Source organism: Microcaecilia unicolor, chromosome 4 (assembly GCF_901765095.1).
Source record: "Microcaecilia unicolor chromosome 4, aMicUni1.1, whole genome shotgun sequence".
Classification (NCBI taxonomy): domain Eukaryota; kingdom Metazoa; phylum Chordata; class Amphibia; order Gymnophiona; family Siphonopidae; genus Microcaecilia; species Microcaecilia unicolor.
The window spans coordinates 44,150,040-44,203,172 of NC_044034.1; the positions used below are offsets into that span (position 1 = coordinate 44,150,040).

At 43.9% G+C, this 53,133-nt stretch overlaps 1 pseudogene; it reads right to left on the reverse strand.

Moving 5' to 3' along the window:
• Positions 1 to 1,037: 1,037 nt before the first annotated feature.
• Positions 1,038 to 34,197, reverse strand: LOC115467856 (annotated as a pseudogene).
• Between the last annotated feature and the right edge of the window lie 18,936 nt (positions 34,198 to 53,133).

Consider the following 53,133-nt stretch of genomic DNA (forward strand, 5'->3'; position numbering starts at 1 on the left):
ATGCGGTCTTTGAGGAATTCAATTCGCGCATTAAATGAGTAAGTTGAGTAGAAATTGTAGTTAATTCTGACTGATTTCAGGGGTAGTAGTGAGATTTTGTTGCATAAGAATGTGTAGTGCCTTAATATCATCAGCGAGAGACTCCGCTTTATCATGTGGTAATGGCGCCTGAAGGGCCTTCTCAGGAGTAGAGAGATCAGACTTATTTCTTTGGAAGTTGAATGGAGAGAGTACGAACCGTCGTTCCTGTTAGTTTTTGATGCCATCGTACTAAGGCGTAAAAAGCACGAGGTTATATTGAAAAAAAAAAAGGAGACACAGGCTGCTACATGCCGTTTTATAGTAAAGGCTGGCGAGAGAGAAAGCCTACGCATCCATGCTAGATAAGGTCACATGACGCCCCCACGATGGACAAGGAATGTAACCTTTTTGGAGTTATTTCCTATTTGGGTGGCATTGATATTTTGGGGCAACTGCTTACGGAATAAAAGAATAATTATTAGATCTGACAATATGACAGTAGTTTTTGCTAATAATCATCAATATGTATTGTCAGTTGGTTATTTGAGATATTTACATCTAAATGATTTTATTAACCGCTTGTCAGATTCCTGGATCTATTAATGATTTGGCTGACGCATTTATCTTGTTTTCAGTTGTCCCATTTTTGGTCGCTGCTCCGGATGCAGACAAACATCCTATACAAATGCCAGAAGAATTTTGGACAGCTTTCCTGCATTAGTTTTTGAAGTTAATGTCCTATTCTGTAACATCTAATACGTTAACTAAGCTATCATATACCACCATACACAGGTGTATTCATTTTAAGCTTTTGCCCTGTAAATAGAGAATAGGGGAAAACATATTAATTAAGGCCTTCATTAAGGTTCCCCCCCCCCCCCCTATTCTCTGTGTATGATATCAGGCCCTAAGTGATCACTTAAAACTGCAAGCAGCACTCTCTCCTCCTCAGAAACTGTGCATCTTACCTGAAAATCATTTTATAAATTCTAGTTTTTATTGATTGACCGAACCATAGTTTCATTTTTGAAAAGCAAGTAACAACACAACAAATCTAGGCCTGCAAAAACAGATATTGAATGCAATACATAACTTCAATCTTCAGATTCATTACTATTCATAGGCAAGGCATTTAGTTGTAAACCCATCAGGTTCTGCTTCAGGCAGTGATGTGCTAGAACTTTGTCCTTCATGACATTGCAAATGTCCCAGTGTATAGGGATAATATTATTCTTAAAGAAAAATGTGAACAAGTATGAAACAATGACTTGAGTAGCCAAAGTCACTAGCATTGTGAATGCTTTAAAATGGAAAGAGCTGCACATAGACCCCATCTACAAGACGGCATCCCGGGTAACGTATCACAGGAGGGATTTTTCAGAGCGTTCATTCCTCCTAGTAGTCGGAGGATAAGTCCACAGAGGAAACCGGCAAGCGGAGCCATATGTATTGGTGTTGGGAATGAAGAGGACACAGCACAGCTGGGGAAAGAGCAGGGCATACACCAGCTCCCCACTCAGAAACCACAAATCATAAATGGATGTGAGAGAGGAAAGCCAAGCCTGCAGCTACTGAACCAAACACCAGCATGGAGAATCTCATCATCAGCAAAATTTCCTTGTCAGAGGCCTATAAATAAACAGGTAAAAGAAGAATTTATTATTGGCTTGATTAAAATCTGAAGTATCAGAGGGTTCAAATGGGGAATTGTCATAGATCTTGAATGGGACAAGAGTAGGTCTGAGAAAATCTCATTGCATTGTTTCTGTAGGCTTTCATTGCAACTGAAAAACAAAATAAGATATTTGTGCATAATTTTGTGAGACTTATAACAACATTTACACATAACCTCATGGCTTTTATCTGCCTGTCTGCCGGCAGTAACCTTCATGCCCATGGAGTCTCTTAGTTTAAGCACTCCAAGTTCTGGGACTTGAGCCAGATGGAACTGGGAGACTCTTTGACAAGAACATTGCATAGTTCTAGTGCCCCTCCAGTAAATAATTTTTCTCTTCCAGTACACCTGGACCCTGGGGAGTTTAAAAAAAACCCACGAGGAACCTGAACTAAAGCTACATAATGCAAGGTTCCACATTAGAAGTCACCGCCCAGGAAAGGGATCTAAGTGGTATTGTTGATGATGCGTTGGAAACCCTCTGCTCAATGTGCAGCAGTGGCTAAGAAAGCAAATAGCATGTTAGGTATTATAGGAATTTGTTGCCAGAGAATGTAGTAAAAGCAGTTAGCTTAGTGGGGTTTAAAAAAGGTTTGGATAGCTTCCTAAAAGAAAACCCATAGACCATTATTAAAATGGACTTGGGAAAAATCCACTGCTTATTTCTGGGATAAACAGTATAAAAAAATATTGTACTGTTTGGGCAGTGGCGTATCTACGTGTGGGCCGGGGGTGGGCACAGGCCCACCCACACCCATTCTTGACTCAGGCCCACCCAGCTGCAGCGCCACACTGCTAACTTCCTCCCTCTTCCTCTGCAGCGTCCTGGCATCTAGTCTCCGGTCTCTGAACTCCATCCTCCCCAGTGTTGGTACAGGCGTCCTTGGCCCTGAAGTGATTCATTCTCGCTGCTTGCACCAGCCCCGCAGGCTTCCATCGTGCCGTGTTCCGCCAGATAGGAAACAGGATATGATGCAGCAAGGGCAGGATATAGCAGATGGAAGCCTGCAGGGCCGGTGCAAGAAGCAAGAATAAATCACTGCACGCACCAAGGACGCCTGTACTGACACCAGGGAGGGACAGAGTTCAGAGAGATAGGAGCGCAGATGCTGGGATGCCACAGAGAACGAGGGAGAAGATGTGGGGTAGGTGAAAAAAGCTTCAAGTTCTTAAAAATATCTCCTGGAAGATATTTGTGGTGTGGTGTGGTATAGTTGGGGGGGAGGGGGGGGAGGAGGGAGGGGGCATGTGCAATGTGGAAGGGCCCATCCAAAATACTAAGTCGGCTATGCCTCTGGTTTTGGGATCTTGCCAGTTACTTGTAACCTGGATTGACCACTACTGGAAACAGGATGCTGGGCTTGATGGACCTTTGGTCTGTCCCAGTATGGCAACGCTTATGTTCTTACATTTAGACTTTTGTGCTAAGTATGATTCTATAAAGGACGCATATCCATGAAACAATCACGCTATGTACATTTTTGCGCAGTTTTTGTAGGCGTCATAAATAGAAATTTGGCCCTAAACCCATAGCCCAAGGAGTTAATAAGAGTACTCAGAGGAAACAAAGGAGAAAAGGGGGCCACTCCTTCCATAAAAACGCAAGCAAAACAGGACACAGGGGTGGAAGAAAACCAAGACCAAGTGACCAGCCCAAACACAGCTGCCGAAACACGGACGTGTAGGGTCCCAATAAACTTTGTTTTGAGCTCTACTGCTGTGTTTGGGCTGATCACTTGGACTTGGTTTTCTTCCACCCCTGCGTCTGTTTGCTTAAGTACCAAACAAAACAGAAATATGCCTCGCTGAATCCTTTAATTTATGCGTGTTGTTATAGAATAAGGGATCCACACCTAATTTTGTTGTGGAGATGTATACCAAGGTTTCACTGGTGAAAATGGTCGCGTCCAGTGGTAGGCTGGTAAAATGTTTAACAACAGGCTCTCTCCCCGGTCCACCTCTGCGCCCCCCCCCCCCCCCCCGAAATTGCAGAGCTGGCTATAAGCCGTGGAGTGAGCCTGGTGGGGGGGGGGGGGGGCAATGCATTACTCCAGGAAAAAAAATTAAAATGATCCCAGGTTCCAATCTAATTCATGTTTAAAGTGGGATAAAATGTCATAAATAAGTAAATAAATATAAACTTTTAATGTTGAGCACCTGATTCTCAAAGTGGACATATTCCAAAAACTATAATGAAAATAAAATGATTTTTTCTACCTTTGTTGACTGGTGACTTTGTTTTTCTGATCATGCTGGCCCAGTATCTGATTCTGCTGCTATCTGTCCTCTTAACTCCATTTCTCGGGCTTCTTTCCATTTATTTCTTTTACTTTCCGCCTTTCTTCTTCATTCTTGTCCTTCATCCGTAAGTAAAAGCTGGGTCCTCCGCAGACTTGACTGTCCAGTGGATCCAGCTTCTGCCTATTTTCTTCATCCATGTGCAGTTTTTCTCCTCTCTTCCTTTTCCCTCATCTCATCTCCTTCCTCACTCTTCCCTCCCCTCCATCCATGTCCAGCATTTCTTCTCTCTCCCTTCCTCTCCTCCATCCATGTCCAGCAACCCTCCTCTCCCCTGCCCTCCCCTCCATCCACCCATGTCCAGCAACCCTCCTCTTCCCATGCCCTCCCCTCCATCCACCATGTCCAGGCAACCCTCATCTCCCCTCCATCCACCCATGTCCAGCAACCCTCCTCTCCCCTGCCCTCCCCTCCATTCACCCATGTCCAGCAACTCTCCTCTCTCCTCTCCCCTGCCCTCCCCTCCATCCACCCATGTCCAGCAACCCTCCTCTCCCCTCCCCTTGCCCCTCCCCTCCATCCACCCATGTCCAGCAACCCTCCTCTCCCCCCTGCCCTCCCCTCCATCCACCCATGTTAACCATTTCCTTCCAGCCTACCCCCAAGCAGCCCAAGTCAACCATCTCCCTTCTAGCCCCTCCCCTACTCAACGCCAGACATTTCCTGCCTTCTTCCAGCCCTCCCCCCCGATTCCCGCTCCCCAGGTCAGCCATCATCTCCTGTCTGCCCTCAGCTCCCCGATAGCCCTCGTTTTCTTCCTGCCGCCGCCCTTTAAATATTAAATATGGACAACCTGCGGAGCAGGGGAGCCTGCAGCTCGCAGGGTGGGGGGAGGAGAGGCAAGCCGGCTCGCAACAACCAGCTCGCAAGATGCCAATAAATTTATCAACCGGCTCGGCTCCAGCACACCACTGGTCACGCCTAAATGTAGTTGCGGTTCCTGGTCCTAAACGCTATGCTATAAACAGCACCTAACTTTAAGTGCTTTTTTATAGAATAGCGCTAAGCGCATTTTTTTTGGTGTCATTTATAGAATTTAGTCCTCTAGGTATATTCACTGTTACTAGATATTTTCCTAATAGGTGGTATAGCAAATAAATCTGGAACTTGAACTTGACCTTTTTCATATCATTCACTTGTCCTATATCTCTGCCACTTGTTTTCAAAAACATTTTGAGCAAAGAACACTTTTACGGATTTAAGCACTTCAGAAGATTAAAAAAATAAAACATCAAAAAGGAAGAGAAACAGTCAAAGGATAGGCATATACAACAGCCCACTCTCCTTGTCTCTCTTCCATACCACTTTCCACTCCTGTACACCTGTCTGGGATCAGTAGCTCTCGCTTTTCCTCAGCACAGACAGAGGATTACTCTGCAAGTTAGCTTTTTATACTTTTCAGCATGACAAGGTCAGATTACTGCTTGGTAGTGATTTTTATCAGTAGCGTAGCTACGGGTGGGCTCTTGGCTGAGGCCCACCCAGCTGCAGGCCACTTCCCCCTTTCCTCCATGGGATCCCAGCGGTCTCTGAACCCCTTTCCTTCCCCAGTGTTGGTACAGGTGTCCTCGGCACCTGCAGCGGTTAATTCTCGCTGCTTGTGCCGGCCCCACAGGCTTCTATCTGCCGCGTTCCGCCAGACAGGAAACAGGCAATGATATCAGTGAGGGCGGGACAGAAAACAGGCAATGATGTCAGTGAGGGCGGGACATGGCAGATGGAAGCCGGCGGGGTTGGCACAAACAGCGAGAATGAATTGCTGCAGGGGCGAGGATGCCTGTACCCACATCGGGAAGGGACAGAGTTCAGAGATAGGAGCGCAGATGCTGGAATGCCACAGAGGAGAGGGAGAAGATGTGGGATAAGTGGAAAAAAACCCCCTCATGTTCTTAAAAAATATTTCTGGTTGGGGGAGGGGGCACGTGCGTGTGGAAGGGTCCATCCAATTTACCTCTGGGCCCATCCAAAATACCGAGTCTGGCAACGCCTCTGGATTTTATCCTGCAGTCATGAACTACCAAGCAGTAACTATGCTAAAACATGGTAAAATTTATTTATTGGAATTTATTAATCACCTTTATAAAAAGATTCATCCAAAGCGGTGTACAGCAGGTACAGTTTTACATAAATGAGCAAAGGTCAGCTGTAATATAATATACATCTCTTTGTATATGATTGATAGTATAATGAGAAATCTTTATTTATGTATTATACTTGTTTTAGAACTTATTTTGAAATGCTAATTTTCAAAGCACATAGACTTGCAAAGTCACATAAATTACTATGATGCTCATTTTTGACAGAAAAAACATACAAAAAGTGTCAAAAAGTACCATTTGGACACATTTCTTCTCAAAACATTCAAATCGGTATTTTCAAAACCTGTTTTGCAGATGTTTAGCTATGCATTTTTGCCTCTGTTTACAAAGGCACGCTATAAGCGCATTAGCATTTTTAACGCACGTTAAACGCCAATGTACCTATAGAAATGTATTGGCGTATTAACATTTAACGTGCCTTAACTTTAAAGGCGTGTTTAAAATGCTAACGTGCCTTAGTAAACATACCCCTTTGTTTGCAATACATCCCAACCACAAGGGGGCATGTCAGGGTAATTGCGGAGGTGGGAATAGGGCGGGCTTAGGGCATGCCTAACACTTGGACGTTTATTTATAGCTATAATGGAACAAAACAAAAACGACCCGTGTGAAAATCTAAACGCTTGGGGCTAGACCTATTTTAAAAATGTATAAGGAACAAAAAGGTGCCCTAAATGACCAAATGCCACTGGAGGGAATCAAAGATGACCTCCCTTACTCCCAGAGGCGTAGCCAGGTTTGAATCTCCAGGGGAGCAGACTTTTATAAAATAGCCGCCAGTTGGTGTCAGATAGACAGCAGTGTCTGTGTTGTTGCTCAGGGGCTGTGGTGGGCAATGATTAATTCAGGCTGTCTCTGTTACGTCCTGCCTACAAGGAAACAGTAAGTTACATCAGGAGGCAGGACACAGACGAGGTCCCTGGACTGGCCAGAGCAGGAAACCTGTCTTCTTAACTTCAAATAAAAATATTCAAATCGTGACCATCACCTCAGGAATAGCACACCCAGTCCCTCCACTGGTAGACACCTTGTTTAAATCAAGATGGGCTTTTGTTTGTGTGGTGACTCTAAATGATGTGAAGAACACTAGTCTTGAGCATTTTTATTTTATTTTGCCCCAGAGCCTAGTTTCAAATAGGGCTAGATACTGTGAAATAACACAAACCCCTGCAAAAAGGCACCCAAAACCTATACTGAAAACTTACCACACCATAACAGCCCTAACCCATCTATGAAAAGACAGTGCTAGAAATATTACAGTGGGACCCAGAGAAGTGTTTCCCTAGGTGGTCCTGGAGTACCCCCTTGCCATTCAGGTTTTCAGGCTATCCACAATGAATCTACATGAAAAAGGTTTGCATGTAATGGAGGCAGTATATGCAAATCAATGTCATGCATATTTATTGTGGATATTCTGAAAACCTGACTGGCAAGGGGGTACTCCAGAACTGCCCTAGAACACAAAACTTACCACACCATAACAGCCCTAACCCACCTATCAGAAGACAGTGCTACATATATATATTATACTGGGCTCTGGAGCACCAATATACCTACTATTGGGAAACTGGAACAAGCTGCACTGTTACACATTCCTACACAGATACTATATGCTAGCAGAATCCTTCACCTCAGTCACACATGCAGAACATGGACAGACCCTCATCTATATAACATAAGAGTAGCCATACTGGGTCAGACCAATGGTCCACCTAGCCCAGTATCCTATTTCCAATGTGGCCAACCTAGGTCACAAGCACCTGGCAGAAACCCAATTGCGACAACATTCCATGCTACCAATCTAATACAGAATAGGGAGCCACAAAAAACCCCCCAACAACTACAAAAATTGAAATAGAGACCCCCCTGCCCAAGGAAGTCAGACTCTAAACAGTGCAATACGGGAAAAAGAAGAGACAAAAATGCATTTTCTTCTGTACTTTGCAAAATAAAAATAGAAAAAATGTACATTTTACAAAGCAGGTACATCTCAGTCCTTACAAAGTATTAAAGAAAAATAAATTTTTCTACCTTTGTTGTCTGGAATTTGGCTGGTCCCAGTCTTTTTTTCCATGTTCCATGAGTCAGCCTTACAAATTATTTTCCAGGTTGGCCTTTCCATTTCTTCTCTCGCCTCTTGTCATCTTCCTTTCCTTCTCTACATCTGTCTCCAAGTGCACCATCCTTTTTTCCTCTGCACCACTATTTGTCCTGTCCAGCATCTCCCTTCTGTGTCCCTTGTCCCTATCCTGCCCCCAAGTTCAGCATCTGCCCTTTCTGTGTCCCCATCTCCCCCCTTTTCAGCACAAGCCTACCTGGTCTCCTCATCTCCCCCTTTCTAGCATCTGCTATCCTGGTGTCCTCACCTCTCCCTTTTTCTAACATTGTCCTGTGTCCCCATCTTCCCAGCATTACCCCTGTTACCATCTTCCCCCTTTTCCAGCATTATCTCCTTGTCCCCATCACACCCCTTTTTCACCATTGTCCCCATATCCTCCTTCCAGTGGTGCCCCTCTGTGTCCCTATCTCCTCCTCCCCTTTTCAGTAGTGTCCCTATCTCCTCCCCTTTCCAGTAGTGCCTTCTCTGTGTTCCTATCTCCTCCTCCCTTTTCCAGTAGTGCCCCTCTGTGTCCCTTTCTCCTCCCACTTTCCAGTAGTGCCTTCTCTGTGTCCCTATCTACTCCCCCCTTTCCAGTAGTGACCTCTTTGTGTCCCTATCTCCTTCCCCCCCTTTCCAGTAGTGCCCCTCTGTGTCCCTATTCCCCTCCATTTCAGTAGAGCCCCTATCTCTCCCCCTTTTCCATAGTGCCATGTGTCCCCATTTCTTCTTTTTCTAGCATTGCCTCTTTGCGTTCCAGTGTCCCTACCCTCTCCCTGTCCAGTATTGACTCTGTGTCCTTCTCCCTCCTTGTCCAGCATTTACTATATCCTTCTCTCTCCCCATGTTAACCTTCTTCCCCGTCTCTTTCAGCACTCCCCATCCTCCTTAGGGCCACATATCTCCCGGGCCTGCTCCCACGGCCCATCCTCTGGCAGCTCCAAGTAGGTTTTAATAGACAGGAGACCAAGTAACGTCAAAATGTTAAAACCAATTAGGCCAGTCTCAGTTTCCCCTTCCCCACGCAGTTGTCATTGCCGTACTCTCAAAAGAAAGAAAGCAAACTTATGAGTTGCTTCATCCACGTTGTCACTCTTTATTATGGTAGCATTTGTATTTAATCTCACTTATATTTTCAAACATGTCGATTTGTGCAGTATACGGATGTACACAGAAGAAGTATAATAACAGAATATCTTTTCATAGGAAGAGTAGTAATTTGTTATAAATCGTAATCAGTGTGTCATTTGGAGGGGCTGGTTATAGGGACACTCTAGCATGTGTTATATGTAAGCCACACTGAATGCGACTTTGCTTGGGATAATGTGTGATATAAATGTTAAAAAAAAAAATCCTTTATCTTCCACGTTTCAAGACACTGCCTATCCTTCTGGATAGTGATGGCACAAGGAAAGCAAGTTTGGTCCAGTGAAGACTAACTCAAAACAACTTGTTCCTTAGCTGGGCCCTAGTATTACCATATTAGAAATGCAACCATACCATGCCTCTGTGGCTATGTTCCACTAATGTTAAACAATTATCTGGATTTCTTAAAAGGATTATATAAACGTAGGATGCAGTGGTGTTCCTAGGGGGGGGCGGTGGGGGCAGTCCGCCCCGGGTGCACGCCGCCGGGTGGGTGCCGCGCGCGCCTGCCCTCCGTTGTTCGATGCTTCTTCTCTGCCCCGGAACAGGTTACTTCCTGTTCCAGGGCAGAGAAGAAGCATCAAACAACAGAGGAAAGGCGCGCGCGGCACACCCCCCCCCCCGGCGGCGTGCACCCGGCGGGGGGGAGGGGGTTCCTTTATGGGGGTGTCCTTTCGCCGGGGGGGGGGTCCGCGTGGCATCGGGGGGGCGGGGCGCATCAGCGATCCGCCCCGGGTGCCAGTCCCCCTAGGAACGCCACTGGTAGGATGCATGACTAGGGACACAAAAATACACTTATTTATTCAATATCACAATTTCTCATATACAGCCACAAAACAACTTTTTTAGGGTGGATAGTGTTCCTTTTATTATCGACCAGATAGAGATAAGAGTTTTCAGTTTTGGCACAGTAAAAGTCATCATAAGAACAAAATATGAGAAAACAAATGGACTGCATTAGGGGCTTATAGCCCGTTTATGTTTAAACAAAAGAGATCTGCATGAAACAAAATATTTAATTTTATTTTGACTTATAAAACCGCTTGCCCCTGAAACATGTTCAAAACAGAATAATCCATTTGTGAATCTAAAAGGTAAACTTATACAACACAGATGAAGATGTGATTCCATGTGGCCCAATGAAAGGAGAGTTTAATTCTACCTCCATTTAATTTCAGTATATTCTATCATCTTTATAACTAACATCAAGCTTCCCAAGAATGACAACGTGTATGCAGCAGATCATGTTTGCTTCTTTTGAACTGAACGGCAACAACGGCTGCATGGGGGGGGGGGGGGGGGATAGATTACCCAAATTGGCTTCACCCTCTCTTCTGCCCGTCTCTCCCATCTGCATGGTCACTTTTTACTTCCCTGAAGCCTTCTTCCTCCTGCACCGGCGAATCGATTCATAGTCAGCCTTCTGCCAGCATCGGGGCCTCTCCTCAGGCGCGACCCGCCTACTCTAAGCAACTTCCTGTTTTCCGCAGAGGTGGGATGCGCCTGAGAAGAGGCCCCGATGCTGGCAGAAGGCTGACTGTGAATCGCCAGTGCCGGAGGGAGAACACTTCGGGAAGTAAAAGTGGCCTCGCGGATGGGAGAGCACGGGCAGAAGAGATAGGAAAAGATTAAAGGGAGGGAGCAGAAAAAAATTATTTATTGGGTTGAGGCACATAGGCGCCATTTTTTCTAAACATCTGTTTAGGGGAGCGACTGCTCCCCCTGCGCCCCACCTAGCTATGCCACTGCTTACTCCCCCAATGGTCCTTGACCACCTCCTACCCCCCCCCCCCCCAAAACCGTGGATAGAAAAATTACTCACCATCCTCTATGACAGCCTCAGATGTTATAGCCAGGTCTATCAGAGCAGCATGCTGGTTCCTGGAGTAATAGAGTGGTCAGTGCAGTGCACTGTAGACAGGTGGACCCAGGCCCATACCTCCTCCTACCTGTTACACTTGTGGTAAAAAGTGTCACTCCCCCAAAACTCACTCAAACACTCCTGTACCCACATAAAGGTGCCCCCTTCACCCATAAGGACTATTGTAGTGGTGTAGAGTTGGGGGTAGTGGGTTTTGGGTGAGTTTAGGAGGGCTCAGAAGACAAGATAAGGGGTTGATGGTGAGATGTGTACCTGGGAACATGTATATGAAGTTCACAGCAGTGGTTCCCTAGGATGCCCCAATTCTCTCCTGGGATGTCTGGGGACCAGTCTACTAAAAATGCTGGGCACGCCTACATCCCAATGGCTTGATTTCATGCATTTTTTTTAAATAGCTTAAAAAGATTAACACACAAACCACAAAACCTTGTTTGAAACAGTATTTAAAAAAAAAAAAGAAGATAGATGTTTTTCTTTTTTCAAAAATGGGTAAATTTCCTAATCAGATTTGATACATTTAGCGCAAAACGTCCAAAGTCTGACTTAGACGCACTATTGACGGATGTCTATTTAGTTTATCACTATGTCTTTTTATATGAAGAATTCTTTTCTTGCTTATGTTTAAATTATAATGTTTTAATATCTATTTTTATATTTTAAATGTATGAAGCTCTTTGCAATAATTTATTTATAAAATGTTATTTTAATGCTATGACCCCTGACGTTGGCACTTGCTGAAAGATGGCTATGTGGAGTCAACAATGCAATTTATAACCAGAGTGTGGCTCCAGTGACATCATTGAACCCCTGGTCGTCTCCGCTTTTCTGCTGTTTCTGTTTTTCTGTGGAATTTTTTTGTTCTTCTGTTTCTCTTCTGGTTGCTAACTTTGATGCACATTTCTTAGTGAAACTTCTTCAGGCTGTCTCGTTAAAAGAGCATTGGCTAAGGGATGAAGCAGGAATGAAAACAGGAGGGGCAAATTCAATCAAGAATACATTTTGTTTTATACTTAAAAAAAAAAAAAAGAATTCCTCACTTTTTTCCTTAAAATCCTTTTGTAGATGTTGTAAGCAAACATGGAACTGGCTGACAGCAGTGATGAATCTGCAGAAGACATGACAGCTGCGACAATGGCCCCTAAGCCTGCAACAGACACATATGTAGGACAGAGATACTGCAGAACAATGGGCAAGATCATGCCGGCCTCTCCTCTTTCAAATGGTGTTGGCAAACCATAGCTTGTCTGATTCCAATCTGAAATAAAAAAGAATGAAAAAGACTCTTTAGAAAAAATATACTGAACCTTTTCTTACTTCAACACTATACCATTTACCGTTCATCCAAGTTTTTTTTCCTGTTGATCGATGCACACCATCGTTGGAAAAAAACAGTTAAGGCACATCCAAATAATTAAAAAGATTTTTATTTCTCTGCCGATATTCAGCCTCGGCTGTGAAGATAGAGTGATGCAAATGCATAATTGGTGGACACTTCCTCCAGGGAGGAAGGCACTCTACAACCAAACTTGTTAAAATGAGTGCAAAACATAATCAACAATAACCAAGCTGATTTACTTTCACATTGCAGTGAGAGATGGGACACAACCCTTACCTCCAAAGCTTTCCCACTTTTTTCAAGTGAATAAAAATTAAGATGCCATATATTTATTTGAAAATTAGAAATTAGCCTTGAATTGGCGCCAGGAGAAAGACAGTCTGCAGATGTGCCAGGCAAATCGATGGCCGGCCATCTTCGGGGCCAGCTCCGCGAGGGGGCGGAGACAAGCGTATTTTCAAAATATGCTTGGCACCGGCCAAATCGCTCGCCAGTTTAGAGCAGGATCACCTGGTTTACATGAGATGGCCAGCTTCATTTTCCAGCCATAATGGAAGCTGGGCCCGGCCATCTCAAACCCGGCAAAATGCAAGGCATTTGGTCATGGGAGGAGCCAGCATTTCTAGTGCACTGGTCCCCCTGACATGCCAGGACACCAACCGGGCACCCTAGGGGGCACTTCTAAATATTAAAAAAAAAAAAAAAATAGGTGCCATGAGTATAGCTCCTTTACCTTGTGTGCTGAGCCCCCCAAATCCCCCCAAAACCCACTCCCCACAACTCTACATCACTACCATAGCCCTAAGGGGTGAAGGGGGGCACCTACATGTGGGTACAGTGGGTTTGTTTTTTTTTGGAGGGCTCAATATTTATCACCACAAGTGTAACAGGTGGGGGGGATGGGCCTGGGTCCACCTTCCTGAAGTGCACTGCACCCACTAAATACTGCTCCAGGGACGGGGGTTGGTGACCACTGGGGGAGTAAGGGGAGGTGATCCCCGCTTCCCTCCAGTGGTCATCTGGTTAATTGGGGCACTTTTTTGAGACTTGGTCCTAAAAATAAATGGACCAAGTCCAACCGGCGAAATGCTCGTTCGAGCCGGCCATTTTATTTCCATTATAAGGCGAAGCCAGCCATCTTGTAACCACGCCCCCACCCCACCCCCACCCCGCCTTTGCTACCCTACCAACACACCCCCTTGAAGGTTGGCCGGCACCGCGACGAAAAAGCAGTTGGGGCCAGCCAAAATCGGCTTTCGATAATACCAATTTGGCCGGGATCAGCAGATCGCCGGCGATCTCCCGATTTGTGTCGGAAGATCACCGGCAATCTCTTTCGAAAATGAGCTGGCAGGGCACCAAGGAGGGGAGGGGAGGATAGGATGCCTGCCTGCCCGTCTACCCGCTAGCCTGCCTGTTCATCCACAAATCCGGACAAACGGGCAGGCTGGCAAAAAAGCCCGGTTGCCCAGTTGTGTCCTCAAAAAGAGGATGTATGGTAACCCTATACACATTCCTTATAAAAATCACCACATTAGTGTTTCCCTTCAATGTAACATGTATTTAAAAGGAATGGTTTTAGCACACCTGTGGATGCTGCTACTGCTCCAAGCAGGACAGATGGGACAGCCATAAAGATACACCCAAGTGCACTAACCGAGGATGCAATTTTTGCTTGGGTAGTTGTCGAAGCTGAGAGAATTCTTTGGAAATAAATTTGCCACGGGATACTCCCAAGACTCTGAAATAATGAACATAAGCTGTTTAAAAAACCTAGGCAAAGAGAAAGTAAGCTGCAGGTAATGTTTTGCAAGACTCAAATGTTAGCGGAGCCTTTAGTATGACGCAATCCATTCTTCAACCAGAGATTAAGTGATCTGTTCCCAAATGCACATCACATCAAGGAGCTCTCATGACAGGAAACCATGAAACAAAGGTAAAATGGTTTGTTAATGCCAATACAATGCCAAGATTCTTATGAAGGGCTCCTTTTACTAAGCTGCAGTAAATGCTAACACGCGCTTGTTATACTTTAAAAGGGCTTACTGCAGGATGCACTGAGGCATCCTGCGATAAAATCCCAATGTATACATGAAAACCACATGCTAAATATTTTCCTTTCTTTTTTTTTTGAAGGCAAGTGACTGGATGGAGGGGGCAGAGAGTGGGTATGACTGCACAAATCAGTCTACAGTCAGTCACATTACCACATGCTGACTTAGGGGCCCTTTTACTAAGCCACATGGAGGGGCATAATCGAACTGGGTGCCCATCTTTAAGGGCGCCCCGGTGAAGGGGCGGGGCATCCCGTATTATTGAAACAAGATGGGTGTCCATCTTCCGTTTCGATAATACGGTCGGGGATGGCCAAATCTCGACATTTAGGTCGACCTTAGAGATGGCCAACCTCGGTTTTCGCCGATAATGGAAACCGAGGGCGGCCATCTCAAAAACTAACAAATGCAAGCCATTTGGTCATGGGAGGAGCCAGCATTCATAGTGCACTGGTCCCCTCTCACATTCCAGGACACCAACCGGGCACCCTAGGGGGCACTGCAGTGGACTTCACAAATTGCTCCCAGGTGCATAGCTCCCACCTTGTGTGCTGATCCTCCCAAAACCCACTACCCACAACTGTACAACACTACCATAGCCCTTAAAGGATAATGGGGGGCACCTAGATGTGGGTACTGTGTGTTTTGGGTGGGTTTTGGAGGGGGTTTTGGAGGGGTTTTACCACCACAAGTGTAACAGGTAGGGGGGATGGGCCTGGGTCCACCTGCCTGAAGTGCACTGCAGTACCCACTAAAAACTGCTCCAGAGACCTGCATACTGCTGTGATAGAGCTGGGTATGACATTTGAGGCTGGCATAGAGGCTGGAAAAAAATGTTTTTTAATTTGTTTTTTTGGGTGGGAGGGGGTTGGTGACCACTGGGGAAGTAAGGGGAGGTGATCCACGATTCCCTCCGGTGGTCATCTGGTCAGTTTGGGCACCTTTTCGAGGCTTGGTTGTGAACAAAAAGGGACCAAGTAATGTCGGCCAATTCTCATCAGGGAGGCCCTTCTTTTTTCCATTATCGGCCGAGGACGCCCATCTCTTAACTACGCCCCCGTCCCGCCTTCAGTACACTGCCGGCATGCCCCCTTGAACTTTGGTCATCCCCGCAATGGAAAGCAGTTGAGGGCGCCTAAAATCGGCTTACGATTATGCCGATTTGGGCGACCCTGAGAGAAGGAACTCCTGATTTGTGTCGGAAGATGGGCGCTCTTCTCTTTCGAAAATGAACTGGATAAGCATCTAAGTGCGCCCAATGCGCTCCATCTTTAAATCCAGAGAACAGGGAAAGATGAGTTCCAGAAGCACTTAGTCCCCTGAAGAAGCTTTACAAAGAGTGAAACAGAGAGCCCTGTCGGTCAAAGTGAAAGCTAAGAGACTTCATATGTCCTTGTTGCAATGAGATAATCATGAGGCAGTTTTTGAAAATTTAGAAAACAGAAGAAAAATTGAGGAAACTGATAAGTTATAGACATTGATTCAGTTAAAATATGTGGAAGTTTTTTGACCTATGATAATACTGGAGTCAGTGATGTGCCGGCACTAAGAAATTATACTTGCTTCTGTGCCGAGACTTTTGAGGTCTTTTTCCTCCACTAATTGGATTTAAGACTTTAAGTTTCACAGTGTGAATGAAGAGCTTTAAGTCTAGTTAAGCTTATTCTTCAGCTTCGAACATTAGTGCATGACCATTAATTCAGCAAATGGAAAATAGGCCATCTTTTGTCACCTAAAATTTTGTTATGTAAATACTTGAAGGATATATTGCTTGATAAAATATTGAAAAAAATAGTTATTTCTAATTGTTATTATCTTTTAAATCAACAAACTGGGACAATAGTTGGTTTTAAACGGGACCCAGTTGGCTTTGATTTTTTTTTTAATTTCACTAACTTTTCAGAGACATCTCAAGATATAATCAAGACTATGGCAATCTCCTTCTAACTACTTTTTCCATCAAACAGAAACAAATTGTATTTTCACAAGAAGGATGTTCAGTTTTGTGGTAAACACATTCAGGTTTCCTCTGGATGTGGCTTGGACCACACAGCTTTGTCGTATGAAATTAAGTTTAAAAAACAGTGTTAAAGATTGGTGCTTTCTTCTTTGTCCAGTTTCTTTGTAAATGTGTGGTTAAACTTAATAAGGTTGAATATGTTTATAAGTACATAAGTATTGCCATACTTATGTACACACCGAAGGTCCATCAAGCCCAGCATCTTGTTTCCAACAGTGGCCAATCCAGGTCACAAGTACCTGGCAAGATCCCAAAACAGTACATAAATTTTATGCTGCTTATCCTAGAAATAAGCAGTGGATTTTCCCCACGTCCATTTTAATAATGGTCTATGGACGTTTCCTTTAGGAAGCCATCCAAACCTTTTTGTAAACCCTGCTAAGCTAACCGCTTTTACTACATTCTCTGGCAACAAATTTCAGAGTTTAATTACACATTGAATGAAGAAATATTTTCTCCGATTTGTATTAAATTAACTACTTTCTAGATTCATTGCGTGCCCCGTAGTCCTAATATTTTTGGAAAGAGTAAACAAGTGATTCACGTCTACCCATTCCACTCATTATTTTATAGACCTCTATCATATCTCCCCTCAGCTGTCTTTTCTCCAAGCTGAAGAACCCTAGCTGCTTTAGCCTTTCCTCATAGGGAAGTCGTCACATCCCCTTTATCATTTTCGTCACCCTTCTCTGTACCTTTTCTAATTCCACTGTTTATTTTGATCCTTACCAGCTTGATAGGGTTCTTATTGATACGGGAACTGGAAAAGTGAAGAGTATATAAGTAGCAACAAGAAAATGTCACTGCAATGTAATAATTTTTAAAGCTGGTAATCTAAAAATGTGATTTTCCTTTTTTTTCTTATTTCTTTAAATATTGTGACTGTTTTCGTTAATGTGGACTACTTTATTCTTGTATAACTGTTAAGGGAATGTAAATAAATTTAAAAAAAATACAAATCAGATAAGGCCCTATTTACTAAGCATTTTTCTCATAGATATATATATAGATATATATAGGAAAAAATGTTTAATAAACAGGCTCCATGTTTCTATTTGTGAACTGGGATTTTAAATTCACCAACGAATAGATGAGAAAAGAGAATCTTACCAGATATAAAATGTCATCCAGCCATTTTCCAAGATAGTCTGTCTCTATCTTCCCAATCCAAGGGGCCTGATAAAATTCTTTAATGGCTGTCTTAGTAATGCTTTCAGAAGCGGAATTTATCAGGGCAAATGGTACACACGTCCACTGTTTAAAAGGGGAAAAGAAAGATGTTAGCCTAAGAGCTAGGGTCAACCTACCTCTCCAAAATCCCTTGTTGAATCAGCAATCAATTGTCTGTCATAGAATAAATTAGGAGCAAGCCTTTACCATTCAATATTCATAAACACTCCCCCTCCCTGATGGAGAAACCGATCTTTAGTAAATATGCTTCTTTTTTTTTTTTTACGTTCTGTCCTCAAAAAAAGTCACTTGCAAAAACATCACATGGCAAATATCAGTCGGAGATTAATTTTAGGCAAGGTGTCCCCCCAGGACTGAGTTGAGATGAAACATGTGTTTTTGTTCATGATGAAGTCTGGGGTGGCTGGACAGAGCGGGACTTGCAACAATCAGCAGCTATATATATATTTTTTTATTTTGAGCTATTCTGTTTGGCATTGTATTTTTTTTATTTTCCATTAATATTTTATTTGTAAACTGTAATGATGGCAACCCAATAGCAGAATATCAAGTTTATGTTCCAAACTGTACACTAAAATGAGAGAGCTGAAAACTTTTGTATATTCTGGCCCTGAGGAAGATACAGTCTGAGGAAACAAGAAAGAGTGCTTTTTTCTATTGCAGGTCCATCAGGTCCATTGAGTGGAGGAGTGGCCTAGTGGTTAGGGAGGTGGACTTTGGTCCTGAGGAACTGAGTTCGATTTGGGCAAGTCACTTAACCCTCCATCGCCTGCCACATTGAGCCTGCCATGAGTGGGAAAGCGCTGGGTACAAATGTAACAAAACAAAAAAAATTGGACATGAGCAAATTTAAGAAACTTCTGAAGAGCTATTTATCTTGTAAGGCTTAAGGTACACTGGATTAGAAATTTATGACATCTTAGTATTCAGGCAAGATTTAATTTAGGTAAGGATTGTTATGTAAATTGCATTTTTATGTTTTATAAAAAGATTATGTTTATGCAAAGAAATGGGCAGAATATAAATGATTAAACTATAAACTGTACAAACTGTAGTAATGCTATTAAAATAAGTATTACCCCTAGTAACGCATAAATTTATACCTCCTTCAAAGAAGGTGTGTGTGTACATGTATATTATATTGACAAACACAGAAGAACAAGGAACCTCCGCAAAAGGTAAAACCAGGCAAGCAAGCACGCGAAGGAGACAAAGGAGATGATGACAAAACATCTAACGGACTCAAAGAGTTCACATCAGAAAGTTTATTTCACAAAAAAATACTGGTCTAGACATGAATCGTGTTTCGGCCGCAGCGGCCTGCTTCAGGAGTCCCTGTTTTTTTTTTTTACCTGTGCACATCAGTAGCGTAGCCAGAGTTTAATATTTAGATGGGCCTGGAGGTGGACTGGGCGGGCACAGGCCTCGCATTTCCTCTCCACCCGCTACCACCACACCCCCCCCACGACAGCCCCCTGCACATGGTCAGTTCTGGTCCTTTTTACTGCCCTGAAGCGCCGTTCTCCCTCCAGCACCGGCGATTCCTATAGCCAGCCTTCTGCCAGCGCGCGTCGTCGGGGTCTCCTCTCAGGCACGTCCCGCCTACTCTGCAACGTCCTGTTTTCCGCAAAGGTGGGACGCAGGAAGTTGCAGAGTAGGTGGGACGTGCCTGAGAAGAGGCCCCAACGACAAGAGCTGGAAGAAGGCTGACTATGGGAATCGCCGGTGCTGGAGGGAGAATGGCGCTTCAGGGCAGTAAAAGTGAGCAGACCACGCGGACAGGGAGAGTGGGCAAAAGAGGCTGGGCAGGCCTGGAGCAAAAGTGGCTGGGCCTGGGCCCGTCCAGGCCCACCCATAGCTAAGCCCCTGGTGCACATCAGTGTCCCGAATTTGTGCATTCCAGATGAGTTAAACTGTGTATATCTTCTTTCCTAGCGATACACTGCTCACAGATGCTCTAGCACTTTCAGAAATTACAATATTCACAAATTATAGGGGCTTCTGAAGCAGGCCTCTGTGGCCGAAACACGATTCGTGTCGAGTCCAGTATTTTTTGTGAGATAAACTTCTGAGGTGAGCTCTTTGAGTCCGTTAGACGTTTTGTCATCATCTCCTTTGTCTCCTTTGCTGTGCATGGATATTACATACAATACATATGTACATCACAAGTCCGCCCCAGCTCCACCTTAATTATAACACCAGAAATACCTACATGCAGATTGCATAAAGCAGGCGTTATCTTGTGGTGTGTGTTACGGCATTATGAATGGCTGTGGCGGAAGCACCAGACCACTATGTATTTAAACCGCTCTTAAGGCAGCATAAAAATATTATACTGTAGTAGTGAAACAGGTTAAATAGGAATATTGTTCTACTATTATAAAACAGGATCGATGTCCAATGCAAAAATGATCTTTGGTTGTTAATGAATTGTGTGAGGGTTCATCTAGCGAATATTTGCCACGGCCATCTGTGAAATCCTTGGTGACATACTTTGTAGAGAAAATTGAGATGCTGTGTCTGGCTATGGAACAATCTATTACAGCTATTAATGGGAGTTATGGTCTTAGAACCTCCGTTAGTTGTTTCAAATCACAGAAGGAATTTGGGGATTTGACAATGACTTTACTGGAGAAAGTAATACACCAAGTTAAGAAAACTGTAAAGATATTAGATCCTGTGCCCCTGAGATGGTTGTTGTTACCAGCGTCCAAACAAAAAAAAAAAAACAGCACCATGGGCCTTTAAAAATGGAACACAATTCTTTAATGAATGAGCCTTCACAATTTTTTCCACTCTGTGTGACGTGGTATTAAAAGCAGAGCCTTTTGAGAGCACAGCTTTTCATCCGTTTGGATGCAGAAAGTGAAAGTGCCTTGGTGCTTTGTAGCTTTTACTATATGAGACATGGGGTAAGGAATAATATATTGTAGAGGAATATATTCGAGTTATTCCCCAAGTTTTCCACGTCATCACTTTGACCCCTGACGCAGCTGCTAGTCACCGAAACACAGCCCGTGTCGGGTCTTTTTGTCAAGGCTCATTCATTAAAGAACTGTGTTCCATTTTTAAAGGCCCGTGGTGCTGTTTTTTTTTTGGTTTGGACTTTAGTTTGTACTTCGTTCCCTCTCTTTTGTTATATGCTGTTACCAGCGTGTCAGTCATCTCTATGCTTCTACTTGGCAGTGTGCAGTGCTTGTATGGACTCATTTGGTCAACCCCACTGCAGTCCCTATGTTTAATATGCTCTGAGTAGAGCTTTAATTTTTTTTCCTGTTTCCTGAAGTGAGGAAGATGATTCTGGCCTAGTCAAAAAAAAAAATGTAGCAAGTTAGTCCATTCTAATGCACATGAAAAGGTTGATTATACTCTTATAAAGAACTTACCAGACCAATTATAATAAATAACAGCTGTATCACATCTGTGTAGGCAACAGAGTATAGACCGCCCAGTAAAGTGTAAATTAAAACAGTGAATGCAGAAATGATAATGGCTAAATAGCTCTGGACATCCAAAATGACACTCACTGTTGCTCCTGAAAATAAAATAAAACAAAGATATTTAAAAAAAATGCAAATAATGTTACATAAGCATAATTACACAGTGGACTATATTCAATGTAATTTAACCAGGTAGGAGGGCTTCTACCTGGTTCACATCTCCCGGAATATAGACCCTTGTGCACTTAACCAGAGTGAAGGTCGAGCTGGGACTTTTCCGCTCACTGCTAATACTCAGTGCCACTAGCTGGGCCCATAGGACTTTATATATAGCAGTACTGGGTATAGTATTGCCTACAGCCATCAACATTATATTACTGCATAATAAAACTGAAGTAAATTTTGTGCATTAGATACAAAAAATAATGCATGGTATAGTATGTGCAAAGCAAAACACAAAGCAGAGGAAGTCAAACAAATGGAGACATGAAACGGATGCTGGTATGAAGTCTTTATTGTGCTGACCCGACACGGCTGAATTTCAGCACAATGCCTGTGTTAGGGGTCGTTATCTGTGTAAGAAAGCTGATATATGCAGTATTCACAGTGCCCAGAAGTCGTACATTACATCGCAAATATATCTGAACACAGGAGTGACACCAAGAAATCCCGCCAGTCCATATCTAACCAGGAAATAAACCAACCTGGCAACTCAGTTTCCAGGAAACAACTCAATCACGGGAACTGAGTCGCTGGTTGGTGTTACTCCTGTGTTCAGATATATTTGTGATGTAATGTGCAACTTCTGGGCACTGTGAATACTGCATTTATCAGCTTTCTTACACAGATAACGACCCCCTGGGCAGGATGCAGCAAAGGAAAGGCCCTGATGGGGCTAACTGGCGGCAGCCTGTTTTAATTGCTGTCTCTGCCAGCCACCCACTGCGTTTTGAGGACTGCCGGGGGGGGGGGGGTTCTAGAGAGTGATGCTGGACCTGTGGGGATGGGGGGAGAGGAAAAGAGACAGAGAGATGCCGGATAGTGTGCATTTTGGTTCCACAGCAGGCAGCCCTTACCATTGGGTAGCCCTAGGCTTTTTGCTGGGCTCGCTCAGTGATAGCTATGCCCCTGGCCGGTACCTTGATAAATTCCAGGAGCCACTGAGTGCCCAAATATTAAGTACTGATACCTGATAGGGGCTGGCACTGAATATCCAGGCACAATTCCACTGACCACCACTGGTTGGATATTGGCCCTATATTCTTAAACTAAGGCCTGCCATTCATCTGCCTGGATTTAGGCGGCTAATAAAGGTATCTAGTGCTGAAAATGAGTGAAACTAGGAGCTTAAATTTAGGCACTCAAAAATTTCAAAAAAGACAAATTTAAGAGACTGTCTTTCAAAATTCTATATTAAATCCTTTGAACATTGGCCTCAGTGCTGTTTGGCTTAATGGTTTCACTGTCATGCACATTCAGTATATACAAATACATTTCTCTATTTGTAATTTTGAGTTTTTAACGATTAGACAGTAATTTGCTAACAGTTATCATGTGGTAACACTTTTGACAAGTGTTATTTTATATGCAATGGGCCCTGCAGTAATGTTTCTAATTAATACTTGTATATTCCTTACCTAATGAAGCAAGAATAGCTGCAAACCAAAACACATCCCCTATCAGTGATGGCAGGAAGAGAAGACTGGCCATTGTGTTCCCGTATGCTTCCTGCAGAGGGTCCATCATTGTCATGTATTTTTTGGATCTCATTGGTTTTACGAAGAAGGCACTGCCTGGCAAAATCAAAAGGCCTTTTCAGCAAATTCTTTATTACCACATTTGTTTGAAGAGTGAATTATTTATTTATTTATTTATTTATTTATTTATTTATTTTATTGCATTTGCATCCCACATTTTCCCACCTATTTGCGGGCTCAGTGTGGCTTACAATACATTGTAAATGATGGGAGTACAATTTGTTACAATTCGGTTATGGATTACATTGTGATGAGTTATGCGAAGACAGAGTCAAAGTATCATTAAGGGAACAGAACAATGGAAAAGAGCAATGGAACATTGGAAAGAAACAACGGGAAACTGATAGAGCAACAAGACAATAACAAGAGAACATTCGGCATCTACCTGTGAGCAGCTTTACATAGATAAGTTTGCTGCAGCATAAGGAAGTTGCAAAGCTACTTCCCATCCAGGCATAGCCCTGTCCTAACCAGGACAACGAAGGTCAGATTGTAAGAACCAGGAGCGTAGCTACGTGGGGCCATGGGGGCATGGGTCTCTGTAGATTTGGCCTTGGCCCCCCCCCCGCCGCCAACCCCTTTGACCCCTCTCCCGCCGCCAACCCTCCCCCGCCGACGGCAATGGCGGCTGGAAAGGAAGGTCGAAAGGGTTGGCGCTGGGGGGGGGACAAAGGTGGTGGTGGCGGCGGCAGCGGGGAGGTCAAAAATGGTGGGCGGGGGGGTCAAATGTGCCCCCTTACCTCGGGCTCTGGACCCCCCTCCCAACGAAGTCTGGCTAACTGAAACCTCTCATCATGGAAAAGTCTCATTGTGTTGCTCCAAAGAAGTAGAGGATGACACACATCTTCAAATCATGTCATTTTGACTGGTAGCGGACATTCTTCATTTTGCAGAAGTGACACTGTTATTCTATACATCATAGTAGAGCCAATTTTCACTAGCACCACACATAGAGGAGCATGGGATAAACATAAAGGAATCCTGTTCCAAGGGAATGGATCCTCAGAAGCTTAGCCGAGATTGGGTGGCAGAGCCGGTGGTGGGAGGCGGGGCTGTTGGTTGGGACGCGGGGATAGTGCTGGGCAGATTTATACAGTCTGTGCCCTGAAAATGATAGATACAAATCAAGGTAAGGTATACACAAAAAGTAGCACATATGAGTTTATCTTGTTGGGCAGACTGGATGGACCGTGCAGGTCTTTTTCTGCCGTCATCTACTATGTATAGAGGATTATTCTTGTAGTGAGCAATTTTAATAGACTCCTGATGCAGGCGGTATCCCTGCCGAAACATGGACCCGTGTCGGGTCTTTATGTTGGTGCTTTGGAATAAAATCTATTTGTTTTCCTCACGAGTTGAAGCTGTGTGTTATCCTGTGCTTCTTTGGAGCATTGTCGTTTAAGTAGAGGAGTTTCCTGTTCTTGGTTTTGATATACTTGAAAGTCTCACCGTGTCACAGAATTAAAGTTGAAATTACTGAAATTCAGCTATTAACCACTCCAAGGAGGGAGTGCAGTGATGACTTTAAACCTTTAAATCTTCAGTCCTCACTGTAGGTGTGAACATTTTTATAATTTAATACGATGGTTTATATTTTGACTTACTGTTTGTCAAAGGTTTCTGCACTTTGGTGTTTGTTTTAAGTAGGCTGATAGATAATGCCACCCCTCCCCCCCAAAAACCCCAAAGATTTACCTGGATAAATCATCTCTACCCACATGAATAAGTACAGTAGATTTTCCAGGGTTAAGATATACATGTTGCTTTACTCACAATAAAATAAAGTCTACTTGCATAGATTTGCCCACACTATTGATATGGTGGTCTTTTCCTCCCCCCTCCCCCACTTTTTTTGTTGGTTATTTTTTGTCCATCTGTATATATTTGATATGTTGCAGTCAATGTGAAGGAGTATTTTCCACATGACGTCTAAATTCGATTTGGATGTTTTGCTGAAAATGTCCAAGAATCAAGTGGTGAATGTAGCCATTTTCAAACCTGAGAAAAATGTCTATCTTTTGGTTTCAAAAATGGCCATTTTTCTAGATGCTTTGTGCTCAGTGCATTTTTATTTTGTGATTATATTAAAAAAAAATCCAAAGTAAAAATGCACAAAAGAGCCATTGGGACGTATTGGGGCGGGGGGGGGGGGGGCATCATTCTTAATAGACTGGCCACACAGACATCCAAGCAGAGCAGTGGGGCACCCTAGGGAGTGCTGCAATGGACTTCACATAAAAGTTCCCAGGTTACCCCCTTATATTGTATAGTGAGCCCTCCAAAACCTTATTGTACCCAGCTGTTATTACTACTACTATAAATCACTTTTATAGCGCTACCAGTCGTACGCAGCGCTTTACAATTGAACATGAAGAAGAAAGGCAGTACCTGCTCAAAAGAGCTTACAGTCTAAATCAGGACAAACAGACAGGACCAAAAAGGATAAGGGAAGGACAGACAGAAGGACACATAAGGATAAGATAAAAGTTACAAGTCAGGAGTCAAAAGCAGCATCAAACAGGTAGGCCTTTAGCCCGGATTTGAAGGCTGCGAGGGATGGATCTAGACGTAATTGCTCAGGAAGCCTATTCCAGGCATAAGGTGCAGCGAGATAGAAGGAGCGGAGTCTGGAGTTAGCGATGGAGGAGAAGGGTGCAATTAGTACATAAGTACATAAGTAATGCCACACTGGGAAAAGACCAAGGGTCCATCGAGCCCAGCATCCTGTCCACGACAGCGGCCAATCCAGGCAAAGGGCACCTGGAAAGCTTCCCAAACGTACAAACATTCTATACATGTTATTCCTGGAATTGTGGATTTTTCCCAAGTCCATTTAGTAGCGGTTTATGGACTTGTCCTTTAGGAAACCGTCTAACCTCCTTTTAAACTCTGCCAAACTAACCGCCTTCACCACGTTGTCCGGCAACGAATTCCAGAGTTTAATTACGCTTTGGGTGTAGAAAAATTTTCTCCGATTTGTTTTAAATTTACTACACTGTAAGTTTCATTGCATGCCCCCTAGTCCTAGCATTTTTGGAAAGCGTGAACAGATGCTTCACATCCACCTGTTCCACTCCACTCGTTATTTTATATACCTCTATCATGTCTCCCCTCAGCCGTCTCTTCTCCAAGCTGAAAAGCCCTAGCCTCCTTAGTCTTTCTTCATATGGAAGTCGTCCCATCCCCGCTATCATTTTAGTCGCCCTTTGCTGCACCTTTTCCAATTCCACTATATTTTTCTTGAGATGCGGCGACTAGAATTGAACAAAATACTCAAGGTGCAGTCGCACCATGGAGCGATATAACGGCATTATAACATCCTCACACCTGTTTTCCATACCTTTCCTAATAATACCCAACATTCTATTCGCTTTCGTAGCCACAGCAGCACACTGAGTAGAAGGTTTCAGGGTATTATCGATGACGACAACCAGGTCCCTTTCTTGGTCCCTAACTCCTAATGTGGAACCTTGCATGACGTAGCTATAATTTGGGTTCTTTTTTCCCACATGCATCGGAGTTTTAGGGAAGGAGTGTAGGAAGAGATGAGGATGGAGAGGTAGTGAGGGGCTGCAGAGTGAATGCACTTATAGGTCAACAAGAGGAGCTTGAATTGTATATGGAAACGGATAGGGAGCCAGTGAAGTGACTTCAGGAGAGGGGTGATATGGGCATAACGACGTTGGCGAAATATTAGTCATGTGGCAGAGTTTTGAATAGACTGAAGAGGAGAGAGATGGCTGAGTGGAAGACCTGTGAGAAGCAAGCTGCAGTAGTCTAAGCGAGAGGTGACGAGAGTGTGGATGAGGGTTCTGATAGCGTGTTCAGAAAGGAAAGGGCGAATTCTGGCGATGTTATAAAGGAAGAAACGACAGGTTTTAGCAATCTGTTGAATATGGGCCGAGAAGGAGAGGGAGGAGTCGACATATGCCTGCAGATGTCACCTATATGTGGGTACAATAGGTTTTTGGTAGGTTAACCTTACAACTTTATCCACAAGTTCTAGGCCCTTCCCTCCAGCATAATTCCCTTAGACTTTCAGCAATAAAGTAAGGGGGGGCTTGGGTGATGTACCGAGGGGGGGGGGGCTTGGGTGATGCACCGAGGGGGGGTGCGCAGCGGCGAACCGCCCCGGGTGGCAGCCGCCCTAGCTACGCCACTGCCTCAGACTGTGACTGGCTCAGCGGGTCACATAATACAAAATTCTGTAGCAGAGATTGATTTGCATGCACTGCTTCCATTGCATGCAAATTTCTCTCATGTCTATTCAGTGTGGATATTCAGAAAACCTCACTGGCTGGGGTTCCCCTAGAACAGGTTTGGGAACCACTGGTTTAGAATATCAGCATATATGTGTGTATGTGCTCACAAGCACCCTAATGCTGAAAATACACCTAAGCTCTGTTTTACGGGTAGGCAGAGAATGGGTGGTGCATGGGTTAGGACGAAAACTTAAATGCATACTTAAAAAATTGTAAAAGGTACATGCATATCTCCAGAAGTTAGGAGCAAGCACTTATACTAGCTCTATGGCAGGCATAAATGCTTGTGCCTAAATCATAGGCATGTATATTACCTGTTCAGGAAAATAGGTACCTAATTTCTGTCATAGAATATGTGTCACGTGGAGGGGCATAATCGAAAGGGACGCCCAAGTTTTGCTGAGGACGTCCTCACAAAATGTCCCGATGGAGGGGCGGGGAAACCCGTATTATCGAAACAAGATGGACGCCAATCTTTCATAGTAACATAGTAACATAGTAGATGACGGCAGAAAAAGACCTGCACGGTCCATCCAGTCTGCCCAACAAGACAACTCATGTGTGCTACTTTTGTGTATACCCTACTTTGATTTGTACCTGTGCTCTTCAGGGCACAGACCGTATAAGTCTGCCCAGCACTATCCCTGCCTCCCAGCACCGGCTCTGGCACAAGACCGGATAAGTCGCCCAGCGCTATCCCTGCCTCCCAACCTCCAGTCCCGCCTCCCACCACTGGCTCTGGCACAGACTGTATAAGTCTGCCCCGCACTATCCCCGCCTCCCAACCTCCAGCCCCGCCTCCCACTACCGGCTCTGCTATCCAATCTCGGTTAAGCTCCTGAGGATCCTTCCTTCTGAACAGGATTCCTTTATGTTTATCCCACGCATGTTTGAATTCCGTTACCGTTTCCGCTCCACCACCGTCCCTCGGGAGGGCATTCCAAGCATCCACCACTCTCTCCGTGAAGAAATACTTCCTGACATTTTTCTTGAGTCTGCCCCCCTTCAATCTCATTTCATGTCCTCTCGTTCTACCGCCTTCGTATCTCCGGAAAAGGTTCGTTTCGATAATACGGTTAAGGACACCCAAACCCTGAAATTTAGGTCGTCCTTAGAGATGGTCATCCCTAGACTTGGTCGTTTCTGATTTTCAGCGATAATGGAAACCAAGGATGCCCATCTCAGAAATGACCAAATGCAAGCCCTTTGGTCATGGGAGGAGCCAGCATTTGTAGTGCATTGGTCCCCCTGACATGCCAGGACACCAACCGGGCACCCTAGGGGGCACTGCAGTGGACTTCATAAATTGCTCCCAGGTACATAGCTTACCTTGTGTGCTGAGCCCCCCCACCCCCCCCCAATACCCACTATCCACAACTGTACACCATTACCATTGCCCTTACGGGTGAAGGGAGGCACTTAGATGTGGGTACAGTGGGTTTCTGGTGGGTTTTGGAGGGCTCACATTTACCACCACAAGTGTAACAGGTAGGGGGGGGATGGGCCTGGGTCCGCCTGTCTGAAGTGCACTGCACCCACTAAAACTGCTCCAGCGACCTGCATACTGCTGTGATGGACCTGAGTATGACATTTGAGGCTGGCATAAAGGCTGGCACAAAATATTTTAAAGATCTTTTTTTTAGGGTTTTTCAATGAAGGGTTACCCATATCAGACAGGCCTCTGGGAGAAACCAGACAAAGAGTGTCCCAAACTGGGAGAGTGGTAAGATGGCAACCTGAAGTTTGTATACCCAATGGCCCAGCTGCCCTCTGAACTTTCGTTTTCTTTATGTAAATTTCCTCTCTGCAAATGCAGTTACCTTAACTGAGAGGAAGGGGACAACCGGCGGTCAGCCGCCGATGGCCAGCGTTTTGTCCCCTGAGCAGCAAGTGCGGGACTGCTGCGTGATGAACTGCCCACAGATGAAAGGGTTGGCGAGTCCTTTGATTAGCGCCGGCGAAGGAGCGTCAACACTCTTGGATCTGGAAAAAACATCTTCCAGTTTTATAGAGATTTCATTCAGTTTCTCTGACTCATCACCTTGGAATACCATTTCTAGCACCAGTATCTCTCCCAAATCTTCTTCGGCGAAGACCGAAGCAAAGAATTAATTTAATCTTTCTAATTAATTTAAGCTTTGTCTTCCCTGATTGCCCCTTTTACCCCTCGGTCATCTAGCGGTCCAACTGATTCTTTTGCCGGCTTCTTGCTTTTAATATACCTAAATATTATTTACTATGTGTCTACTCTTTGGATAACTGCTTCAGAATATCTGATCCCAAATATGAATAAACACCTATTACCCAGCTAAGTCTCCTGCCTTCCTAGGAGTGGCCTAGTGGTTAGAGTGGTGGACTTTGGTCCTGGGGAACTGAGTTCAATTCCCACTGCAGGCACAGGCAAGTCACTTAACCCTCCATTGCCCCAGGTACAAATAAGTACCTAAGCCGCATTGAGCCTGCCATGAGTGGGAAAGCATGGGGTATATAAAAAAAAAATAATATATAAATATACTAGGAGATAAACCAGCTGTATCAATAAGATGATGCAATTAAAATTATATTAAGCATTACCATATCAAACTGGAAACATGTCCACCGAGCCCACCCCAAACCAAATCCAGCTGATCATATAACCAAGCTAAACACATGGATGAAAGAGAAGAAGGCAGAGGAAGAATGCTGGCTTACCATCATGACTACACTTTGTAGCCCTAACCATCTGTCCTCACTACCAGTCTGTTGAGTAGATTGTAAGCTCCATTTATTTTATTTATGTATTTAAAATATTTCTAAACAGCCTTCCTGGCCTAATTAGAAGCTCTGGCCCATTCAGCTAGAGCTTACTGCATCTAAGCAGTGCTTGCATGACATTTAAAATAAACCATAAACCCAAAAAGGATATCATTATTATTATTTTTAATATTTTTACCAATTGAAAGGCCTAAAGTAAATCCTAGTGGAGCCTGGACCCAAGCCAGTCCTCCTCTTGGGAGATATGTTATTTCAGCTGTACCGTTGATATAGGCTCCTCCGATCCATGTTGCTGTAAAATGAAAAGGAAAATGAGATTAGACTGATTTACTAGATTGTTTCCCAGACCTGCCCCAGTGACCCCACAGCCAGGATACCCACAATGAATATGCATGAGGATACTTTGTATATAGTGAGGGGTATATTCTATAAGTAGCTCCTAAACATCAGCGCTGAAAATTTAACACAGCGCAATTCTGTAAAAGTGTGTGCCCTTTATAGAATCACGCTTAGGCATAAACTGCACCTAATTGTAGGCATTTGCAATTAGGCCTGCTATGAGCAGCTTAAATGCAGGTGCAGTTTGGCCGATACATATATAGGTTTTTTTTTCCACCTACCCTTCATCCAACATCTCTCCCCTCTTTCCTCCCTGGTGTAACATACAGGCGTCCACTGATGCCTACAGCAATTCATTTTTGCTGCTTGCACTGCCCCCTCAGGCTTCCATTTGCTGCATCCTACTCTTGCTGATGTCATTGCCGGTTTCCTGTCTGGCGGGATGCAGCAGATCGAAGCCTGCGGGGCCGGCGCAAGCAGCAAAAATGAATCGCTGCAGGCACCAGTGGACACCTGTAAGGTACACACCATGGAGGGACGGAGTTCAGAGCCAGGAAGGCAGATTCCGGGATACCGCAGAGGAAAGAGGAAGGAAAGCAGTGTAGTGCCATTCCTGGGTGGGCCTCAACCAAGAATGAACGGGCCTGTTCTCACACAGGCCCACCCACAGCTACACTACTCTTTTATAGTCAGAGAGGGGTTTTCTGCTGCCACCAGTTTCTCTCATTGATTATCGCAGACACTCTTGGTATTTTCCTACCACCCAAGGAGATTTATTTATTTATTTTGTAGCATTTGTATCCCACATTTTCCCACCCATTTGCAGGCTCAATGTGGCTTACATTTGCCGTTATGGCGATTGCCATTTCCGGACTTTAGATATGCACATGATTTTGCAATCAAGTGCGCACATACATGGTAGAAGAATGCATTGTGTGCTTGCGTACTTGCTAACACGTGGTATTGCAATCAAGTGCGTATGCATGTGGTAGAAGAATACATTGTGGGCTTGTGTAGGTGTCGGCTTTATGTAGTTGCTCAGATGATGGTATTATGGTGAGAGTAATAGTGTTGGGCAGTGGTTATGTCGTTTCGGTCTTATTCTTCGTTGTTGTTGTTTAGAAGTTAGGACGATTGTTTGTTGTATGCTGGTGGTTGGGAGGCGGGGATAGTGCAGGGCAGACTTATACAGTCTGTGCCCTGAAGAGCATAGGTACAAATCAAAGTAGGGTATACACAAAAAGCAGCAAATATGAGTTATCTTGTTGGGCAGACTGGATGGACCGTGCAGGTCTTTTTCTGCCATCATCTACTATGTTACTATGTTACTTTTTTGAATAGGTCCATTTTCAGTAGTTTACGAAAGATGGTTAGATCTTGCGTTGTCTTTATGGTCTTCGGGAGTGTGTTCCATAGCTGTGTGCAAATGTAGGAGAAGCTGGTTGCGTAGGTGGACTTATATTTTAATCCTTTGCAGTTGGGGTAATGGAGGTTGAGGAATGTACGTGCTGATCCTTCCTGACAAGCCTTAGCAACATACCAGTCAACATTTAGCCAGCAGCAATGAGTATTTTTTAAAGTGCTGACTTTGGCCGGCTAAGTTAGCCCTGGATAGTGAATGTTGGTCCAGGTCTGGGCACTGTCATTGAATATTCAGGTCTGACTGGACATGTGCTGGCTGCCAGGACTTAAGCGGATCCTGGTTAATATTTAGCTGGGGTCCGCATAAGAGATTTATAGACCCACATAAGAGGATATCAGGTTCCCCCTAACACAACATGATCCCCTGCTGTTGCTAGATGTGCATACAGTATCATGAATGTGACCGTACTCCCTTGATCCATTTGTCTTCATATCTGAATCTGCTTATTACAGACCATTGGAATAAAGGTAGATTGTGAAATGTGTGTATTGCAAGCACTGTTTGATTTGTGCAGAGAAGGCATTTGTTCTCTTTAGCCATTATCAATAGGATGGCTTCTTAAAGAAAAGCCCATAGACCGTTATTAAAATGGACTTGGGGAAAATCCACTGCTTTTTTTTCTAGGATAAGCAGCGTAAAATGTATTGTACTGTTTTGGGATCTTACCAGGTTGACAACTGTTGGAAACAGGATGCTGGGCTTGATGGACCTTCGGTCTGTCCCAGTATGGCAATACTTATGTACTTCCCTAATCCCCCTAACCAGACAAGCCCCCTCAGCAATAAATTTGATCCCCTTTCCTGACCTCTCCAACCAGATAAGCCCCCTCACCTAACACAGTTTCCCCCTTCTGGTTCCCCCTCCCATCGGGTAGACTTCGGAAAACCATAGCATTCCTGGAAATTAGCTATAAGAAGGAGATCTACCTTTTGGGATTTGCTGGATACTTCATTTGACAGAGGGGCAATTTTTGTTAGACTGTGTAATGCCGATTTCCAGCAGCTAAGTGTTTTAGCACAAGATAAGAAAAGTCACAACCTTGAGACAGCAGTACAAAATGCTTGCCAACATTGGTCTGGGGACCAGGGCCACCGAGAGACTGGGCCGGGGCCGGGGCAAGGCCGCCCCCGGGGCCCCACCCCTGCTGTCCCACCCCCCCCCCCAGGTCACCGCCGCCGCTCCCCCCTCCACCCCCTGAGGTCACCACCGCCGCTCCCTCCTCTGTCTGCCACCGGGCCGGGCCCCCTGCATTGAAATTGCAGCGCCTCTCACCTCCGTGAAAGCAGCGCTACAGGCAGCAGAATGCCTCCCTTCGGCCCTCCTTGTGTCCCGCCCTCGCGGAAGTTACGTCAGACGAGGGCGAGACACAAGGAGGGAAGGAGGCCCGAAGGGAGGTGATCTGCCGCCCTGCTGCCTGCAGCGCTGCTTTCACGGAGTTGAGAGGCGCTGCGATTTCAATGCAGGGGGCAGACGGTCGACGACAGAGGGCGGGTAGGACTGCGGCGCCGGGCCCCCCCCTGCCCCCCTCTCGGTGGCTATGCTGGGGACTGCTTTATTCTGCTGGTGAATGCTAGATAAGAGCATTTTACTTTGTTAAAAAATATTGTAAGAAATGAAAGGGTGGTATTTTTGCACTTATGTAAATTGTGGTATGGTTTTTTGCCAATGATGAAGAGTTATTAGCTACAAAGGTGTTCTACCTGGGGCTCTTTGAGGCTTTTTCCACCCACTTTTCACTTTGTTTAAATCTACAGATTTACTTCACAGACTTGAATATTTATTGAGAACGATACAGACCATTGTTAGAGACAGGATGCTAGATTCAATGCACCTTGTTCTGGCTCTCATATCTGCAGGTTCTTATTGGCATTCCAACCAATGCCAGAACAATGCCAATGCCAGAACAAAGCAGTTTGGCACCCCATTCCACACAGCAGGAAGTGCAGCGAGTGCATCCACTGACTACCACTCCATTAACCCCCGCCCCCCCCCCCCCCCAATGCCAGAAGCACCCTTTAAAATATGGTGTTCAAGTTCCATCTCTGAGTGCAGCTATCCGTATCACATAGACAATTACATCCCACAAGTGTTACACATTGCATAGATTGCTGAATTTACATTCACAAAATAATGGATGAAACAGGACAGCCTAAGTTTCTTTTCTTGTTTAAAAATGTTGTGGTCTAAATCAGAAAAAGAATACATCTTAATCTTGCAAACTTACCGGTGGTGGTGAATAATCCAAGGAATACACTCATCCTTCTGCTTCCTACAATGGCTAATTCAATTTGATTGCTAGTCTTTTTATCCTTTTTGGTTTTCCAAGCAGCCCATACACCAATTGCTAAAGTTAATACACAAAAAATAATCGCAGCTACCAGGGCAGGAGTATTAAGAGCCATTTCCAGACTCGGTTCTGATGAAGAGACGCTAGTGTGAAAGGTTTTACAGAAGTCTGGAAGTCTTGTGATTAGAAATTAATTTATTATTTCAACCAGGGTTCAGAAGAGGGAAAAAAAACAATTCTCCCCAGGTCACGTGGCATCAAATCCTCTTCCCCTGAGACTGTCTCCTTCAGTCATCACCTTCAGTGAAATAATATTCACCCTCCTTTTTTGTGCAAACACATGGGAGGATGGGAGTGAATTTTAAGAAAATATGCATTCAATGAACTTTTTTATTAACTGCCTTTTATGACAATTCACAAATACTTACCATTTTTATTTATTTACTAGTAAAAAAGGCCCGTTTCTGAAAGAAATGAAACGGGCGCTAGCAAGGTTGTCCTCTAGTGGCAATTATGTTTTTAAGGGAAATGTTAGGAGAGAGTATGTGTGAGAGAGAGTGAGTGAGTATGTGTGAGAGAGAAAGAGTATATGTCAGAGAGAGAGTGTGTGATTGAGAGACAGTGTGTGATTGAGAGAGAGAATGTGTCTGTCTGTCTGTCTGTGTGAGTGAGAGAGAGAGTGTAGTGTGTGTCCCGTGTGCACCAACTATGCTCTCTCCCCTGCATTCATCCATATGCAGCAAACGTCCTCTGTGCTGCATCCATGTGCAGCATCTCTTCCCTGCCCCCTCCATCCATCGTGGTGCAGCAATTCTCCTCTGTCCGTTGCCCTCCCCCCCTACATGTGCATCAACTCTGCATTCTCCCCTGGCTTCCTCCCCCCTCCTCCCCCCTCCTCCCCCCTCCCCTCCCCTTCCCTTCCCTTCCCCTCCTCCTCCCCCTCTCTCTTGTCTCAGGCCGCCACCTCTCTCTCATCTCAGGACCCCTCCCCCTCCCCCCTCTCTCTCGTCTCAGGCCGCCACCTCTCTCTCGTCTCAGGCCCCCCCTCCTCTTTCTCGTCTCAGGACCAATTCCCACCACACCAGGGAGCATAGGCACCGACTCCGTGGGTGCTGTGGGTGCTCAAGCACCCCCAATATTTTCAAACCTGCCCTCCTTGCTTTCCTGCCGCTCAGCCAGCGCTTAAAACTAATTTTACGTGACTGAACGGCAGTGAAAGAAGCAGAGTACAGGCTCCGTCTTCACCTTTCTTCTTCCCTCTCAGCTGTGCTCCTGCCCTTGCGTAAACAGGAAATGAGGGCGGGACCACAGCTGAGAAGGAAGAATAAAGGTGAAGACGGAGCCGGCTGTACTCTGCCTCTTTTGTTCAGTCAGGTAAAATTAGTTTTAAGAGGTAGGGCAGGGAAGAAATCGCTGAACATTGATGCTGGGCAGGGGACAGTGGAGAGAGGAGAGTTGCTGAACATGAGTACAGGGGAGGGCATGGGGCAGGGGAGAGAGGAGACTTGCTGAACATGGATACAGGAGAGGGCAGGGGAGAGAGGAGAGTTGCTGAACATGGATACAGGGGAGGACAGGGGAGAGTGGAGAGTTGCTGAACATGGATACAGGGGAGGACAGGGGAGAGAGGAGAGTTGCTGAACATGAGTACAGGGGAGGGCAGGGGGCAGGGGAGAGAGGAGAGTTGCTGAACATGGATACAGGGGGGGCAGGGGACAGGGGAGAGAGGAGAGTTTCTGAACATGGATACAGGGGAGGGCAGGGGACAGGGGAGAGTTGCTGAACATGGGTACAGGGGGAGGGCAGGGGGCAGGGGAGAGAGGAGAGTTGCTGAACATGGATACAGGGGAGGACAGGGGAGAGAGGAGAGTTGCTGAACATGAGTACAGGGGAGGGCAGGGGGCAGGGAAGAGAGGAGAGTTGCTGAACATGGATACAGGGGAGGGCAGGGGGCAGGGGAGAGAGGAGAGTTGCTGAACATGGACACAGGGGGGGCAGGGGACAGGGGAGAGAGGAGAGTTGCTGAACATGGATACAGGGGAGGGCAGGGGACAGGGGAGAGTTGCTGAACATGGGTACAGGGGGAGGGCAGGGGAGAGAGGAGAGTTGCTGAACATGGATACAGGGGAGGACAGGGGAGAGAGGAGAGTTGCTGAACATGAGTACAGGGGAGGGCAGGGGGCAGGGGAGAGAGGAGAGTTGCTGAACATGGATACAGGTGAGGGCATGGGGCAGGGGAGAGAGGAAGTGAGATGAACATGGATGGAGAGGCGGAGAGAGGAAAAATGGTGGACATGGATGGAGGAGAGGGAAGAGAGAGGAAGGAGTTGCATATGGATGGAGGAGAGTGAAGAAAGAGGAAGGAGAGGCATATTGTAAGCCACACTGAGCCCGCAAAAAGGTGGGCAAATGTGGGATACAAATGCAATAAATAAATAAATAAATACTGACAGAGATGAGGGAAAGGAAAAAGAGGAGAAAAACTACACATGGATGGAGAAAATAGACGCCGGATGGAAAGAGGGAAGAGAGGGGGCAGATGCTGGATGGAAAGGAGAGAGAGAGGGGGCAGATACTGGATGGAAAGGGGGAAGAGAGGGGGCGGATGCTGGAAGGAAAAGGGGGAGAGAGGGGGTAGACGATGGATGGAAAGGGGGGAAAGTTAAAGATTGAGGAAAGAAGAAACAAGAGACTGGGTCCAACACAATTAGAAACAGTAAACGGCCAGACCACAAAGGTAGGAAAAAATGAATTTTATTTTTAGTTTTGATAAAGTAGTGTGGTATCTGTGTTAATAAATACAGAAAATGGAAGTAATGTTTACTGGACTAATTTTAATACATTTTTGACTAATGTTTGGAGACCAAACCCTCCTTTCTTGTGTCAGAACATAATACCATAACAGCAGTATACTGTCCTGACCTGAGGAAAGAGGTTTTGGCCTTTGAAAGCTAATTGAAAAATGTATTTAGTCCACAAAAAATGATATCATATTTTCCATTTTTTGTTTTATTTGTTAACCTATAGTATAGTGATTGAAATATGTCAGTTTTTGAAATTTGCATCTCTTTATATTTGCAGAGTACAGGGGGACTGAGGGGTGGGACTGCTCAGAGAAGAAGTCCTGGTGCAGGTTGCAGGCAGCCTATGAGTGGCGCTGCCACTGCCCAGGTGAAGACTGCAGTAGACAGAATTTTAAGATGGGGGGGGGGGGGGGGGGAGAGACGCACTGCCTGTAAAAAAAAAAAATTTCAGCACCCCCAATCATTTTGAAAAGTTGGCTCCTATGCCAGGGAGGACAATTCCTACCCATACCCCCCCCCCCAAAAAAAAATGCAAAGCACACTAGAACAATTAATCTCTGTCCCTTTCCCCTTCCAAATCATTTGGGGGGAGCAATACCCCCCACACTCCCAAACATTACCTTTTACATATCCCTTTCCCCTTCCAGACATGCTGTTCATTTAGGGGGGCAATGCCCCCAAACTACACCCATCCAAAAAGAAAAGAATAATACTAATCTGCCAGCATAACTTTTCATCATAACAAATTACTACTCTACCTACTACATGAACAGCATCTTGACATCCTAAGAATAAGTGAAACCTGGTTAGATGAAAGTTGGGGTTTACCACTGGCTGAACTGTGCCCAACAGGTTTCAATATCCAACATCAACCAAGACCAGGAAGACTGGGTGGAGGGGTAGCAGTCTTGATTCGGGGGACAATCAAGCTGCACAGAATCTCCATCCCCCAGCTAAATGAATCAGAATCTCTTTTAATCCAGTTTGAAGAGGAGAAACCAATTTGACTGCTCATGGTATACCGAGCACCTCGTAACAAATATCTGTGCAAGAACTCCTAGATCTGATTACTCAAGTGACCCTGAATTATCCTAGGATGGTGATCACATGGGATATTTCAATCTACACATCAAATCCCCAGATACCACCACAGCTGCCTTTCTGGACACGATGACAGCACTAGGATTCACACAGCTGACCAATTCTCCAACCCATGAAAAGGGCCACATACTAGATTTGGTATTCTACAAACGGGTTGACATCCCAGAATTCTGCGATAGCAGTATTGAAATATCACACCAATCATGGTCAGATCATTTTCTAATTAAATTTTCCCTAAGTGACCACCTGAAACAAATGGCACCTCCCATGAAGGAGATGAGAGAGAAAAAAAGCTGACTGTTGAGAATTTCCTAGAGGCCTTGGACTATCCACATGTGGATGAAAAGACAACTACAATGTCAGAATAGGTTGACACACTTTTCCAAGACCTTCGAGAAAAGAGCACCACTAAAAAAGGTCTTATGCCCCACTCACAAACGCTCACCTTGATGTTCTCCAGAACTTTGGATCCTTAAATGCAAAGGACAGGAACTGGAAAAGAGATGGCGGAAATCTCACCTGAATGAAGACAAGCTAAACTGTAGGAAGCAGACGACAAAGTATCGCCAATCCTTAACAGCAACCAAAAAGCAATATTTCTCTCAATGCACTGCACAGGCTGCCAATTCAACCAAGCAGCTGTTCGGTATAGTAAACAGTGTACTGCAACCCCAACAACAGAACCAGCCTGTCCAGTCATAACTGAACTGCAATGATTTTGCAGCATACTTTGCCAACAAAATTAAAAGTCTCTGCCAGGATTTACAGGCAATCCCACACAGCCGCCAATCAGCTAACCAAGAGTGCACAAACTTGCCCCCTCCTGACAGTAACATATAGGACACTTTTAACCCAATAACAGAGGAGAGCCTTGACAAAATCCTAAGAGACCTTCAACCAATTATCTGCTCCTTCAACCCCCCCCCCCCCCCGCCCATCAAAGATAGTGTAGCAGGCAAGTATGTGCCTCATAGAAGGTGCCACTAAAATTGTGAACTTCTCTGTTTCTAACGGGCAACTACCAACAGCACTGAAAAGGGCAGTGGTTCACCCTTTGCTAAAGAAAAACAACTTTGACCATGACAGACTTAAAATTTACTGGCCAGTATCCAACATCCCATTTCTAGGGAAACTTATAGAACAGTCTGTGTTCAACTCAGTAAATGGCTAGAAGAGAGAAACTGACTAGATCCATGTCAATTTGGATTCAGACCCAGTTATAGAACAGAAACGGTCCTCGTATCCCTACTAGATGATCGTCATAGAAACCGAGACAAGGGATTTGCCTCGATGTTGGTACTGATAGATTTCTCAGCAGCTTTTGACAATGTGGATCATGATATCATGCTAGGAAAACTGGCAGAAACAGGTATCAATGGAACAGTACTTGCGTGGTTCTGATCCTATCTATCAGACAGGCAACAATTCATAATGTTTGGCTTCACCTCATTGCCACCATGGACACTGACCTGAGGGGTACCACAAGGATCGATACTATCACATATTCTGTTCAATATCTACCTCAAGTCACTAGCTGAGCTGATTAGGTCAATGGATACTCAGTTCTACAACTATGCAGATGATGTGCAGCTACTCATACTCGTTGAACCTGACTTATCTACAGCCCTAAATAAAATGATTATTTGTCTAACATCAATTCAAGAATAGGCTAAGCACAACAAACTTTGCCTGAACCCAAGTAAAACTAAGCTTCTCTGGGTTCCTAACACAAGTGGACAAATATCTGACATCAAAATCTCTTTTGGGAAGTACTCCCCCTCAAATCCCAAGTCAGGATCCATGGAATACAGTTAGATTCAACTGTATTCCAACTGTTACTCTGATTCCCCAAATCCATTCAACCTTCAAGAGCTACTTCTACTATTTGTGACAATTAAGCTGCCTCTCTCCTTACATCGAGAAGGAAAATCTTATCCCAGTTGTGCATGCCATGATAACATCAAGCTGGATTACTGTAATGCACTCTACAATGGTCTGACTACAAAGGGTCTGTACCAGATACAATTAATTCAGAATGCTGCAGCAAGACTCATAGAAGGTTGCAAGCAATGTGACCGCATCACACCATTTTTGCAAAAACTTCATTGGCTACCAGTATAATACAGGGCCAAATTTAAACTCTATGTCTGATCTTCAAGGCCCTTAAAAGAAATGGCCCAGAGTATTTGAAGAACAGGATGACCCTCTACACATCTCCAAGGTCAGTAAGGTCTTCCCAAGGAGTATCCCTAACCACACTCTCTCCAATACACAACACACAATGTGGTACCCATAAGCGAGCCTTCTTCGGAGTAGCCCCCACACTCTGGAATGTACTCCCTGAAAGGCTCCGCTTAACACAAGACTCTCTCTACTTCAGGAAGAAAGTGAAATCTTGGGTCTTCAACCAGGCCTTTAATGGAAGTAGTAACTAACTTGTTAGTCTCACACACACATCTACAAGGAGTGACACAGGCTGCACATACTGCAGCAAGAAATGTTTATCCACTCCTATCCTAGCTGAGATAATATTTAATCATTTCTCTGACCTCATGTGCAACTTTCTTTAAACTAGTCACCTTATTTTCTAACTCCTTTCCTCTATCTATCTATATGTTCCATCTTTGCTTATACCCTATGCAGTCTATTAAAATGTTACCCTATGCAGTCTATTAAAATGTTTTATTACGTATTGTGTTGACATGTAAGTAGCATACTATGCCATACTTTGTATTGTTTTTTGAATATTTTTACTGTTCTAATTGTCTATTGCTTATGTTTATTCTTACTGTACACCGCCTTGAGTGAATTCCTTCAAAAAGGTGGTAAATAAATCCTAATAGATTTATGCAGACTGGGCCATATTCTATAACAACGTGCATAAATTTGAGAATGCCCACAAAAGGCTAATTTCCCCTTCTATAACTATACCCCTTTTTGGATGTGTTTATTAGAATTTAAGCGCAATGAGTTACAGCATACACTTAGCGAGTTATGCATGCAAATTCTAATTATTGCCAATTAGTGCTCATTTTTACTTGTTAAGTGCTGTTAACAATGCTGATTGGCTTGTCAAGCCAATTATGTTACGTGCATTGTTATGGAATGTGCTTGGATTTAGGCACGGAACGCTAGGCACGATATATAGAATCTGGCAGTTAGCACAAGTGCTAATAATTAGCGTGCACTAAATGGCAAAGCACCCATTATATTCCTATGGGCATCTTATCATTTAGCACAGTGTATCCCAAGTCCAGTCCTGGATATCCTGTAAACCTCTTGCCAGTCAGGTTTAAAGGATATCCACAATGAATTATGCATGAACTTGATTTGCATATACTGCCTCCATTATATGCGAATCTGTTTCATGCATATTCATTGTGGATATCCTGAAAACCTGACTGATGGTGTCCCGTAGCTGGTTAAGTGTTGAATATCGCACTTAGGGACCCTTTTATTAAAGGGTTGGCACGTGGCAACAGGCTTGCTGTGTGCCAGTCTGGAACTACAACCAGGCTACCGCAGGAGCCCAGTGTTAGTTCCCACCCCCAGCGCGCCATTTCTGGCGCTACAAAATATTTTTCTATTTTTCTAGCATCGGTGTTTACACGGTGGTAATCAGGCAGTGCAGCACACTACCCGGTTAGCGCTGGGTTAACGCGGGAGCCCTTACCGCCACCTGAATGGGTGGCGGTAAGTACTCACCCCCAAAGTGGCCATGCTGTAAGTGGTTCCTGAAAAAGGCAGCCTTTTACCTGCTACGATAAAAGGGGACCTTAGCACACGTCAAAGACACACAATGATGCTAGTGCAGACTCCCTTTTACTGCAGCTTAGTAAAAGAACCCCTTAATCAGCTATGCTTTAGCCAGCTCAAGAAACCCACAAATTCAATGCCGAAGCCTGGACATCACCCGGCATTAAATTTCTGGACATAATGCTGATGGCAGTCCGAAAAGTACTCAGTGCTGCTGGCTGAATATTGACCTCTAGATGAATATTTTTTGTTTTGTTTTTTTATTTATTAACCTTTATTTTTATACCAGCACCAATCACAAGATCATGGAAAAGCAATTGATTTCCCTAGGTATATAATGGTTAGATTAGCTAAGAGAAACATATAAAAAATTTCAGCCTTACGTTTTCCTTACAGAAAAAAATAATGTATTGAGCCTTGTTTTTATCCTGGCCCCCAGAGGCACATGAAGATGAAGTGACGTGGCTGAGTCACACAGAGAGTCAGGGGAGATGAGGATCATGAACTCACATCCCATGACTTCTCCTAAGTTACAATCTAATGCTCTGACTACAGGGCCAGTTTCTGTCCCAGAAAGCAGAAAAAAGGGTTGTAATATTATTGTTTACCTAACAACTAAGTGGCTTCTTTAGCAAAGTGCGGTGTTTTTTTGCACTTACCGTAAATTATGTGCAAAACTGAACACACAGTAAGTCAAAGCCTGTGTGGTAAATGCAAGGAGTGTGGCCAGCATCTGTTCTGCATTTACCACACACGGCAGACACTCACCTAGCTGCAGGGCACTGTGTTACATGCAGTGGCAGATACCGCGGGACTGCCTGCGCTATCTGCTACCACTGGTAATGCAGTGGGGCTCAGTCCAGACAGAAAAAGGAAAACTGAATCTTACTGTGGATTACATTCCCTCCTGACCTGATCCCTCCTCCTGATCCTCCTGATCGGCAGTGGATTACAATTGTAGCAGAAGCCTTGCTTTCATTCTCTTTGAGCTTAATATTCGTATATCTATATATCACAAGACTCCTGAAGAAGGCGTCTGTAGCGCCGAAACACGGCTGCGTTGAGTCGAGTGTATATTTAAATAAAGAGATTGTTCCTATCTACGTCGCCTACTGGTGTTGCTCAAGAGCCTACTCCTCCTACTCCCCCTTTCCTCAGATTCTACTTTTCGTAGGAATTTGTGTACCTCCACCCTTGTGGTGGTTTGGCTTGCTTTACACCTATTCTCCAGACGTGATGCTTGCACTTTCAGTCTAGGTGCAAATTCTGCAGAATTTGTGCTTGTATTTTATAAGGACACACAGATGCGTATATGTTTTAATAAACTGGACAACCTGTTATAAAATTACCACCATAGGAGCAGGGTGAACAACCATAGGAGCCTACTCCTCCTACTCCCCCTTTCCTCAGGAACAGGTGTAAAGTCCATGCGTACAATATGCTTGCGCTTTCCCTTTGAAAATTGTCTATAGAAAAATAACACACAGAGATGTACCTGCTTTTTGGGAGGTACTTTTTCTCTTCTTAATAATGTGCATAATGATGACAATGCAAAAATATGTGTATTGTTACCTCCCCCCACCTACCGTGGCCGCCTCCAAGCTTGCCTACATTTTCTGTGTTGATCTCCATGCAGGACCAGCCATACCGATGAGAGACTCTGTTTTTTGCACATGAACCTATTTTTGGTCCTGTTTTTCAGCCCCTACTGTCTTATACAAATGAGGTCCCTCAATGAACCTCTGCATATGGCCCTGCATCCCTCCACATATTGGCTGCCACATATCCATGCATGCTTTAACCTGGGCAATTTTCAAAGATAATTTACCTGGGCAAATGACTTTACAAAATAGCCACTCCCTATATGTTATAAGGGGAAAGTGTTTGTTGAAGAAGGTTATCAATATGGACTGGCATTAAAATATGCTATTTTACTGTTAACCCCAGTTATTAGCAACTTGGGGGTCCTTTTACTAAGCTGCAGGAAAAAAGGCCCAAAGGTAGCAGAGGGGGCTGTTCTTCCCATGCGCCAGGGCCCTTTTTACCGCAGTGGGTAAAATGCCTCCCCCCCCCCCCAAAATGGCCATGCAGTAAGATAACTCTCACTGCGTGGCCATGCAGCGAAAAGCACATACCGCCACCCAATGAGGTGGCAATAAGGACTCCTTCAGTAACCCAGCAGTAACCGGGTAGTGTGCAGCGATGCCCAATTACTGCTGGGTTAGCTCCACACTATTAAAAGAAATTTTCTGGTGCGCCGAAAATGGCACACGCTGAAGCCGGAACTACTGCCGGTAGTCGTGTTGGGCCAGTGGTAGTTCCAAAATAGCATGCTGTAAACTCACGCTGGGCTTACCAACGCTTTGTAAAAGGGCCCCTTGGTCTCAAAAAATGGGACCTGTGCTAAAATAGCACAAGTTAGTGATTAAAAAAAAAACAACACATCTTAACACCAGCCCATGTTGGTAACTGTGTTCCTATGTGATTTGCTCAAAGTCATCACAAAGTCATTAGTAGACAGGGGAACTAAACCAGGGTCTCTAGCTCTACTTCAGTAAGTAAGTGAAAGTAATGGAAAAAGTAACTAACTTGCTAGTCACACAAGCACACACATGGATTGACACCAAGAGCACATACTATAGCAGTAGATGTTTATCCACTTCTACCCTAGCTAAGGTAATATTCAAGCACCTTCCTAACCTTATTTGCAACGTTCTTTAAATTAGTACCTTATTTTCTTACTCCTGTTACTCTATCCTATCTATATGTTCCATCTTTGCTTACACTCTAGGCTGTCTATTAAAATGTTTTATTGTGTTGACATTGTAATATAGCATACACGCCATACTGTATATTGCTGTTTGAATATTTTTACTTCTGTAATTGTCTAATGCATATGTTTGACTTATTCTTGCTGTACACCACCTTGAGTGAATTTCTTCAAAAAGGCGGTAAGTAAATCCAAATAAATAAATTGGCCAATAACAGGCAATTATTGTCACTAATTAGAATTTTTGTGCACAGCTTTTTAAGCACATTCTGTAAATTGGTGTGCGTAAATTCTAATGTGCAGATCTCAAAAGGGTGCATGGTCATGGGAGGGGTATGGGTGGGTCACATTTTCAATTCATGGACAGGGATCAGCAAAGTCACTCAGCAGCAAGTTTTTTTTTAAATCACATTTGATGGACAATTTCCTTGCCTATATGGAGCTTTTTTTTCTAAAGATAAGTATTACAGAACTTTTCTTGCCATTGCATATTGAATAAATTTTGGCTCCATTACTAATTTGATAAGTGGGGTGAGGAATATATATGTCATCTAAATTATGCTAGTTTGCGAGTGACAACACTATTTCTGAGAACTTTACATTTACATACAATCAACTAACTTTATTTTGTAATTTGATTTTAATTTTAGCTGTTTTTCAACAATAGTTTTTTCTACTTTATATTTTCTGAATGCCTATTTTACATCATAGGGGGGGGGGGGGGAGCTATAGATTGAATATCTCCAGAGATTCAGCTATTTATGCAGCCTCATCTTGGCTGTGTTTGAGGCTGCATATTAGCTCAATGGAAAGTTTCAATATGGGAAGACCGTAAATCAGTGCAGTGGGCAATTTACAATTGTCTGAAACATACTGCTGGTCCACATACCGAGTGAGTCTTTTGTGGTGACATAAGTACAATGCTATAGTTGCCTATCCTCTTAGCATTAACACTTTTTTCTTCCAGTTCATTTGGTGGAAGAACTGGGATCCTGGTTCCATGCAACTTCATTCACAGCTCCTTGGGAATTGCTTCTCTATTTTAACAGAAATATCAGGGCATGAACCATAGACAAGGACTCTTTCTAGAATCCTGTATTATGGACTCTAAATCAGGTGTCACTCTTAATGATGTCCATAAGCCATACCTCTAGGGCTGTGAAAGTTGGCTCTGCAGTTTCCATAGCCCTGGCCAACCCTTGATGCAGAAAACCTAATCCAGGTATCAAAGTGGGACTTTCTACATGGAAGTGCACAATACTTGTCACTGAACTACTAGGCCATTCCTAGAAGAAACTTCGTAATGAAAGGTTTGTACTTTTCTTTGCAATTTTAGGATGTAACACATACTGTACTAGAGATTTTCTAATTCCCTCACCGATAGTGCTCCCAACCCTCTTGTGAAGCTCTTAGGAAATCCCTCATGCCAGAGGCATTGCTGGAAGGCAAGTTTTGGGTGGGCCAACTGGTTGGATGGGTGGGCCCTAGAGAAACACCTGTGACCTAATGTCCCATCCCAGCCCCACCCCTACCCCACTCCCAATAACTTCAATGAGGGTAGTAGTGCAGGCTTCAGTGGTTGCAGGTCACGTTGAGGGCTAGGGGGCGTACAAGAGGCTGCACTCATTATCCCACATTGAACCATGGTCCCCCAACATACATATGCTTCCCCCAAATATTCTGCATCCATAGAACCCCCTGGCCCTCCCCCAACAGTGGATGCAGAGCAGAGCTAGGACATTTCCCCATAAAACTCACTATACAAAAAATATTTGTATTTAGTATTATCTCAATAAAAGGCACATTGTAAAGTAATACAAAAGTCTAGAAAACAAAAACTCACTCAGAACCTAGAGCCAAATCTACTATACCAGCACTAACTTCCAAACCAAGGATCCTATCTATGATATTTTAGGGTCCTAAATGTTACAGTGGGGCCCTAAACTATCAATACATCTATTGAGAAAACCGAACAAACCAAATTACTACAGAATAATACATAGAATACTTCAGTCACACAGTCAGACAGATCCGCACCTTGAGTATTGTGTTCAATTCTGGTGACCGCATCTCAAGAAAGATATAGTGGAACTGGAAAAGGTGCAGCGAAGGGCAACTAAAATGATAGAAAGACTAAGGAGGCTAGGGCTTTTCAGCTTGGAGAAGAGACAGCTGAGGGGAGACATGATAGAGGTGTATAAGATAATGAGTGGAGTGGAACAGGTGGATGTGAAGCATCTGTCCACGCTTTCCAAAAATACTAGGACTAGGGGGCATGCGATGAAACTACAGTGTAGTAAATTTAAAATAAATAGGAGAAACGTTTTCTTCACCCAACGAGTAATTAAACTCTGAAATTCGTTGCCGGAGAACATGGTGAAGGCGGTTAGCTTGGCAGAGTTTAAAAGGGGGTTAGACGGTTTCCTAAAGGACAAGTCCTTAAACCGCTACTAAATGGACTTGGGAAAAATCCACAATTCCAGGAATAACATGTATAGAATGTTTGTACGTTTGGGAAGCTTGCCAGGTGCCCTTGACCTGGATTGGCCGCTGTCGTGGATAGGATGCTGGGCTCAATGGACCCTTGGTCTTTTCCCAGTGTGGCATTACTTATGTACTTATGTACTTAAATGCAGCTCATCATGGTGAATGAAAAGCACCTCTTCCCCCAACAGGGGACTAGGCGTAACATAACCAGAATGGACAAGGGCTGGGAGGTGCTGCAGCTCCTCTTCAACAGGTAGTCTTCGTACCCGAGATCTATAAGTGTTTTCACCATTTGTCCCTTCCACTCTCCCTCCTCTTGCCTCTGTTATCAAACAGTTTCGGACTGCTGCTTGCATTTTATATACAAGGCTCTGCTTACGAGTGATGTCTACCTCACACGCCCAGGATGCATGTCTATGATACGATCTTTTTAGACATGTGTACAACTGCTACAGCACTTGCCATGTGCTTAGCGAATGACTGTTGTGCGCATGTGTTTGCTACAGCACTACCGTGGATTTCAACAGGTTAGCAAGACTTTCATGCAACGACCTTTGAATTAACATGTGACTCATTTGCATGAGATTTTTCTTTTGAGCATCCGTCGTTTTTTCATAATCGGCATCTTGTAACGTGGACCTTTACGTTTTCGGTTCTTCTACGTTTCTTTCATGCATCTGCCCCCTAGCTGTAGTGTGACTGGCTAAACATTCTGCATTTCTATTGGAAGACAATCCTATCATTTGATTGGTCCATTTCAATCCTAGTTTGGCACAGAATCCATGCATTCTACAAAGTGTACAATACATTTGGCATAACATATAAATTCTAAGTCCTATATTAGGAAACCTTTTACCTTTCTGTTTGAAACCCACTAGTATCTATTCCCAGTGTACTTGTGCAAAACTGATTTTTTTATTTTTAAATATGCTGTGCTCAGTGGAGGGGGTATCGTCCACAGGACTCACGTACAGTGTTTACTGCTTAAGCCCCCTAATAAACATCATTGCACACCTCCTTCCTTCCTATCTCTTTGTTGTTAATAATTAATAGTATACTGAATGTTGCTACTTAGCTTGGTTCCGGAGTCTGTGCTGCTCAATTTTTTGATGTTACCGTCATGTGGGGATCCCCATCCGGAGTGAAGTTAAAATTCAATCATAGTTCCGTGATTCCCTTGGTGTGGGAATGCCATTCTCACTTGAAGTCAATGTTCTTAATTCCCTGGTTCCCTTCATGCTCGGCATGTTTCGCGCTGTGCGTCCTCAGGGGAACTCTACGTAGCTGTGATGGGGCCTAGCCGCTATTCAGCCCAAGCCACTCAAAATGAATATAATATTAATTTCTGAATGAAATGATGTATACTACATATATGTTTTTCTGACATACTTTGATTGTGAGCCAACTAAACATATAAATGTGAAGTTTTGCTTATCTGATGTAACCTTTTTCACAGCACTGTAGGTGTAAGAGTACAGCACTGTAGGTGTAAGAGTAGCCACCGGGAAAAATATCCTGAAACAGAAATGCACCAACTAAGTTTCTGTTCCTTGGATGCTGGAGTTTAGCACACCAGTGACCTCAATTAAGTGTTAATTAAGATGTGGGGAAGTAGAATACTTGCATAGGTTGCTGAGTCAGCTTCAAAGAGCCTGTTTAAAAAAGGCCCCTTAGATTTAAAACTATATAAAGAGGAAAGGTCCCACTGAACTTTCTTTCTGAGAAGTTCCGAGAGAAGAGGACATTTCTCTGGTAAGTGAACACTATTTTGCTTGTGCTTTGGGAACTTAAAGATTGTGGTTTAAAGGAGGAATTGTAGGTTAGTGATAGGCAAAATAAAAATATAAAAAGCAAAAATCTCCATAGTCTTTTACACTTAGTGTTAAAAACTTTGTACCACAGCATTAACAGATAGAATCTAGCAGGCACTGCAGGATCTAGTGATAGGGTGGATCAAATTGGTGGAGGGGTAGCATTGTATATTAACGAGAGCCTTGAATCAAATAGATTGAAAATTCTGCAGGAAACAAAACACTTATTGGAATCACTGTGGATTAAAATTCCATGTGAAAAGGGGAAAAGGATAGTGATAGGAGTGTACTAACGTCCGCCTGGCCAGGATGAACAGACGGATGCAGAAATGTTAAAGGAAATTAGGGACACAAACAAACTGGACAACACAATAATAATGGGTGATTTCAATTACCCCGATATTGACTGGGTAAATGTAACATTGGGGCACGCTAGGGAGGTAAAATTCCTTGATGAAATCAAAGACAGCTTTATGGAGCAGCTGGTACAGGAGCCGACGAGAGAAGGAAAGATTCTGGACCTAGTCCTTAGTGGAGCGTATGATCTGGTGTGGGAGGTAATGGTGCTGGGGCCACTTGATAACAGTGATCATAATATGATCGGATTTGATATTAGCTTTGAAGTAAGTATACATAGGAAATCAAATGCGTTAGCGTTTAACTTTAAAAAAGGAGACTATGGTAAAATGAGAAGAACGGTGAAAAAAAACTTAGAAGAGCGACTGCGAGGGTCAAAAATTTACACCAGGCGTGGATGCTGTTCAAAAACACCATCCTGGAAGCCAGGTCAAATATATTCTGCGTATTAAAAAAGGAGGACGGAAGACCAAACGACGGCTGGCGTGGTTAAAAAGTGAGGTGAAGGAAGCTATTACAGCTAAAAGAAAATCCTTCAGAAAATGGAAGAAAGAACCGACTGAAAATAATAAGAAACAGCATAAGGAATGTCAAATGCAAAGCGCTGATAAGGAAGGCTAAGAGGGACTTCGAAAAAAAGATTGCGTTGGAGGCAAAAACACATATTAAATTTTTTTTTAGGTATATTAAAAGCAGGAAGCCGGCAAAAGAATCGGTTGGACAGCTAGATGACCAAGGAGTAAAAGGGGCGATCAGGGAAGACAAAGCCGTAGCGGAGAGAGTAAATGAATTCTTTGCTTCGGTCTTCACTGAGGAAGATTTGGGTGGGATACCGGTGCCGGAAATGATATTCGAGTCGGAGAAACTTAATGAATTCTCTTTAAACCTGGAGGACGTAATGGGGCAGTTCTACAAAGTGAAGAGTAGCAAATCTTCTAGACCGGATGGTATTCATCCCAGAGTACTGATAGAACTGAAAAATGAGCTTGCAGAGCTATTATTATTAACATTTGTATAGCGCTACTAGACGCATGCAGCGCTGAACACCTGACATAGAGAGACAGTCCCTGCTCAATAGAGCTTACAGTCTAAAAAGTAATACAGACAGACAAGACAATTAAGGGCAATGTCAATTAAGGTAATTAAGACAAGTCAATTAAGACAAGACAATTAAGGGTGCGGGAAGTATTGGGTGATAAGAACAAGGGGAGGCAATTGAGTAGTAGCTAGGAGCCAAAAGCAGTGGTGAAAAAGTGGGTTTTCAGCATAGATTTGAAAACAGGTAGAGATGGAGCTAGACGTACAGGCTCAGGAAGTCCATTCCAGGCATAAGGTGCCGCGAGGGAAAAGGAACGAAGTCTGGAGTTAGCAGTGGAGGAGAAGGGGGACGACAAGAGAGATTTGTCCAGTGAGCGGAGTTCACGGGGAGGAATGTAGGGAGAGATGAGAGTGGAGAGGTAATGGGGAGCTGCAGAATGGATGCATTTAAAGGTCAGTAAGAGAAGTTTGAATTGTATGCGGAAGCGGACAGGGAGCCAGTGAAGTGACTTGAGGAGTGGGCTAGTGTGGGTATAATGATTTTGGCGGAAAATAAGTCGTGCTGCAGAATTTTGGACAGACTGGAGAGGAGAGAGATGGCTGAGAGGAAGACCAGTGAGAAGTAAATTGCAATAATCCAAACGAGAGGTGACAAGCTATTGTTAGTAATATGTAATTTATCCTTAAAATCAAGTGTGGTACCGGAAGATTGGAGGGTGGCCAATGTAATGCCGATTTTTTTTTTTAACGGTTCCAGAGGAGATCCGGGAAATTATAGACCGGTGAGTCTGACGTCGGTGTTGGGCAAAATGGTAGAGACTATAATTAAGAACAAAATTACACAGCAAATTCAAAAGCATGGATTAATGAGACAAAGTCAACATGGATTTAGTGAAGGGAAATCTTGCCTCATCAATCTACTACATTTCTTTGAAGGGGTGAACAAACATGTGGATAAAGGTGAGCTGGCTGATATTGTGCATCTGGATTTCCAGAAGGCATTTGACAAAGTACCTCATTAAAGACTCCAGAGGAAATTGGAGAGTCATGGGATAGGAGGTAGAATTCTGGTTAAAAGATAGAAAACAGACAATAGAGTTAAATGGTCAGTATTCTCAAAGGAGAAGGGTAGTTAGTGGGGTTCTCCAGGGGTCTGTGCTAGGACCGCTGCTTTTTAACATATTTATAAATGACCTAGAGTTGGGAGTAACTAGCGAGGTAATTAAATTTGCTGATGACACAAAGTTATTCAAAGTCATTAAATCATGGGAGGATTGTGAAAAATTACAAGAGGACCTTACGAGACTGGGAGACTGGGCGTCTAAATGGCAGATGATGTTTAATGTGATCAAGTGCAAAGTGATGCATGTGGGAAAGAGGAACCCGAATTATAGCTATGTCATGCAAGGTGCCACATTAGGAGTTACAGTCCAAGAAAGGGATCTAGGTGTCGTCGTTGATGATATCTTGAAACCTTCTGCTCAGTGTGCTGCAGCGGCTGAGAAAGCAAATAGAATGTTAGGTATTTTTAGGAAAGGAATGGAAAACAAAAATGTATCGCTCCATGGTGTGACCGCACCTTGAATATTGTGTTCAATTCTGTTCGCTGCATCTCAAAAAAGATATTGTGGAATTAGAAAAGGTGCAGATAAGGGCGACAAAAATGATAAAGGAGATGGGACGACTTCCCTATGAGGAAAGGCTAAAGCGGCTAGGGCTCTTCAGCTTGGAGAAAAGGCGGCTGAAGGGAGATATGATAGAGATCTATAAAATAATGAGTGGAGTTGAATGGGTAGATGTGAAGCATCTGTTTACGCTTTCCAAAAATACTAGGCCTAGGGGGCATGCGATGAAGCTACAATATAATAAATTTTAAATGAATCGGAGAAGATTTTTCTTCACTCAACGTGTAATTAAACTCTGGAATTCATTGCCAGAGATTGTGATAAAGGCAGTTAACTTAGTGGAGTTTTAAAAAGGTTTGGACGGCTTCCTAATGGAAAAGTCCATAGACCATTATTAAATGGACTTGGGGAAAATCCACTATTTCTGGGATAAGCAGTATAAAATGTTTTGTACTTTTTTGGGATCTTGCCAGGTATTTGTGACCTGGATTGGCCACTGTTGGAAACAGGATGCTGGGCTTGATGGACCTTTGGTCTTTCCCAGTATGGCAATAGTTATGTACTTATATGTACTTATGTACCTTAACTTCATTTTTTAAAATCCTATTGTATTAGTTATTGTTTCCTTCAAGTGCAGACAGTATTCAAATTTAGTGTTTAAGATTTGTGAAGAGCATTTCCTATGGAAGTTAGTTACCCCCCCCCCCCCCTTTTACAAAGCCAGCTAGCGACTGCCGGTGTGGTAATGCCAACACAGCCCATTCAAAGTGAATGGGCTGTGTTGGCATGGGTTCGTGGCTTTCTACAAGGTGGGGTTAGACTGAAATATTGCTTTAATGGTTTCTACAGAATATGGGAAATGCTTTGGTAAAACTGGTCTAAAATTGATAGTGGATATTCATAAAACATGTCCTCATTGTACAGTGCTTAAGCAGGTGTTTCAGTCCTGTAGCCAGTTATTCTTTCGAAATAGAAACACCAGCAGCAAATTACCAGGACCATATGACTATTCACCCAAAAATTCTAAACAAAAGCTGAAATAGGATATACAGACATGGTGCTAGTAATTTATAATTTATGCCTACAATCTGATGTTGTGCCCAAAGGCTGGAGGGTAATATGTATCGCCAATATTTAAAAAAGAGAACAATCCAGTTAGCCTAATGTCAATGCTGGACTAAATGGTGGAAGCAACTACTAAAAATAAAATCACAGAACATTCAGATAGGCATGCATTAATGGAGAATAACCCACACTGATTTAGCACAAAGAAATCATGCTTTACTAATTTATTAGAATGTA